The sequence below is a fragment of the Dermacentor variabilis genome, unplaced genomic scaffold, assembly GCF_050947875.1.
Source record: "Dermacentor variabilis isolate Ectoservices unplaced genomic scaffold, ASM5094787v1 scaffold_163, whole genome shotgun sequence".
Classification (NCBI taxonomy): Eukaryota; Metazoa; Arthropoda; class Arachnida; order Ixodida; family Ixodidae; genus Dermacentor; species Dermacentor variabilis.
This window is the reverse complement of record NW_027460328.1, coordinates 24,035-96,123: the sequence shown is the minus strand read 5'-3', so window position 1 is coordinate 96,123 and position 72,089 is coordinate 24,035. Positions and strand designations below refer to the sequence as shown.

Below are 72,089 nucleotides of genomic sequence, written 5' to 3'. Positions count from 1 at the left end.
GAAGCAGCGTTTCCTGCCTCGCCACAACAGACATTTCGGAACAACACTGCTGAGACAATATCGCGGATCCTGTCCGAGGTTCGTCACGAAATCACTAATATGGGTCTTCCGAGCGTCTGATCCTTGAGTCGCCCTGACACCCGCCCTGCTCCTATGCCTCGGCCCTATCGCAGTCCACCTCACAGTGTCCGTTATCCCTACGCTACCAGGAATCCCTCGGACTGGTGTACATCTGACGACAAGCCGATCTGTTTCTGCTGTGGCCGAATTGGTCCCGTTTCCCATCACTGACGGAGCCGTTCGCCGTCCCCCCCCCCTCGAAACAACTTCCTGAATTCGAGTTTGCCTCGAAGTTCCTCACCCCGTCGCTTCTAAGATGCTTCCGACGCCACCACCTCGACTCGCCGCTATGGTCGCTCGCCCTCGCTTCAATGTCGCCAGCCACGTACGCCCCAGCTTCACCGCTCGCCGTCGCCGGCCTACCTAGGACCATCCCAGCAGGAAAACTAGACAATGCAGCACCTCGAGGTGGTGCTGCAATGTCGGATTCGCTGCAATATGCTCATTTCACGCTGCTTACAAGACATAGCGTTCTTGACGTCCAAGTTTATGGCACACTCGTAAAAACACATATAGATACCGGAGCACACAGATCGATTATGACCAGCCGCCTACGCCGCCATTTAGAGAAAATTGTTACACCTACCTTTACTCGATTCGTACGAATCTCCGACGGTAGCACGGTGACCGTGGTCGAATTGTGTACTGCCCGTGTGAGCACATCCGGCCTCCATACTGTCGTTCTTTTCACTGTCCTTGACCAATGCCCCCATGACCTCATCCTATACCTAGACTTTCTCTCCGCCCATTCAGCTGTCATCGATTGTTCTTCAAGTACTGTGCGTCCTGACCTACCTCTACTAGACGTTCCTCCAACACCACACGAAACACGCCTAAGATCGACTGATTTTGTTCACGTTCCACAGCAGGTCTTGACATACATCTAAACGTCGCCTTCTGCGCGAGTTCCCCAAAGTGATTACATCTCCACTACCATAACTGTCATCGTTCTCACGCACAGCGTAACTCCACACTATACAATACTGAGGGTCACAGATAATCGAAAGCACCTCCCTGTGGTGAATTTCGGGCTCGCTAAGGAGATTCTGCCTAAACATATCACCAGGGCTACAATCACTGCTTTAGAAGTTAGTTCCGTTGATACTTTTGCCGTTTACGCTTCCTGTGAGCCATTCCGCTCTTTCAAATGTACTGAAAACTACATTAGGAAAATGATCACCCCGAATCTCACTCCTGCGGAGATTGAACAGCTCTGCAGTCTACTGCTTTCCTACAAGGATATATTCGACCTGAACAACCGATGCTTAGGCCAAACGTCACTTCTCAAACATTGTATGCATACAGGCGATAATCCACCCATCCATCGGCGACCCTACCAAGTTTCAGCTTCAGAGCGGCACGTCATCAAAACGGAAGTAGACAAGATGCTAGCGAAAACATCATTGAACCATCGTCGAGTCCCTGGGCGTTTCCTGTCATCCTTCTCAGAAAGAAGGACGGCTAATGGAGATCCTGCGTTGATTACCGCCATCTCAACCGCTTCACGAAGGACGTCTATACACTACCCCGTATCGATGACGCCCTCGATTGCCTATACGGGGCAAAGTGTTTTTCGTCCATCGATCTACGGTCCGGATATTGGCAAATCGCTGTCGATTATCTCGATCGTGAAAAGACCGCCTTTTTAACGCCTGATGGTCTTTACCACTTCAATGTTATGCCTGTTGGGCTATGCAATGCTCCCTCTACCTTTGAGCGAATGATGGACTCATTACTACAAGGATTCAAGCGGCCGACTTATCTCTGCTACCTAGGTGATGTGATTGTGTTCTCGCCCTCATTCAGCACACACCATTGAGCGCCTTTCAGCTGTACTTGCGTTTTTAGCAAGGCCGGTCTACAGCTCAACTCCAAGAAATGTAACTTCGGCCATCGTGAGATCACTGCTCTTGGACATGTCGTCAATGCGACTGGCATCCGACCCTATCCCGAGAAAATTCGCGCAGTGGAAGAGTTCCCTGTTACACGATCCGCAAAAGATGTCCGAAGTATCGCGAGCCTCTGCTCTTACTTCCAGCGCTTTGTTAAAAATTTTGCCACCATAGCACGCCCTCACAGATCTGCCGAAGAAAAGTGTGCCGTTCTCATGGGAATCCTCTCAGGCCACCGCCTTTTCACGCCTTACTACCATGCTCACCACCCCACCGATTCTAGGGCACTTCGCTACTTCAGCCCCTACACAGGTGCGCACCGATGACACTGGCTGCGGAATCTGTGCCGTCTTGGCACAAGTTCAACACGGCCATAAACGTGTCATCGCATACGCTAGCCATATTTTGTCACCTGCGGAGCGGAACTACTCTATTACCGAGCGGGAATGTTTGGCCGTTGAGTTCGCAGTGCCGAAATTCCGCCCCTATTTATACAGCAGGCCCTTTTCCCTTGTAACGGACCACCACGCTATCTGTTGGCTTTCGTCCTTAAGAGGTCCCACAGGGAGGCTTGGACCATGGGCTTTGCGGCTACAAGAGTATTCCTATCCTGTGGTGTATAGGTCCGGTCGCCTACACAAGGACGCCGACTGCTTGTCCCGATACCCTGTACACACGACGGCCAATGCCGACACGGACGCTTCCGCAAGTGTTCTATCCATTTCCCAGTTTTTGGGCATGGCAAACGAGCCACGCCATGACGCTACTTTGAGGACCCTTGCTGACCGAATGGAATCTGCTCCTACTGATCCATCGTTACGGTGGTTCGTTCTCAACGACAGGATATTGTACCGACACAGTTTTAATGCTGACGTTCCTGCCCTTCTTCTTGTCGTTCCTGAACACCTCCGCTGAACCATGCTTCAGGAACTCCATGACGCCCCAACTGCCGGAAACGTTGGCTCTGTTTGCACTTACGACCGCGTGCGCCGGCGCTTCTACTGGCCCGGCACCGCACGCTCCATACGGCGCTATGTAGTTGCTTGTAAGCCCTGCCAACATCGCAAAAAGCCAGCAATGCTTCCCGTCGCGTACGTACAGGCGATCGACATTCCACCTGAGCCGTTCTTTCGCCTCTGTTTGGATCTGCTTGGCCCTTTCCCCGAGTGCCAGCTCCGGCAACAGGTGTCTCGCTGTCGCTACTGATTACGCGACGCGCTATGCCATCACTCGGGCACTTCCCAGAAGCTGCACAACCGACGTCGCAGATTTCCTACTTCGTGATATCATTTTAGTATATGGCGCCTCGCGACAGCTCCTTAGTGGCCGCGGCCGCACTTTCCTCTCCCAAGTCATCGCCAAAATCTTACGCTCATGTTCTACCAAGCACGAACTGGCTACCTCCTATCATGCCCAGACCAACAGCCTTACTGAGTGACTCAATCGGACCATTACTGAGATGCTATCAAAATACGTTTCACCCGACCACAAGAACTGGTATGTGGCGCTCCCTTATGTCTCGTTCGCCTATAATTCTTCACGCCTCGATACTGCTGGGTATCCCCCCTCTTGCTGGCTCTTAGTTCGTGATGTCGTATTACCCTCGGACACTTCACTCGCCTTGATACAGGATTCGAGGACCGGGTATGCCCGCGATGCCATCGCCCATGCTGACCATGCCCGCCTGCTTACTCGTACTCGTCTGTTGGCATTGCAGGATTCTCAACGGTACGCTTCCAATCACCGCCATTGTGCCATATATTTTTCACCAGGCTCTCGTGTGCTACTTTGGTCCCCTTGCCGACGACTGGGGCTCTCCGAGACATTTCTTTCTTGAGATAATCACCGAGACCTCTGCCATGCCACCCTGTTCTATATCACCTGACGTTGTACAGCTCTCGGTTTAAGCCTTACTATGCCCTTACCGACGGTCGCATCTGAAGCACCGGGACGGTGATTTTTCTGCCAGGCGTCGTGTTATGGTGGAAAAAGAGAACAAGGTCGTCGACGGTGAAGAGGACGAAGTGGCAAGAGCCTCTTGGGATTATCGGCAGCTGTGTATATATGCTTTGTAGATACACCGTGTAAATAGCTTTATACCCCTGAATATATATATGCTCCGGAGAGAATGGAATAGAGCTCAGTGGGTACCTGGTTTTTGTGTTTACAGAGTGAATTCAAGGCTTTTACGACGCTTAGGGAGTCTGTACACATATTTGTTTTTTGCAGTTTTGATTATCTTATATGGTTCTCAGGCCGACAATAAGTGCATCGACCTCATACGTAAATATATTTGTTTCAGGGTGCAGTACACCGGATTCTGAGAAGGACGGACCTACGACTGCGTAAGACACCCCGGCATGCGACTTTGAAGCGTATGTGTAAAACTCTGTGCACGAGTACTTGTACTGGAGTTCTAATAAATGCATTTGATTATGTGTCTCTGGCGCGTGTTTACTGACATCTACAAAGGATGTCTCACACTCTATCAGCTGCCACTGCCATGGCGTAACAGCTTCGCAGGAGCCACACGACAAGTTTCAAGCATTGGAACACCCATTTCCTCACTAAAGTTCCTCGCACCAAAGAGAATGGCCTTCTCGCTGCAGGTCGGTTATTGAAGAGTATGGCAGCGGTTATATCGTTTATGTATAAATAAGAAGGATGTTCGCTGTTTGAATTTATTTTAAGAAAATATGTAAAACTGCCATATGATCTCTGAAGATTGCGTGACCATACATTTGCTTTTGCATAAAGGCTTTGTACGGAGCTTGTACTGAAGGCTCCGGTCGCGAGGTGGATTTATAAACGATATATAGGATGTAACATATTTAAAGTACTTCGTGCAGCAGGCTGATATACTATCGCACCGTAGTCAAGACGTGAGCCGACAAGACACCTATACAAGTTCAAAAGACATTTCCTGTCACTTCCTCATGTTGTATTTCACAGAATTTTCAAAAAGTTCGTTGTTTTCAAACACTTATCCTTCTAGTATTTATTATGCGGGATGAATGGGAGTTTCGAGTCCAATATGATGCCGAGAAACTTGTGCTCGGCACTTATAGGTAATCTGCTACCAGCGAGCTCAACAGCAGGACATGGTACTATACCTCTCTTCTTCGTGAAAAGAACGCATGTACTTTTCTTTGGGCTCAACCTGAAACCATTTTCTTCAGCCCATTTCGCCACCTTATTGAAGGCATGCTGAACATACCGTTTGTAGATAGCAGAGTTGCACGATTTAAATTCAATCTGCACATCATCCAGACATAGAGCTTATAACATTGCTCGTGGGATAGCCATGCGCAAAGAATTCATTTTCACACTAAAGAGTGCTCAGCTTAGTTTCCTGGCTGAAAGACCTCGACAAGGCATGTCCGTGCCTTACACGAAATGTGCGGTTAGAAAGAAAACTTTTGATGATACTCAACATACTGCCACGGATACCCATAGTGGAAAGGTTTCGGATGATACTGAAGCGCCATATGGTGTCATATGCTTTCTCGAAATCTAGAAATATGGAGAGAAGAAACTGTTTGTGTATGAAAGCATCCCTTATATTGGCCTCAATGCACACAAGGTGGTCTGCGGTCAACCTGCCTTCTCTGAAACCACGATGGTAAGGGTGTAGTAGTCTGTTGCTCTTAAGGATATAGACAAGGCGCCGGTTTGTCATCTTTTCAAAGAGCTTGGACAGACAGCTTGTCAAAGCGATAGGTCTGAAACTATTAGGTAAGGATGGGCCCTTAGCTTTTTGGAGTATAGGGATAATTATAGCTTCTTTCCAAGAAGTTATAATTATCCCACATGACATTAAATAGTGAGAGGAGTGTTTTCTATGTTTGAGGTTGGAGGTACTTCATCATCTTGTATATGATAGGGTCACAACCTGGTCTTCCTGATCTTCCAGGCATACCCAGCGGCCCACATGACATTGAATAGTGAGAGGAGTGTTTTCTATGTTTGAGGTTGGAGGTATTTCATCATCGTGTATATGATATGGTCACAACCTGGTCTTCCTGATCTTCCAGGTCATATCCTTGGGTAATTACTAGGGGCAAGAGGTTAGTCTCCCGGCATTTAAGTTTATTCACCCTATTCCCCACCTTTGCCTCGTCTTTGTGCGCCTTTGTCTTGTCTTGCACGCCGACGTGTTCTCCTGTATTGTGATTTGACCTGTTTGAAATTAATAAGGTGCTCTGCTTGAGGAGAATTGCGAAATATTTTCCAAGCTTTGTTTTGATTTTTCCGTGCTTTTTTACATTCGTCATTCCACCATACACCATTTCACCATGCGATACGATGTCCATTAAATTGTTTAATACATGTTGTTGCAGCGTCAATAATTCAACTATTTAGGTATGCCACAGCATCGTCTACATTAAAATCAGAAATGTCGTCCTCACCTGGATATGTCAGTTCTCGAATCAGTTCCCACTTTGCTGATTCGAGATTCCATCGAGCGAAATGCGACGAGCATGCATCTGGTTTGGTTAGCATCAATGTAATTGTTAGTTAGTTAGTTTGGGTTTAGTGGCACAAAGGCAACTAAGGCCATGCTGCGCCAGTCACAAGACAAAATAAAGAGAACCGTTAGGGCAGGTAAACCTGCATTACATTATAGTTGGTGTAAATAACCAGTTTTTTCTAAAAACTCGAAGAGGTTAGAAAATGGCACTAGGGGGTCATCTGCTAGTAATAGGGTAGGGTGTAATGGGATGTGCAATTTATACAGGCTGTGTAAAAACCTCCGTCTCAGTGTATCGATGTGTGGACATTTTATTAAGATGTGCATGACTGTAAGAGCTTCATTACATTTTTCGCAAGTTGGCGGGTTTTCTTTTCGGAGAAGGAAATTGTGCGTCAGATGTGTGTGTCCAATTCGAAGTCGACACAAGATCACCTCGTAGAATCGTTGCCGGTGACTGCATGATTTCCACTCTCCAATGACAGGTTTAATTAGATGGAGCTTGCTGCTTAAACAAGTGTCCCAATCGCGTTGCCATTTTGACATCAAGGCCTTCCGAATCGCATTGACGCTGTCTTTATATGGAAGTGCTGTATTTTGAATGTTTTTGTACGCTGCCATCGATGCGCATCTATCCGCCGCTTCGTTACCCAATATTCCAACATGGCTTGGTACCCAGCATAACTTAATTGATTTGCCATATTTGTTTGACGTTAATGCATTCAAAATATCGCCTAACAAGGGTTCACTTTGGGATTTCATGTGTAGAGCCTTCAGTACGCTTAAGGAATCTGTGTATATGACAGTGTTTTCAAGTTTGTCAGCAATGATCTTTTGAACTACCGTCCATATCGCATACACTTCGGCTGTGTAGACAGAGGCACGCTGAGGTAATCGAATACATGTTTCCCAATTTTCTGTTAGAGCCACTACACGCACGTGTTTTTCCGTTTTAGAGCCGAGGGGTTGTAAAAGTCCAAACACCCGGTGTTGGCTCAACCCCCCAGATTCCCTTTTCCCAGGGCACGTCTAAGCCACGCACGGTTAGAGGCGGAAGGGTCCAACCCTCGTGCGCTCGGGTACGTGGTGTCGCAACACACCAAACGCCTGCTGACGCAGACGCCCTTGCGCGGGTGAGGCAATCGTAGCGATGTCAGCGAGGGTCTAGAATCCGGCAACATTGATATCATCTGGTAGCATGTGTTGGTTTATTGCCGAGTCGCCTTCACCCAAAGCAATTACGGGCTCGTGACGCCTGCGATAGAAAGGATGTTCCGAATCCGCCACGAAAGTTCGGGAGTGGTAGCGCTGGCTAACAGCCCTAAGGTTAGTTCAAATAGTAAAACATCAATACTGAAGCGACATGAAAGGCACCGCGGTAGCGCAATTCGTTTGGGCATCACACGCGTAATGCGAAGACGTGGGATCGTTCCCCAGCTGCGGCAAGTTGTTTTTTTATGCACGTTCATTTTCATTTTTTGTCATTCCTTTAAATCAATTAATAAGTACAAGTAATTTCCTCTGTGTTGTGCTTGGTGTCTGTTTTCTGGCTTCATTTCATAAACCAGCAAGCAAATTTCATGAATCAAAACACCGGTAGCGCATGCCTTTTATGTTATATATTCCCACACTGAAATATTAAACGCATGAAACAATACCAGATGACGTTCCCACGCAAGAGCCAGCGTTTCCACCAGAAATCTCGCCGGCGTGCATAGCGTTCGCCACAAGCATTTTTCGGTAACTGTTACAGTTATATAACATTCGGTTGCCAATAAAGCGTGCGAGGTGGTCAGGACTCTTTGAATGCTATCGCGTTCCACTCATTAAGGCGACGCTTAAGCTTCCTCTTAATTTTTTATTCGAAAATTACACGGTGAGACAGAATTTCAATGCATAGGAATAAAATAAATTGAAATGTTGTCCCGAATATGTAAAATGTGAACTCGCGTACTTGCTTCCCATTCTCTGGTCACTGCTTTTCTTCGACTAATAAATGCTAAACGTTATCGCTCGCAGCAAGCAGCTCCTAGGCTTGCGAGAACATTCAGGATTCTTACAGCCGCTTCAATTTGTATCTTTTGTCTTTGCTGTCAACAAACATTTCATAATCGAATTGAATGCATCACGCAGCTAGCGTTGTACTTTCTATACTTGTGCCAGCATAGGCGGTGCATCAAGTATAAGAAACTGTCGCGGTCTGAAGTGCAGATCAGATTTAGATAATCACGTCAGCGCCTGTCTCTATTATTGCGTTTTTATTAGTATTTTAATTATTTTTACTAATATTGGTGGCCAAAATGACCATCTGATTCTAAAACATGCCGTAGTTGTGACTCGGGGCTAATTTTGACCCTTTGGGATTTTTTAACATGCACCTAAATCTAAGTACACATTTTCTTTTGCATTTCGTCTCCGTCGAAATGCGGCAGCGGTGGCCGGGATTTGATCCCGCCACCTCATGCTTTAGTTTCTTCATGCGCCATTTTTCGTTACTGTGTTCTTCGCCATCACCTGGCAGCTGTGAAGGCGCTCCATCGTTCATTTTTAGGACACCAACCGCAAAGCCACGAAGCCCCACCCGCAAAGACAACGTCTGTGTATCGCTTTCTAGATACCAGAATATCCTTCAAGTCATACAGTAGGAAATTACCCGAGCAGAGCATAAACATTAGGACCAATTTGACCACGATGACAGCCCTAGTGCCAAGAACAATCCTTCTTAAACATACTTTTCACCTATCTCGAAAAGCCGAGGAGAAGCTCAGGAGTCGGTCAGGTGTGAGGGGTGAACGGCAGGAGTCGAGTCCATCGAGGGGACCGAAAAATGAGCGATAAGCGTATCATCGTAAAGGAACGTAAGGCACGCTGACACAGACGCAAAAGTAGAGTAGTAGACAACCCAAACGCTGCCAATTGTATACCGAGTCGTTTCTCATTTTCACTGAGAGCGAGAGATGGTTGCCAAATATGAAACTGCATTAGGTAAGAAAACTCATCTCACGATCACTATCTCACGATCAGCCATCTCGCGATCACTATCAACCAAAGTGTTTTTGCGATGGAATCGATGTACGTCATAACGTATTGTCATCATAGAAACAACCTATGAATGTCACGTGCACGGCAGCAGGACTTTTGTTCGCGCCTAAGAACACTCGGCGCCATCTAGCGACGCCGCCGCGAAGCGTAGCCGTGGCCTCTGAAAAGCATGACGCACCAGTGCTTGCGAACGCCTAGTTACTCTCTCGAAGCCAGGTTACTCGATCGCGCTTCTTTCTGAACACGGTGCGCTGTCTACTGGCACTGCTGAGAAATCTTTCGTAGCCTCCGAGACGAGAAGCGTGACGTACTGGTCTGTACGAGCTCTTGCCGCGCACATGGGGGCACATAATTTGCGACCCAAGTTGGCGAATGTTCATTGAAGTGTGGGAAATTCCCAGTGCAAATATGGCGCTCCTCACCAAAGAGTGGGTGTCTTTCACATGGCTTTATTTCTTCCACCATCGGATATATTTAAAGAGTGTTTCAAATTTTAGGGTGCGTGAAGTACCCGAACAATGCTAGCGTGGTAAAATAAAACACTAATATCGTTCCTTTACGTGTACTAGAAACGGCGTACATGGTTGCCTTAGCACAGCAGAAACATTCTTTAGTGAGTTGCACCACGAGTGAGGTACGTGCCCCTCTTTCATGCCTACTTGGGTGCCTGCTTATGTACCGCTTTTCAGTGAAAGAAAGCACCGGCTATCGCAACTCGGAAACCCCGCACAGGTTCCATGCTGCCGCCGCTAGTTGGCCTGGCCTAGTGTGTCCAGACGAAATAGTGAACTGGTCTTCTGAGAAAACACTATAGGACCGAATGTGTTACAGGTATAGGTAACTGTAAAATGTAGATATTGCAACCGACAGAGTAGCGGATGCAATGGTTCCCATTAGGAGGACAAATCGAGCTACGCAGGGAGTTGTGTAAGGAAGATAACCGATTGCCCATCAGACTCCCCGAATGGTTGCCGAAGAACAGATTTCAGGTGCAGGAAATGTGCGTAAGTATGCCATCTATAACGCTAACAACAACGCTATTTTATTTTGTGGGTGTGCCAACATCGAAAACACAAGTAGGAGGGGTTGTCATTCCTTTGTGTATTTTCTTTAGTTTATCACAAGAAACACCTAGTCGGAGGCCTCTCTATCTATCTGTGTGCGGGTACATGCGTATGTGCGTGTCCACGTGTTTTCGCGCTTTTTACCGTTTGCATGGATTATACCAACATGACGACACTGTCACGCTAATGTGTTACCAACAAAACTTTTACGACGTGCAGCACCACTCCTTTGTCAGCATGTGGGTAGGAGTCGTATTCCCTAGTTCATACAGTTGTCCCACAGCACTGAATAACTCAACCATGTGCACCAAGAGCAGATGCGAAAATACCACCAATCGTTTCCAATGCAATTTCTCCCAGTTAGACAAACAACGCCAGACTCTCCAGTGTGCCTCTAGCAGACTGGATAACTGGTCTTTCAAACAACTAAACCTCATGACAACCTCGCCTGACTGCTCATTATTCGAGAAGGCGGTGCGAGATCTCGTGTAGTGTATGAAGACGACACACTTGATTACGCGAATGCAGATACATGGAACCTTGCGTAGCGCTGGTAATAAGCTGGCATTCACACGTGTCTAGCACGTGTGAATGAGTGTAAGGTAGGTAACTGGACAAATTTGAGTCTACATGTCTGCTTTTCCTTTCTGTCTGCACCGTATACTAAGCTGATTTTGTATTTTTCCTATGATTTTAATAGTTTAAACGAAATAACAGTGACTTATTCTCATCACTTGCTTTGCTTTCCTGTCTCGATTCTGCTAGTTGCTGTACTAAAGTCATACCCTTCGGTTACCCTCTTGCTTCTTTACCACGGGGCCTTGTACGCGTTAGGGTGCAGATGTTGCAAGAGCAAGATTTTCTAAAAAAGAAAAGAGGTCATCTATATTGGGCTTTGTTTTCCCAGTTCCTTCCCACGTACCAAAGAAAAGCTATGTTCATTGACATTTAGCTACAGCGCAAAAGCAGGACTTAAAGTTAAAGGTTCGATGGTTGCTACCGAGAAAAATGACAACCTTTACTAAAGAACAATCTAGGTCTGTATAATCGTGACTACGTCAACACAGCGACTATGTTAGTGACGGTACTAACGACCGCGATGAACCCCGCAAAGGCTGCTTGGCGAAAAAAATGACGATAGTAGAGTCAAGAATATGAGAATGTCACGAAGCAAATGGCGGCAGCCTTCTATCTTCGGCACTTTGTGCTATACGAACTGTATGAAAGCCAATGCTCGAACCTGAGGGGACTGCTGAGCCCGGCTTGCAGTTCGCGTTGACGTGTGACGCTCTAGATTAAAGAGGGGGGAGAGTTTTGCTGTTCCAATAGTGTGCATGCCTCCGTGCAAACTGTCGTCTGCTTTGTTCGCGGAACGAAACGCGAAAAAAGCCAGAGTAAAAAACTGCGCGGAAATCTTCAATGTCAATGTCGGCGAAGAGCCCGTACCAACGACAGAAAAACGAACGAACGAACGAACGAACGAACGAACGAACGAACGAACGAACGAACGAACGAACGAACGAACGAACGAACTACCGAGCGAGCGAACGAACGAACGAACGAACGAACGAACGAACGAACGAACGAACCACCGATTGAACAAAAAATTAACTAATTGTTAAAAGGACCGCCGAGATAGTGATAGAACGATCGGACGCCTTCCTTGGTTAGCTTGACTATCGACCAGCAACCAACCATGAAAACTGGCAAAGTGTACATAGCCAGCTTCAAAGCAAGGGCAGTCATGCCCCATGATGCAGCACGCTGCACTAAGTGCGTAAAACGCCTGGGCTCCTCGGTAGGCAAGTATATTGTAGCTCCCATCAGAAAGCAGCCGAGGCAACGCAATTGTGTGTGCGCCCTGCTGGAATCGCAAAAACGCTTTCCATATTTTCTTCGCAGCACCTCGTGTTAGCACCGCTTCGACAGACAGAGGGCGCCGGTCGCGGGTCCCGGGATGCAGCTCATAGGGAGCCTAACTCTAGGTAATTTGTTCAAAAAATGAGTCGGTGACATAGGTATAGTTGATGCAATACAAGTGGTCGTGCCAACCAGTTCGGCCAAACATCGCTCTAAGCGACTTCTGCAATATAAATGTTACGTGCCTGCACACTTTGGGAAATCAATGACCTCTAGAGAAGCAACTATTGTGACGCAGGTTAACTCGTTGACTAAGTGAAACATCGTTGACTAAGTGGCAATAGCGAAATTTACAAAGGATCGTATAACTTACGTTACGAATTACCGCTGTTTCGGCTGATCTTTATCCAATGTTGAGTAATAACGCTCTAAAAGACGGTTTTAGAAGCAACCTTTGAAAAGACCTTCCTCTAACGTCCAACGGAACACTACAACATAAAAAAAAACGTTTGCATGGCTTCTCCGCACCGCGAAATTTAAGCGCACTGGGCGCATATGTAAAGGAAGCAGACAACGACGAGAACAAATTTGACACATGCAGGACAGAAGATACCACATGATTCTCTCAATGCAAGATAAACACGGGGTACAGGATCCTGTTATCATACGGTGCTTCTTACGTTAGTCGCGCGGTTCTGCTAATAGGCAAGTGGGTGGAATGGGGGCATTATCATTTACAGAATGTGCGAACATCAGTGCCAATGCTGGATATAATGAAGTACAAGGTTCTCAACTAGGAGCTGCACTAGACGCAAGTGCCAACCCATCTTTGATATGATCGAGTAATTTCACATGTGAAGTAGAAAAGAAAAAAGTGAGTCATCGTAGTTCCCGTCTTTAAAGTTGTTTTTATGGCACATAGGCCTACCAGCGTTTAGACCGGCCGGCCTATGCACAAAAGATAAGAACTTATGAAATTTTAGAGCCACAACCCCCAACTGATTATGAGGCATGCCGTAGTGGGGGACTCACGAAATTTGGACCACTTGGCGTTCTTTACCATGCACGTTAATTTAAGTACACAGGTGTTCTCGCATTGGAAAAATTCAAATACCATAATTAGTGACAAATGTTGGCATTGGTATGGCCTTGCAAAATGTGAAAGTAGCGTTACCTTTATATATCTATATTTTTCGAGGATCGATAGCGAACTCAGTTCAGGAAATTTAGCGGCTCTAATCTCATAAACTGCGGCACTATCATATCGTCCTGTGAAGACTATAGCCTCATTTCACTGCAACAGCAATTATACAGACACTCTAGGTGCATTCCAGCCACCATCCTCAAGTTGGCGTCGATCTGGTCCAAATGCCATAACAAGTCCAAATGCCATAACATCGGCGCCGCACGCTTTATGCTTTGGGTGCGAGCGAGAGCGTGCGAGGGTTAGCTGAGGACGATGTCTGAATCTCGCGCTCTCCAGGAACGCGGTGGACAGGAAGCATGCAGTTCTCTATCGCACGCAGAGCACCGGGTAAATGAGAGTTGTACTCCGGCGCCGGGTACGTATGGTGCGGCTGACCGCGGTGGCGCAGGCGACATATTGCAAGCGATCTGCGATGCATTTTGGTGATTGATTAACCTCACCCTATATGTTCTTGTGGCCATGTGTACTTTACCGTAGTTTTGCTATAAACTTCAGCGCATAAATTCAGCGAAATTGAATAACAGCGAATCCTAAAACGACAAAGAGCTACTGTAAATTTCCACCAGTAACTTGTGCAACTTTTGCACATAATACTGTAAGTTGTAGCACATACAACTAAGGATTTTTATCATGCCTCCTGTTGGACTGCTGTGCTGCTAAGTTATTAAACTCGTTATATGTGCTCCTCGCACTTAGGCGTCACGTTATAAAAGAAAGCTGTTGGATTTTAAATTGAAAATATTGTTACAAACACGAGTGTCTTGATGTGTGCTTGATAACTAGCTTCTAATTAGTTTATGCACACTACCTACCACGCAAATTGAGATAAGCTAAAGTGTATAATGAACTATAGAATGAAAGGTATTGGAGAGGTCAATGGACAGGTCACCATCAATATATCCAGAATTTCAAGTATGCTTAACATAGTCAGTAAAATAGAGTAGTGCGAATCCTTTCGGAAAACATGAGCGAAAACCAAATCGTGGTGTGGCTAAGATACTAAGCTAAGTTAATTCATTTCTTAGCCGCTTCTCGATACATTTCTCTCTTATGTTGCTATACGATGAAATAATCACAATGGATCGATAGTTAGAAGTGGAACCTTTACCCCTCTTTTAAAACTGCTTTGATCGTGACCCTTCTAAGCTGTGAGGGAAAATGCCAGTTTTAAACATGAGCTTAAAAATATGACCGAGTGGAATCGAGATAAGGTGGGAGGTGCATTTCAAGTGAGCAGGTTAAATGTTGTCAAGACCACCACTTGCCATTTTTGAGAGAGTATAAATTATGTTAATTCATATGGCCCTTTTGGGAAGAGGTAGAACGAATTGACACTCCTTCTGGACATTAGCTCGTAGTTATAAGACACGCAAGGGGTTTTTAGCAGAAAAAAACTTGCTCAAGGCATACGCAATATCCTCAAATATCCTATACACGTTGTCTCACGATATAAATTCAGGGATAACGGGGCCACGGCTGATCTGTTTAAAAAAAGAATAATTATTTTCCACGGTATTTTGCTGCTATTGCCAGGACTAAGTATCTGTTTAGCTTATCCATTTTTTTTTCTCATTTAGCAGCTTAATAAATATACTGCAGTATTTTTATAGCGAGATTGAAGGGCGCCATTGAAAGGACACTTTTTCACCTTTTCTTAAAATATATCTTTTTCGCGAGCTTTTCCATAAGCCAACTATAAGCAAAGGGTATGTGGAGCTGAAAGGTTTTCGCGACATTTAAAACTAGTAGTAGAATCATCTAAGTACTTTTTCACGATAGATGAAAATCCGTTAAAAGCAGCTTCTCTGTAGAATAGCAGAGTCTGGGCGGAAGGCAGTACGTGATTAATGATTTGACAACCTACCGCAACGAAAACATGAGACTTAAAGGAACAACATGAAAGGAACAACATGAAGTGGTCAGTGTTGGGCCTTTCAAGTGGCGTGTTTTGCTTGCAGTAAGTTCCCAAAATCAATCTCGGTAAAATTGACAAAGTTCATACGTTTGCCAAATTTTCTCAATCGAGAACAGCTTTCTGAAAGGAGCTAAATTGTTTTGGAATGACACTTTCAATTCTGCAAAAAACAGGGCGACAATCAGTCATGTTGGCTTCCAAGTCGCCACAGTCACTATTTCGAATAAAGATAGACAAAATGTGATCGAATAAGGAAAATGAGGCACCAGGTCCACTGCCAGTAGGAATGGAGACTAGGGACTCGTAGTGAAAACCAAGAAAGCACTCTTTGCAATGGAAGTAAGCTCAGCTATTGACATCGATAAGATCGATGCTTATGCCACCAAGAATGACGAATATCCTATTTTCAGAGGACAATTGCAATATAGTCAGAGAACGACAGGAGTCAAGTCGACAAACCTGAGGAAAAGACGACAGCAGTGAGCGATATATGCCGCCTATGATTGTCTTAATACCACCAGCTTGCACACATTGGTTCGCAATTTTGATTCATACAGACTCAGTACTTTCAACAGAATTGTTAAGGCCATATCTTTATTGATGTGGAATCGTCGAACATAGTGTCACGCGCTAAGGCAAGAGTAATTAACAGTACGAGCAGCCAGACACGAAAAATGCCAGACCCTAAGTGACGGTTCTACAGCTGGCGTGGGATCTTTTGACTTCCCGTCTTCGCCGTTTTGCTGGACACGCAATGCTGACTGTTCGCTGGCCCAAAACACCAGGTGGCATCATTCCTCCTCCCAATGAAGCATCGACTCGATGCTCAAACAGAAGAGGTACACGGAAAGTACGCAAATTAGGTGAGACACAAAAAGGGGGGGGGAACGCGCTACCACACATACAGGCATGCGCACGAGGCAAAAAAATGGGTGCTGTCATCGGGAACAAAAGAAGAAAAAAACACTTCGCAGTTCTTTGGAGGACCACGCGATGACAGCAAGAAACAAAAGTTTGTTTCACCAGCACACTTAACATCACCGCGTAAAATAGAGCTTGAAGCGGACGACATGTACAGTCTCTGCGCGTGGTAAACGGCACTTGGGCGATGGTAGGTCTCGGTCTGGAATCACTTCATAGTTCACGTCGCTTACACGCCTTAGTACTGTGTATGATCTGAAGTACTTGCTCAGGAGTTTCTGGCTGAGGCCTCGCCATCTAATGGGGGTCCAAACCCAAACTTGGTCTCCAGGCTCATAGGTAACCTGTCGATGGTGAAGATTGTACCTTATTGCATCTGTACACTGCTGCTGTATTATGTGGACACGGGCCAGTTGACGTGCTTCCTCGGCCCGCTGAATGCACTCTTCGACGTCAGGAGCTGACTGGTCGAGCTGATCGATGTCTTCATACGAAATCATGGCGTCTAGCATTGTTTGAACATCTCGACCATAAACGAGACGAAACGGCGTGAATCCTGTAGTTTCTTGCGTGGCAGTGTTGTACGCAAACGTTACGTACGGCAGGATTTCGTTCCACGTTTTGTGCTGCACATCCACGTACATAGAGAGCATGTGTACCAGTGTTTTCTTTAGTCTTTCTGTCAAGCCGTTAGTTCTAGGGTGGTATGCAGTGGTATTTCGATGACTCGTGCAACTCAACTTGAAGATGTCGTCTAGAAGCTTCGCTGTAAATGCCGTCCCTCGGTCAGTGATGATGAATGATGGTGTGCCATGCCGAAGCACAATGTGATGCATAAAAAAAACTGGGCAACTTCAGATGCTGTCCCGCGTGGTAGTGCCTTCGTCTCAGCGTAACGCGTCAAGTGATCAGTTGCGACAATTATCCACTTATTGCCGGAGGAAGACAAGTGAAATGGTCCAAGAAGATCCATTTCAACTTGAACAAACGGCGTACGTGGAGGGTCGATGGGTTGTAGAAGGCCTGCAGGCTTGAAGGGTGGTGACTTTCGGCGCTGGCATTCACGGCATCCTTTCACGTTGCGTTTGACGCAAGCAGTCTGTCTAGGCCAGTAGTGCAGTTGCCATACCCTGTCCAGACTCCTTGAGTAGCCCAAGTGACCAGGTGTCGGCTCGTCGGGGTAGGCTAATACGATGTCGTCGCGAAGGGCTTGAGGCACTACTAGAAGATCTGGTTTATCGCTGGCACCTGTGTTTCTTTTGTATAAGATGCCCTTTTGTAGACAAAATGACGGCAACCGTCGCGAATGTGGGCGAGGAATGGAGGCGATCCCACCTTCTAAATGATCGATGATGGGCCTTAACTCAGCGCCTGATCGTTGTTTAGCGAGCAGGTCCGGTCTGCTGATGGCTCCTAGGAAGACCCTGTCATCTTCCTCGTCAGGATTCAGAGATTCAACAGATGCTGTTGATAGCGTGTCAGCATCTTCATGCTTCCTACCTTACTTGTATACGATGGTGATGGTAAATTCCTGGAGTCGCAGACTCCAACGTGCCAATCGTCCAGAAGGGTCTCGGGGGTTGGTCAACAAGCACAAAGCGTGATGATCGGTCACAACTTTAAATGGCCGCCCGTAGAGATGCGGCCTAGACTTTGCAGTAGCCAAAATAACCGCGAGGCACTCCTTCTCTGTGGTCGAATAATTGGACTCCGCGCGTGACAGAGTGCGGCTCGCGTAGGCGATAACCCGTTCAGTCCCATCTTGGCATTGCACCAGGGTAGCTCCGAGACCGATGTTGCTGGCGTCAGTGCGTACTTCTGTGTCAGCATCCTCATCAAGATGACCGAGCACGGGAAGAGAAGACAATCGACGTTGTAGCTCCGCAAAGACCGTCTGTTGTTCACCAGTCCAGAGGAATGGCACGTCGTCATTTTAAGGCGAAATAGCGGCTCTGCAATCTTCGAAAAATTTTCAATGACGCGTCGATAATACGCACACAAGCCAAAAACCGTCAGACACTTTTCTTGTCGGTTGGAGTGGGAAAAGCAGCTACGGCAGCAGTCTTCTCGAGGTCGGGCCGAACAGCTGCCGCACTCGTGATGTGACCACGGAACTTCAGTTCGTTATAACCGAAATGGCATTTCTCTGACTTTAGTGTAAGGTCAGCCGATCGAATGGCTTCGAGTACATTCCGAAGGCGTCGAAGGTGCTCGTCAAAAGTTTCCGAAAAGGTAACGACATCATCCAGATAGACGAGGCAGCTTTTCCATTTGAAGTCAGCGAGAACTGTATCCATCACTCGCTGCAATGTGGCTGGCACGGAACAGAGGCCTAATGGGGGTACTCTAAATTCGTAAAGGCCGTCCGGAGTCTCAAACGCAGTTTTATCGCGGTCCCGCTCATCTACTACAATTTGCCAGCAGCCACTTTTAAGATTGATAAAGGAGAAATACTTCGCGCGCCTCAACCTATCCAGAGAATCGTCGACACGAGCCACGGGTACATGTCTTTCTTGGTGACGTTTAGCTTCTGGTAGTCAACACAAAACCGAAGCGTGCCATCTTTCTTTTTAACAAGAACAACTGGCCGTGACCAGGGACTGCATCAAGGCTGTATAACGCCGTCTTGAAGCATTTCCTTCACCTGCGTTTGAATCGCGTGTCGTTCGGTCGGGGAAACACGATAAGGCTGTTGCCGTAAGGGGGGGGGGGGCACGTCGTCATAGGTGATGATACGTGTTTCGTAATCGACGTTTGACGTATCTTCGACGACCGTGCAAAGCAAGAATGGAACTCGAGCAACAGCTCTCGTAGGGGTTGCTTGTTCTCTTCAGGAAGCGCTGGACTAATGTCGACGTTGCGTATAGGGGCTTCAGCAGTGTTGATTGGTTCGGAAACAAAACACTCAGTGACATCGGCGATCGGGTCGGCGTGGGCGATGACAGTACCGGGGAAGAGGTGGTGGTGTTCGTAGCTGAAGTTCGTGACGACAACCTCACAGACGCCATCATGGAGATCAATAAGGCTTCTTGTTACGCAAACACCTTGAGAAAGCAGGAGAGAGCGATTGCTTTCTGCGATCGTTTCACAGTGTAAGTCTGTCACATGCCACCTGAACCACGACACTTGCACGTGGTGGTAACGTGACAGCGTCGTCGATGACAGGAAGAAATGCTCGAGGGTGGATGGTGTTTGTCGTCGCTGCGGCGCTCTTTGTCGAGAAGGGGATGAGGCGTTGTCGAATGTCGATGATAGTTCCGTGCTCCCTGACAAATTCCATGCCGATGATTAGGTCTGAAGAACACTGAAAGAGAATGCTCAAGCTGGAAGCAAATATAGAGCCGTGAATCTGTATTCTTTTCGTGCACATGCTGAGTGCTGTGACGATGTGCCCGCCAGCTGTACGAACTGGCGTTTGATTCCAAGGCGTTGTCACTTTCTTCAGAAGGGTGGCCAGTTTTTCGCTGATTATAGAATAATCCGCTCCAGCAGTCAATTCACGACGGTCGAGAAGTACAGGAATGTCCAAGGAAATGTTTCTTCTGTAATCAGCAGGTACTGTCGTCTTCGATGCATTGTCGGTCCGCGTACGCGTCAGTAGGGGTCTTTGAGCACGTCCAGACTGAGCGGCCTCGCCCCCGAAGGCCGCTGTGGTTAGTTTTCTGGCATGAGCTGGGCGACCGACCCCGCACCATGCTTGAATACGTACGGCGAGTCGGAGAAAACCGCCGCGGCGAAGGGGAGCGTGACTGGTGTCGAGTTGACGGGGATCCACACTGCTGAGCAACGTATTCTTCAATTTAGGAGGATGCTGGCCAAATCTAGGTCGCGGCGAGTTTGCTGAAAATCCACATAGTCGGAGCTCTCGATAGGAGTACTGTCGGTAGACGTGCCCAGCATCGCCACAGTGAAAGCAAAGGGGACGGCGATCAGGTGCCCGCCACACGTCTGATTTCCTTGTGGCCTGTCGGGGGTCCTGGTAGTACGAGGCCACTTGGACGAGCTGTAGCATGGCCGGGCACGTGGTGCAAAGCGGGGAGGGAGGTGGGGCTGGTTGCCTCAAAGCTTGCGAATAAGACGTATGGGAGCTGTCAGTTCTTAGCGGTCGAGCTTCAGTGTTGAAGGGTGCTTCTCTTAGCGCTTGCTTGACTTCGTCACTGAGAATGCTGGACAAGGAGTTGAGCGTCGGCTGTGAGGGTACCGACCGTTTCTGGAGGTCTTCGCGGATTACCGAACAAATGAGCTCTCGAAGAAACCCACTTGTTGAATGTGGCAACACGTTCATAGTGCGCCAGCCAATCTTCAACATCCTCATGTATGGCGCCGTGGAAGGGATTTGGCATTCGCGGATTGAGTAGCGTACAATGAATCGGCGTTGTGCCTTCGATACCAGTTGGTGTGGCAATTTTCTCCGGGAGGAGTCCGAACTCAGGTGCCTGTCCACGGATCCTTCTGCTGGCGCGGTGTACAGGCGTAACCACCGGCATGGGGCTGGAGCTCCTGCTGCTCGAAGGGGTTTGGTGCATAGATTAGATTACCCCACCCCCTACCAGCTGGTCACGCGCTAAGGCAAGAGTAATTAACAGTACGAGCAGCCAAACACGAGAAATGACACACCCTAAGCGACGGTTCTCCAGCTGGCACGGGATCCTTTGACTTCGTAGCCTTCTTCGCCGTTTTGCTGGGCACGCAATGCTGAGTGTTCGCTGGCTCAAAACGCCAGATGGCAATATGAACATGGCTGCACCGCCAAAACTGCCACATGAGCGGTAATAATGCTCGGGAACGTATGATGGGAGACATAACACGTACCCATCGTCAGTCGATAACCCAGTTTCAGTGAAACAAATGAAAGAAAACTTAGGGATATGATGCCAGAAAAAATTGCTTGCCGCCGTAATTTTTTCAAAGTCTACGTGCTCTGAAGTGAACGACAGGCAACTAACGATCACAGCAAAATTCTTCGATTTCATTTTTGCTAACCAACGTTGAGACGGTGGAAAATAAATGTACTCTAGGCAAATATTCTACACCAAAGGGTACAACCGGTCTGCTAGAAAAACTAAAGAGGTCTTCATAAAATATACAAAAAACTCGACTCTCACTCGACTTCCTGGCTTTAATTTGACAATTGTCAGTAAATAGATACTGTCATTGCTTTTCTTGTTTGAACGACTCGTGGGTAATGCAATCATTGCCAAAAATAGCGCTTGAATGAAGGCCAGAGAAGCCAAGGTCATGAGAACTAAGCCAAGCATTCGGTTCTCTGTCTACAAACTCTTGTTTATTTGCACGAGAACAAACCCTAGCGATAATATTTTCGTTTATTTCAGCTCTTCCAGGCACTCGATCAAGAATGTCGATGTAGGCATCTGAGATCCGGCAGTTAGCATTAAAGGCAATAGTTTTGATAATGGCGATGCAATCCTCTCGCCTTGAGGTCACGGAACGCCCTTTATTTGTACATTGCTCGCCCTGCAATATTGTGCCATTGCAGAACCTTTTTTGTCAGATTTCATTCTTCAGTTTCAGATCATTGATGGTAGTTAGAAGACCAGATTTTTTTGCTTTAACTGTCTCATTCAATGAATTTTCCAAGGTGACGCTAGAAATAGAGCTCTCCATTTCTGTTTTCAAAACAATGACATTCGGCTCTGTAGCCCGAAGCGTCAGTTATAATTTTCAAATAGCCTTGCAGCTGCCTCATCAAATATGCTCTCAAATAAAGCCTCTACTTTTTCTATTCTCATGGCCAGCTCTGTGCAACCAGGCATCGTGAACAATCAACAGTGAAAGCTCTTGCGACAGCTGTTGCAAAATAAAAAAGAAATGCTTTCTTTCAGAGAGGTAAAGAACAAAGAAATTACCTATAGGTGCAAAAGAAGCGTCGATAAGTCAGTGTTTTGTTAGCTGCAAACACTGCTGTTAAACCGAGCACGAGCATGCGTAATTTCACCTGCTGAAGTTGTCGAGGGATGGGGATGCGCACGCAGTGCATGCATGAAGATAATCTAGGTGTATTCAACGCAGGCCAGCAGGACGAGATATAAGAGGCGTTGGTTTGACAGCGCGCACTTTAAGCGCAGAACAATAGGCAATACCGTTGCAAAATAATTGCATACAAGTCAGCATTCCGTTAGCTGTAGCAGCTACTGCCAAAGGAAAACCGATGTTTCTCGAATCGCCAGCGGGGCAAGTCCACAACAACACTGCACACAGTGAACGCCGCCATTGCGTCGTATGGGTTCCCGTCAAACACGCTAAACATCGGACTTCAGCGCTTGCACAGCTGGGTGTTTGTGATCGCCGACGCCAGCTCTGCCACACTGGGAGCGGATCTCCTCCGTCATTTCAGCTTAGATATGAGTGTTCATGATCGGCGCCTAAACAATAATTTCACATTCTTTAATATAGTTGGCCTGCACTCGAACCTCAGCTCACCTGGTCTCCGTGCGTTTTGGCCGTTCTCAACGTACGGCAACATATTTGCTTAGTACCGGACACTCACGAAGCCCCGAAATGATGTATTGCACAAGGTGACGCATCATAGCACCACCACTGGCCCACCTATCTGCATAAGAAATCAAGTTAAACTGAGATGTTAGGTCTGCCTGTACTTACTAAATTATTTATCTTATTTTCTGGTACTTTGCGGCCCCTTGCGGGAATTGCACACAGGAGTGGCAAGGCATTCATGAAAGTGCAATAAATATTAAGCAACAAAAATGCGTAATGGTGCAACATTCTGCATTTGTTTAGAAATGCAAATCATTACATTGGTGTGCATTAGTGCATTAGTCAGCACGAAGAAGCAAAATTTAAAGACAAGCAAACGAAAAACTTAATTCACGCAACATCGCTTTGGTGACAGAGGGCAAATGCTACGACTCTGGCGTTTAAAGCTCTGCTTCCACATAACAGGAGTAAAAATAAAACAAATTAGTTACCTGCTCTTGACGTTGTAAACTCATTGCCGCCGAATAATACAAGTCATGGATAAATAGTGAAATTTAGGCGCGTTGACCTGGTCACACTCGTGTGCGTTCACTCGCATATACAGGATACGGCGTCCTGTGATAATTTTCCCCCGCTCGTACTTTATGCAGACCTCGCGGCGATGCCGCAGTCAAAACCAATGAAGAAATGCGCCTGGAAATTGGATATATTTGTTATCGCAAATATAATTATTTAGGTATAGAAGCGATTGAAATCTGCCTGGCCTTCGTTGGTTTAACTACTAGATCTGTTTAGACGTGAGCTGTGACTGAAGCTAATACTAGGCAGCTGTTTCACGCCCATGTTTTCTTAACCGGCTTCAGACAAATTTGGCATATCACGGACTTGGATATCTCGTAATCCATTTGAGAAAATTGAGGTTGCTTAGGTAAATTGTAGACGTGATATGAAGATGAAAATCGTATAAACGAGACATCTTTTTGTGGCAAAAAATACAACGAGTGAGTCAGCAATGAAGAATATACTATAAACAAGTCTGATTCACCGTAGACTAGAGACCTGAGAGAGTTAGAGCGCTATCGCCATGATTTATGCCAACAGAAAGTGCCATCTGACTTACCTGCCTCTCCGTCCACCACAGACCGCGTGGTGCACTAGTCTTTCAGTCTCTCGACTGATGCCCAATAAAACATATGCACCCGCTTAACTTTGCTTCTCAGGAAAGCTGGAGCAGCTCACCAAAGTGATCAGCTTTTTATGTCATTTTTTCACCAATTGCTCCGGGAAATCCCGTGGCAGGAAGGCAACTAAATGCAACGAGAAACGGATGCGAAACGAGCACCACAAGCTAGCTGACAACACCTATTGAAACGTGGGAGGCCAAGCTCGCGCTTGGTGACCTGAAAAACTAACAGAAACTCATGGTCAAGACCAAGAGGGCAGTCGATGCGAGAGACTACTTGGACTAAGGGTGGCACCGGGCCTCACTCGGGACACTGTTTCGAACAATAAAAGGTTCTTTCTCTCTCTCTGTCTCTCTCTCTCTACCTCATTTGGCTATCAGAACGTAAGGTTAAACGACCAATCGAAATTGTTTTCACGCGCTTCAGTTTCTTTGCCTATCTTGTTACGTATAGGTAGGTATCTCATAGGTGTACATGTTGAATAGATTTTTTTCTAGAAGTACGTGAATTTTTACAAAACGCCTCCACAGTAGAAGATAACGGTTGGTAGGAAAAGCCCAGGCAGTCTCTGCTGGAAGTGCGCGCGTCCATACTCGTTGCAAGAAACGTGATTTTGAGTCCGTAGTCGAGGTTAATGGGGATTGCTTTATGAGTACAGTGGTTTTGCCAGTGCTGCGACTAGACTGTGAAGACTAGACTCTTAGTGTGCTAGGTCTCTGCTAGACCGCCGATGATGGATCACCTACAGAAGCCAGTTGAGAAACAAGAATCTAACCCCAAGACCGACTAGAGGCCGATAAATGTGGTGAAAAATAAGGTAGCACTTTTAGAATTGAAACTGAGTGTAGCCATGCTGCAAAACGTTCCAAACTCTTTTAAATGTTAATTAGGGAAACATATATCTCAAAAACTAGGACGCAACTTCGAAGCGTTAACTTTGTATAGTATGCGATAACCTACTTGGAGAGGTCAGCTAGGATGGCCTCCGTGAAGCATATTCTGGAAAACAGAGTACCTAGAGTTCTAGGCACACCACATATAACAGTGAGAGAATCTGGACAAATAATGGAAGGCACAAACACACATAGTATTCTTCAACTAGTGAATACACGTCGGGGTATTTCCTGCATGGTAGCCAAATTCAACTCAGTAACGCATTTAAATAATAACATACACATCTAGTGCCGCTTAGGAAGAGAATTCTTGTATTTCTTTCTTTATTATTTTTGCATAATGGTGTTACAAGGGTGCTATGCGCGCAAGCGCGCAAAAGTGTTGCAATGATAAATTGGAACCTCATAGTCTGCTTTCTGACTTAGTGTACTTTCGTAGTGTTTACGACGCTATAGCGGCGAACAAGGTTTTGTAAATAAATTGCTACGTGTAGCTTCTAAATAGTTTGTAGATGCGCGCTTTCCTTGCTTTAATTTCGTTATATATAGTTTGTATAAAGATATGAGCTGTTCTTTCATTTCTGTATTGTTGAAAAATGTATTAGCCATGGTGGTGAGCGTTGGGCAGTTTTGTGGTCGAATGGTATACGCAGATTTTCAAGCACATGGTTGACTTTCTGCCGCGCCTTCCGAGATCACTTTCGTGCAAAGATCATTCTGTATATGTGAGTGAGTGAGTGAGTGAGTGAGTGAGTGAGTGAGTGAGTGAGTGAGTGAGTGAGTGAGTGAGTGAGTGAGGGAGTGAGTGAATAAATACAGAAAAAATGCATAAAAAAGTTTAAGTGGCCTAAGGTTATCGTAAGACAGAGCCGGCGAGCCGGATGACGTCGTGACTATGGTCTGTGAGTGCGTCACAGGTGACCTTGCGCACTAAATTATGAAACTGAGCTTCCAATAGTTTGTACCGCTTACAAACTTTCAATTTCGGCCGCCCTCTGAGGCGATCCTTTCAGCTCATACACCTCAGGTGTTTCGTTCCACGGACACCTACAAAAATGATGAAATCCTCCTATATTTCTATCAGGGTTGCGCACACGTATTATATGTGACACATTCCAATGAAAATGAAATAAAAAGTAATCAAAATGGTGCCTTAAGCCCGCACAAAGCTAGTAAGGATTAAGATGCAACAATAAGAGTAAGAATTATGAGGTAGAATGTTCTACCTTGTGCTTTCGAATGGTTACATCACTGCGTGCGACTATGTGTAAGAAAACAAAGAAATAATCGCGCCACATTCAATTTCACGAAACACATAAAGCAAATGCAAATGCTTTTTTGGTCTTCTATTTTCCGTTCAAGCCACATCTTGAGTTAGAGATTCCGAAATGGCAGACGCCACCACCTGAGTGATACCTGCGTCAGCATCTTATCTACGTCATTTTCCTCGGGAAAGGGTTAACAACCTGATAGGTTGTGATAAAAATTCTGCTTCTTCAAAAATGCTCTTTGCACGAGCTTAAATTTGCATTTTGTTTTTCCCACGAGATATCAGAGGCAGCAGACGTCACACTGCTGGGTGATCCGAGCGTCAGCACACCACTTTCGTCATTATCACCAAGAAAGGTTCAGCGTCCTTAAAACGTTTCATCAAAATACTTCCTTTGAAATGCTACTTTTTATAGCATAAATTTCAACTTCTCTTTCCTGTTCTATCTGTTGCCTTTATTGGTTGTTTGACTAAAGCATAGCACTTTTATTATCATATGGGCCCACAGGAGTGCTTCAGAGGAGTCGCCGCTTGGAGGGGCCCGGGTAATGGTTTTATACTGAAACATTCCGATATGAGACCGAAAATAATTCGATACACGGGAGCCTTTTTTTTTACTGTCCAACCAAAAAACTTCTCTTCAGGGCAAGTTTCCAACCACACTCTTGCAACAGGGGTACGTCGCGGCTTTGACAGTCTGTCAATTCCCGTATAAAAGTTTAAGAATTTCATATATTCTTTACCTTACACAAATATAAAAACAACGAATATAAAGTGAGATAAATTATGCGACGAACAACAAACAGAATAAAAAGCAAATTTGGCTTTCGAACAACAAGGTCAAAAATGGTTTTTTTTTGGCTGTCCCTTATTTGGCTTGATGACCAGTGTTCGCTCAAAAATCCGACTACACATATTTCGCCATTTCCTCAACGCGCAGCAAAATCTACCATTCTTTTGATTCCACTATCGTCAAGCCTTGCGCAGAACGTTCAAAAATTGAAGAAGGCCTAATATTAAGCAGAAACTGCTGAATACAACACGTGGCTGGTTAAGAAAGAAAGTGAATTTATATAAAACACTTAGCCACGTTTACTACAGGCCGCCATTGGAATCTGAACCTGGCAACGTTTAACGTTAGAACGCTATCTAGCGAGGCGAGTCTAGCAGTGCTATTGGAGGAATTAGAGGGTAGTAAATGGGATATAATAGGGCTCAGTGAGGTTAGGAGGACAAAAGAAACATATACAGTGCTAAAAAGCGGGCATGTACTGTGTTACCGGGGCTTAGCAGAGAGACGAGAACTAGGAGTGGATTCCTGATTAATAAGGAAATAGCTGGTAACATACAGGAATTCTATAGCATTAACGAGAGGGTGGCAGGTCTTGTTGTGAAGCTTAATAAGAGGTACAAATTGAAGGTGGTACAAGTCTATGCCCCTACATGCAGTCATGATGACCAGGAAGTCGAAAGCTTTTATGAAGACGTGGAATCGGCGATGGGTAAAGTCAAAATAAAATACACTATACTGATGGGCGACTTCAATGCCAGGGTAGGCAGGAAGCAGGCTGGAGACAAGTCAGTAGGGGAATATGGCATAGGCTCTAGGAATAGCAGAGGAGAATTATTAGTAGAGTTTGCAGAACAGAATAATATGCGGATAATGAACACCTTTTTCCGCAAGCGGGTTAGTCGAAAGTGGACGTGGAGGAGCCCGAATGGTGAGACTAGAAATGAAATCGACTTCATACTCTGCGCGAACCCTGGCATCACACAAGATGTAGACGTGCTCGGCAAGGTACGCTGCAGTGACCATAGAATGGTAAGAACTCGAATTAGCCTAGACTTAAGGAGGGAACGGAAGAAACTGGTACACAAGAAGCCAATCAATGAGTTAGCGGTAAGCGGGAAACTAGAGGAATTCCGGATCAAGCTACAGAACAGGTACTCGGCTTTAACTCAGGAAGAGGACCTTAGTGTTGCAGCAATGAACGACAATCTCATGGGCATCATTAAGGAGTGTGCAATAGAAGTTGGTGGTAACGCCGTTATAGAGGAAACCAGTAAGCTATCGCAGGAGACGAAAGATCTGATCAAGAAACGCCAATGTATGAAAGCCTCTAACCCTACAGCTAGAATAGAACTGGCAGAACTTTCTAAGTTAATCAACAAGCGTAAGACAGCGGACATCAGAAACTATAATATGGATAGAATTGAAGAGGCTCTCAGGAACGGAGGAAGCCTAAAAACAGTGAAGAAGAAACTAGGAATAGGCAAGAATCAGACGTGTGCGTTAAGAGACAAAGCCGGCAATATCGTTACTAATATGGATGAGATAGTTCAAGTGGATGAGGAGTTCTATAGAGATTTATACAGTACCAGTGGTACCCACGACGATAGTGGAAGAGAGAATAGCCTAGAGGAATTTGAAATCCCACAGGTAACGCCAGAAGAAGTAAAGAAAGCCTTAGGAGCTATGCAAGGGGGGAAGGCAGCTGGGGAGGATCGGGTAACAGCAGATTTGTTGAAGGATGGTGGTCAGATTGTTCTAGAGAAACTGGCCACCCTGTATACGCAATGCCTCATAACCTCGAGCGTACCGGAATCTTGGAAGAACGCTAACATTATCCTAATCCATAAGAAAGGGGACGCCAAAGACTTGAAAAATTATAGACCGATCAGCTTACTGTCCGTTGCCTACAAAGTATTTACTAAGGTAATCGCAAATAGAATCAGGAACACCTTAGACTTCTGTCAACCAAAGGACCAGGCAGGATTCCGTAAAGGCTACTCAACAATAGACCATATTCACACTGTCAATCAAGTGATAGAGAAATGTGCAGAATATAACCAACCCTTATATATAGCTTTCATATATTACGAGAAAGCGTTTGATTCAGTCGAAACCTCAGCAGTCATGGAGGCATTACGGAATCAGGGTGTAGATAAACCATATGTAAAAACACTGGAAGATATCTATAGCGGCTCCACAGCCACCGTAGTCCTCCACAAAGAAAGTAACAAAATCCCTATAAAGAAAGGCGTAAGACAGGGAGATACGATATCTCCAATGCTATTCACAGCATGTTTACAGGAGGTATTCAGAGGCCTGGAGTAGGAAGAATTGGGGATAAAAGTTGATAGCGAATACCTTAGCAACTTGCGATTCGCTGATGATATTGCCTTGCTTAGTAACTCAGGAGACCAATTGCAATGCATGCTCACTGACCTGGAGAGGCAAAGCAGAAGGGTGGGCCTGAAAATTAATTTGCAGAAAACTAAAGTATTGTTTAACAGTCTCGGAAGAGAACAGTAGTTTACGATAGGTAGCGAAGCACTGGAAGTGCTAAGGGAATACATCTACTTAGGGCAGGTAGTGACCACGGATCCGGATCATGAGACTGAAATAACCAGAAGAATAAGAATGGGCTGGGGTGCGTTTGGCAAGCATTCTCAGATCATGAACAGCAGGTTGACATTATCCCTCAAGAGGAAAGTCTATTACAGCTGTGTCTTATCAGTACTCACATATGGGGCAGAAACCTGGAGGCTTACAAAAAGGGTTCTGCTGAAATTGAGGACGACGCAACGAGCTATGGAAAGAAGAATGATGGGTGTAACGTTAAGGGATAAGAAAAGAGCAGATTGGGTGAGGCAACAAACGCGGGTAAACGACATCTTAGTTGAAATCAAGAAAAAGAAATGGGCAGGACATGTAATGAGGAGGGAAGATAACCGATGGTCATTAAGGGTTACGGACTGGATTCCAAGGGAAGGGAAGCGTAGCAGGGGGCGGCAGAAAGTTAGGTGGGCGGATGAAATTAAGACGTTTGCAGGGACAACATGGCCACAATTAGTACATGACCGGGGTAGTTGGAGAAGTATGGGAGAGGCCTTTGCCCTGCAGTGGGCGTAACTAGGCTGATGATGATGATGATGATGACTATTAATTTTGCCACTGATATTTTCGTTTCGGCAATTGATAGGTTGAGTTCAAAAAATATGTTCAATTATTTTTTTAACATAAAATGCAAGCCAACAACACCAACGATGTCCAATCTTTCCTGTTAGGCACCCCGTGGCATGCTCTTTAACGCGTCACACCCCGCAAGCATCAGGTTTAAACGTGGGCTATGTTTCTTCAATTCTCTAATAATACAAGTGCAGCGTACCAGACAGAAGAAAGTTGAATTTTTTGTAAATGAAAATCTGTGACAAGCACTAAATAGTGATGGCCTAATGGTAGGCACGTCGACCATGGCAATGGGTGCAGTACTGCAGTAGCACGATAACACATACTGGACGCCACTGGGTTTCTTCCCAAAGCGCTTCAAGCCCATGAAAGCGTGCTACAGCCCCTTCTGGTGGGATATGTTGGCCATCAGTTGCGCTTTCAAACACGTTCGTTTTTTTTTCTTGAAGGGAATTGCTTTCACGTTATGACCGACCACAAGCCTTTAACCTTCGTTTTCACGAACAACTGTTCTTCCTATTAAGACCGCAAGCTTCGGCGACTTTTCTTTATCTCTAAATTTTATACAGATATCCGCCTTATTTCAGCGACCAAAAATCGGGCAACTCCCGCACACTCGCGGTTCGGCACTGCGCGTACTAGCCCTGGAGATTTGCAAGCTCAAGCCCCTGCCCAACAAAACGACTCCGAGCTGCGCCCATTGTGGGAAAAAGGTTCATCGCGCAACTTGAGAAGTTGCCAATACCCTACACAACAACCTCGCACAACACATCGCAACAACACAACACATCGCAAGCTGCCCCTCGCCATTTCGAGCGCCATCTGTTTCGGAGGCCATTGTTCGAATCACTGCCCGGGCTAAGCCTTCCTGGTATCAGATCGACATCGAGTCTTAACACAGACCGCTTCATTTGGCCAGGCACCAACAAAGCGTTCGGAGCTGGGGAAGAAGCTGCCAAGCCTGTCAACCATGAAAGTGACCAGGCACACGAGTTCAGCAGTGCAGCCGGTTCGACCATCAGCGAACCGTTTGGATCCGGCGCATTTAGAGTCGGTAGGGCCTCATCCACACTGCCAAGGTTTTTTGTACCTCCTCACGTGTGACGACCGGTACTCAAGGTACGACTCTACAAGTCATCACGGCTGAAAGAGTCGCGGCAGCGTTTTTCGCTACGTTCGTGTCGCTTTACGGTTGTCCTCTGCGAATAACTACGGACCGAGGTCGACAATTACAAAGCTCATTTTTGGCTGCCCTAGCAAGACTGTTCGACACGCGCCTTCACAACACCACGGCTTTCCTCCCACAGAACAACGGCACGGTCGAGAGTCGCCACCGACAACTGAAGGCGTCGTTGACCTCCTCGCTCGATAGAGAGCGCTGGGTGGAAAGGCTGCCCTTAGTACTACTGGCGCTGCGAGCAACAATCAGGGATGACCCACAGTAAGTGCTGCCGAGATGTTTAATGGATGATCCATCTGCCAACCAGGCTAGTTTTTCGGCACCCAGCAAAACACTCTGCCAGCGGCCGGAAAATCTTAGACAGGCTGCATTCCTGGCTAGACCAGCTTCGACCTTCACCCCCACGTATCGCCCATGGGCACCCTGTGTTTAGCTTCCCGACAATGGAGATACCCGGCCACGTCTTTTGTGAGGCGCGACTCTATAATGCGACAGTTGACTCCTTCTTAGGAAGGCCCCTTTCTTGTGGCTGTGCGTTAAGAGAAAATCTTGAACGTTGATGTACCCGGCAAAGAAGACACAGTGCCGTTCAACCGCATGAAACCAGCCTATCTTGTACATTACCGCGTTATTCCATCCGCCATTCACAACTATGTCGCCGGCATTCTAGGTGCGGAGCCTTTGTAGGGACTGTCCGTCACTATACGTTGTCCCCTTGTTCTGGGAAATTCACTTACCTCGCCTGGTCTCAATGTGTGGGTCAGTCCCCCACTGGTCTTTCTTGAGGTGGTGGCCCCACAGGCAAGCCAGCACAGCCACTCGGCAAGCCTGCTTTTACTGTAAAATAAAACAATTCCCCTCTCTGTTCTCAAACGATCAAAACGTGTACTACTTGCCTCCACTAAACCGACCTCCCAACAATATAAAAGAGGAGAACGTCGAAGTGGGTTCAAATCGCACTGTAAATGGAGGCTAAAGGGTGTAGCTTCAATATGTGTCTTTGCGTGTGAACAGGAAATACAGTTAAATTGAGATGGTAAGTTCGCTTTACTTCCTTTATAATTTTTTTATTTTCTTATTTTTTCACGGCCCTTGAGGGTATTACAGACAGGAGTGCAAGATATTCTTAGAAGTGCGAGAAACATAAAACACACTTAAAATGGAAAATGGTGCAACATTTTGCATTTCGTTAGCAATGCAAATCATTACGTTCTTCTGCATTGGTGCATTAGTCTGTACGAAGAAGAAAACCGAAATAACTAGCGAACAAAGAAACACTGTGTACACAACATAACTTTGGTGACAGGGGGTAGAACCTACAACCCTTGCGTTCAAAGCGTTGCTCCGAATAACAGGAGTAAAAATTTAAAAAAATTTGCTCGTCTTGATATATTGCAAACGCAATGTCGGGGAATAATAGAGGTCACTTCTAAATAGTGAAATTGAGGCGCGTTCACCTGCTCACACTCGCATGCGTTCACTAGCACAAACAGCATACGCCGTGCGGCGAAAATTTTCTCGCTCTCGTACTTTACGCAGACCGCACAGCGACATCGACACCGACGTCGAACCCAACTGCAGAAATGCACCAGGAGAGTCAAGAGCTTAGTTAACGCAAATATAGTTATTTAGATATAGAAGTTATTTATTTATTTATTTATTTCAGTACCCTCAAGAGAGGGGCTGGGTACAATGCAATAATAGAAACTGATACGAAGTAGCGAGCGCAGATTTCTTCACAAAGCTATATGTGCTATTACAAAAAAATAAAAAAGACAGAGTGCAAGTTTTTAAACAAAAATGGTACTATTACATCAGGATGTCAATAAATGCTGATTTATAAGATGGCTCGATGAAAATGAAATCGGCCTGGCTTGAACCGGTGTTACTGTAAAATATATCCAAACATGAGTGACGATTCACGCCGATAGTATGCAGCTATTTTCCGGCAACGTCTTACCAGACTTCACATGACTTTGGCATATCTGAGACCTGGGTATCTCGTAACGAACTTGAGAAAATTGTGGTTGGTTAGGTAACTAGTAGAAGTTCTAGGAAGATGAAAATCGTATAAATGAGAGGACGTTTTGTGGAAAACACGAAAGAATGAGTGAGCAGCAAAGGATATAATAAAAAGAGTGTAATTCGCCGTAAACCAGACGAGCTGAGAGTGTTGATCACTCTTGCCATCTGGTGTTCCACCAGGAAGTGTCACCTGACTGGACTGTCACTCCCTCCACCACAAACCGCGGGGTTCCCTAGTCTTTCACTCTCTCGAGTGATGCCGAAGGAAACATATCTGTCCAACTGCCATGGCTTTTGAGCGAAGCTGGAGTGGTGCACAAAAGCAATGACCCTTTTATTTCTTTTTTCCCTCAGTTGCTCCTTGAATGGCTGTGGCAGGAAGGCCGCAGAATCCAACCGCAAAGCGATTCGAAAGAGCACAAGGAGCAAACGAACATCACTTACTGAAACGTGGGAGGCCAAGCTCGCCCTCGAGGACCTGGAAAACAAACGAAAACTCGTGGTCAGGGCCAAGAGGGCAGTCGAAGTGATGGGGTACATGGACTAAGGAGCCTTCCCACCTCAAGGTGATACCGGACCTCGCTCTGGACACTGGTTCGAACAATAAAAGGTTCTTTCTCTCTCTCTCTCTGCCTCGTTTGTTATACGAATGCCAGGTTAAACGAGCAATCGAGCATTTTTTCTCGCGCTTCAGTTTCATTGCCTTTTTTGTTACATGAAGTTAGGCAATCCACAGGTGTACTTGTTGAATAGTTTTCTTTCTAGAAGTACGCGAGCCTTTACAAAACGCCTCCTTAGTAGAAGATAATGGTTCATAGGAAGAGCCCCGGCAGGCTTTGTTTCAAATGCGCGGGTCTGTACATGTTGGAAGAAACGCGGTTTTGAGACCGTAGGCACGACTAATGGGGACTGCTTTATGAATACAGTCGGTGTGCCGGTGTTGCTACTAGACTATGAAGACTAGACTCTTAGGTGTGCTAAGTCTCGACTAGACCGCCGATGATGGATAAGATAGTGAAGCCAGTTGAGAAGCAAGAAGCGAATCAGAAGAGCGAGTAGAGGCCGATGAAGTTAGTGAAAAATAGGCTAGCTTAGTTAGAATTGAAACTGAGTGTAGCCTTGCTGCAAAGCTTTCCACAGGCTTTTAAATGATACGTAGGAAAACGTCTATCGCAAACACTTAGACACAAATTTGAAGCGTTACTTTTGTATAGTATGCGATAGCATACTCGGAGAGGTCAGCAACGATGACCCCCGTGACGCTTATTTGGGGAAACAGCGTACCTATATTTCTAGACACACCACCTATTACAGTGAGAGAGCCCGGAAAAATTACGGGAGGCAAAAACATACACACCAGGATTCCTCACCTACTGAATACGCATCATGGTATTTCCACAGGGTAGAAAAATTGGACTCGGTAACCCTTTTTCAAATAAAAAAGATAGCACGGTTAGCTACTCCCGCCTAATACGTGAAATGTCGTATTTTTTATCTATTCTTTTTGCAGCACGGTGTTACATGATTGCGTTGCGCGCAAGCGCGTTGCAATTTTTAATTTCTATTTCACAGTGCTTTTTGATTTGCTGTACATTTGTTCTGTTTAAAATGCTATTGCTGCGAACAAGGCTTTGTAAATTTATTTACGTGTGTAACTTGTGAATACCGCGTAGATGTGCACTTTTCTTGGTTTAAATTTGTTATTTTATAGGTGCAAAGCAATGTGCTCTTCTTTCATTTCTATTCTACTGAAGTCTATCTGCCCATGTTAGCGAGCTTACTCACTTTTTTGCTTGACGGGTTTATGCACATCTTCTAGCACTTGGTTGACTTTCTGCCACGACTTTTTCGGCTTGTAGCGCAGCTCAGAAAGAGCAAGAAGGAAGGTGGAAGGGGTAATGAAATGGAACGGAGGGCAGAGGGAGCGCTAACTTCCAATTGATGCTTTATTTCGTGCCACAAAATGCTACTTATACACTCGGCGAACCATGTGACATCAAGATATTACACAAATAAGTAGCATTCACGAAATGAACGATCAGTTGGAAGTTAGCGCTCACTCGGTTCTTCCTTTCCTTTCATTACCCCTTCCGCCTTCCTTTTTGCTCTTTCTGAGCTGCGCAACAAGCCTAAAAAAAGTAATGACATACCAACTCGCCCAAACTGCCACGCATTGCTAGGTCACTTCCGTGCAAAAATAATTCTCCATATGGGAACAAGTGAGTTATGATGATGATGATGATGATATGTGGTGTTTAATGGCGCAAGGGCCAGGTTTGGCCAAAGAGCGCCATGACAAGTGGTGATGTTGACGATGTATTATGGAGATGTGACTTGGCTGTAAACTGGCCTAAAAATTGTCGCTGTAAAGTGGGTAAAATCTACGTGCTATAAAATTATGGCAGTGACTCATGACGAGTACTTTGAACATTAAAATCCATCGTAAATGAATGATGCAGAATAAGAGATATAAGAGATAGTAAAATTACCTGAAGCACTGCTGCCTCACCGGAGCCCTTGGAACACAAGGGCCTAGAGGCGCGTGCTATACGAAAGAGCTATCACAGCGGCATCCTCTGAAGAGAGGACCCGCTATGAACATGTGGTGCTAATAACATGTAATACAACATCTTTCAGGAAGCCCAGGACTGCGCTGGAGTCAAACAGCGGTTCTGGGCGTAGTAACATTACTGGATGAAGGGGGATGTGCTGGCGGTATGCTAAGGGAAAATGTTTCTTTCTCTCAGATTCGGCTTTCCGACACTCCAGAAGGACGTGGAGGACGGTCAGCCTCTCCCCGCATCTACCACAGGTTGGAGGCTCGTTTCCGGTGAGTAAAAAGTTATGTGTGCCAAATGTGTGTCCTATTCTTAGACGACAGAATAGGACATCTGTCCGGCGTGATTTTGTTACGGAGGGCCAAGAACCTAATTGTGGCTTTATCACGTGCAGTTTGTTGTTTACTTCTGCGTCCCACTTACGTTGCCAGTGGTTTCGCAGTTTCCTTCTTAAAAAAGGCTTCAGGTCTGTGACAGGGACCGAAGCGGTAGGATTAACTGTATGCAATGAAATTGATGTGGCCATCTGGTCTGCTAGAACGTTACCCTCAATGCCCCTATCCAGGCACCCAGCATACAATGACATGTTGGTTAGACATATACGCTCTACAGAGAATGGAATAGAGCTCAGTAATTACGGGGTTTCTTTGTTTACAGTGTGACTTCAAGGCTTTCACGACGCTTAGGGAGTCTGTAAATAAAATTGTCTTTTGAATATTTGATTTTCTAATATGTTTCACAGCCGACAATAGTGCATGGGCCTCAGCCGTAAATATACTTGTTTCAGGGTGCAGTACACCGGATTCCGAGAAGGATGGACCAATGGCTGCGTAGGACACCCCGGCATGCGACTTAGAAGCGTCTGTGTAAAACTCTGTGCACGAGTACTTGTACTGGAGCTCCAAGAAATGCATTTTGATATGTATATCTGGCGCATGTTTAGTGACCTCTACAAAGGATGTGTCACACTCTATCAGCTGCCACTCCCAGGGCGGTACTAGCTTAGCTGGAGGCATTAGGCGTTGTTCGAGAATTGGGACATCCATTTCCTTGCTAAGTTCTCTTGCACGCAGTGAGAAAGGAAGTCTCATAGAGGGTCTGTTATTAAAAAGTGTTTCACACGTGAAGTCGTTATTGGTTGTAAAACACGGATGTTCCTTATTAGAGCGAACCTTGAGAAAATACGTTAAGCTGATGTTGGTTCGCTGAAGATGGAGTGGCCACTCATTTGACTCTACATATAAACTTTCAACAGGGCTTGTCCTAAATGCGCCAGTGGCCAGACGGATACCCAGATGGTGTACGGGATCTAACATCTTAAGCGCGCTCGGTGCGGCAGAGTGGTATACTACGGCACCATAATCTAACCGTGATCGAACTAGGCTCCTGTAAATATTCAATAAACACTGTCTGTCGCTACCCCACGTTGTGTGGGATAGTACTTTAAGTATGTTCGTTGCTCTAAGGCATTTTTCTTTAAGATGTTTTAAGTGAGGAATGAAAGTGAGCCTGGAGTCAAGAATAACATCTAGGAATTTGTGTTCTTTGTTGACAGGAATTTGTTGTCCGCCCAGTTCTACACAAGGATCTGCGACCAGGCCTCTCTTTCTTGTGAAGAGAACACAAGAACTTTTGTGGGGGTTGACCTTAAATCTGTTTTGGTCTGCCCATTTGGACACTTTGTTTAAGCCCTGCTGTACCTGTCTTTCGCATACTGTGAGGTTGCAGGATTTGAAGCCTATTTGTATATCGTCTACGTATACGGAATAAAAGATGGCAGGTGGTAGTGAAGCACGTAGTTTGTTCATCTTAACAATAAAGAGAGTGCAGCTGAGCACGCCTCCCTGGGGTACACCAGTTTCCTGGGTAAAGGGACGTGACAGTGCATTGCCGACTTTTACACGGAAGGTACAATTGGACAAATAGCTTTCAATTATTTTCAACATATTTCCACAGATGCCCATTCCCGACAAATCTCGCAAGATCCCGTAGCGCCATGTTGTATCACATGCCTTCTCCATATCGAGGAATATGGAGAGGAAATACTGTTTGTGTACAAAGGCATCGCGAATATGTCCTTCAATGCGCACAAGATGATCTGTTGTTGACCGCCCTTGTCTGAAGCCACACTGATAGGGATCGAGTATATTGTTGAATTCAAGGAAGTGTATGAGTCTGTGATTAATCATTTTTTCAAAGAGCTTACACAAACAATTCGTAAGAGCTATTGGACGATAACTTGCTGTCAAGGAGGGGTCTTTTCCGTGCTTCAGGACAGGAACGACAATCGCCTCTTTCCATGTAGATGGGAGGTATCCCGCAGCTAAAATAGTGTTGTAAAGTGTGAGTAGTGTAACTTGTGTGTCAGCATGTAAGTTTCTGATCATATCATACATGACTCTGTCAGGTCCCGGTGCAGTGCTTTTGCATGTGTTCAAGGCAGCTCTCAACTCGGCAATACTGAAAGGCCGGTTATAGGGTTCATTCTGTCTGGGGTTCCTAATTATTGGCTTACATTCTTCTATCTGTTTATATTTGAGAAAGGACTGAGAATAATGGGTTGAGCTCGACACGCTCTCGAAATGCTCCCCAAGTGAGTCGGCCTGATCTTTCAGTGTTTCACCTTGTGTATTTACCAGAGGAAGTGAATATGTTTGTCGCCCTTTTATCCTATTAACTTTGTTCCATACTTTGGCCTCATCTGTATAGGAATTTATACTTGATAAGAACTTTTCCCAACTTTCTCTTTTAGCCTGTCGGCGGGTTCTCCTGCCCTGGGACTTTACTTTCTTAAAGTTAATAAGATTCTCCGCAGTGGGAGACGCGCGTAGCAACCCCCACGCTTTGTTCTGTTTTTACGAGCGATTCTACAATCGTCGTTCCACCACGGGACACGCCGTTTGCATGCCAGGCCATTTATTTCTGATATGCATTTTGATGCGGCATCTATTATAAAGGCTGTAAAATATTCAACAGCAGCATCAATTTCTAACGAGGACATGTCATCCCATGATATACTAGTTAGGTTGCGGAATTTCTCCCAGTCAGCTGTGTCAACCTTCCACCTAGGAGCCTGTGGTGGATATTCGATATCTTTAGGTGATCTTAGTAGTATGGGGAAGTGGTCACTTCCATAAGGATTGTTGTTAACTTCCCATTCAAATTCAGACAGTAGTGACGGGGAAACTAGGCTAAGATCTATTGAAGAATATGTTCTGTTTGCAAGAGAGTAATATGTGTGTTCCTTCTTATTCAACAGGCACGCACCAGAAGAGAGAAGGAACTGTTCAACAAGTCGTCCTCGCGCATCTATACGAGGGTCGCCCCACAGGTAGTTGTGTGCATTGAAATCGCCAAGAACACTATAAGGTTCTGGCAATTCATCTATGAAGGACTGAAATTCATACTTAGTTAATTTGTAATGTGGGGGTATATAGAGCGAGCACACAGTGATAAGTTTGTTTTGGAGAACAGCACGAACCGCCACTGCTTCAAGGGGCGTTTGTAGCTGCAAACGTTGACACGCTATGCCTTTCTGAATAACAATGGCAACACCGCCCGATGATGCGACAGCATCATCGCGATCTTTGCGATAAGTTATGTACTGTCGGAGAAAGTTTGTATGTTTTGATTTTAGGTGTGTTTCCTGTAAGCACAGCACTTTTGGATTGTGTTTGTGTATGAGTTCTTGTACGTCATCAAGGTTCCTAAGAAGACCTCTAACGTTCCATTGAAAAATTTGTCTATCCATATTGAAGGTTAATAAGTGCTGTGTGTATGGAAACAGGTGATGCCTTAGGTTACAGAGCTCTTTCGAGGCCCTGTAACAGGGGTTCTGCCCTTTCTGGAGCGTTCGAGTGAGCCTCGCCGCTCCTTAGGCGCTTGGTGCGCCTTGGGAATAGGTGTAGTGTCCATTGCCTCTTGTGAGGCGCCGAACACGTGCTCTTGCGAGCGAGAAGTTACTAGAGAGGGTCCCGCCTTGGAGGGCAAGACCCCTGCGCCCACCAGCCCGGAGGTCGATGGGGCTCCCCGAGAGATTTGGCTGCGCCGGCTGTTGCCAGCGCAAGAAGGGGCCGGGGAGGCCGGGGCAGCCTCGGCTGCGTCAACCTTCGGGGTCGATGATCCCTCATTCAGGGTTGACGGAGCAGCTCTTGCTGCAACCGCCGCGGGGGCAGATGGCGTACCTGCCGACTCACTGCCTGTGGGTCGGACAGCCGCCGGAGGCCGTTGTGACGCTGCGCCCTGACGCGCCACTTCGGCATATGTGTTCTTAGGCAGGTATGCGACCCACCTGCGTGCCTCTTTGAATGATATGTTTTCCTTTACTTTGATTGTGACTATGTCTTTCTCTTTTTTCCAGGACGGGCACGACCGCGAGTATGCGGCGTGCTCGCCTTCACAGTTTACACAATGGAGAGTGTTCACGCAAGCTTCAGAATTATGTTCGTGTGCACTGCACTTCGGACAGGTTTGACGGCCTCGGCAGCTCTGTGAACTGTGGCCGAAGCGTTGGCATTTGAAACATCTAAGCGGATTTGGCACATATGGCCTAACACGGAGCTTGATGTACCCGGCCTCTACAGACTCGGGCAGAATACTTGAGCCGAAAGTTAATATAAGGTGTTTGGTCTTGATTTCTTTGCTGTCACGCCTGATCTTAATTCTTTTAACATTGATAACGTTCTGGTCACTGAAGCCCTCCAAGAGTTCATCCTCAGTGAGCTGCAGCAAGTCATCGTCCGAGACAACACCGCGGCTTGTGTTCATGGTACGGTGCGGGGTTACTGTTACTTGGGTCTCCCCAAATGACACAAGTTTTGGCAGCTTCTCATACTGCTTCTGATTTTGGAGTTCCAAAAGGAGATCACCACTTGACATTCTCAACACCTTATATCCTGTACCGAAAACTTCGGTCAAAGACTTGGAAACAAGGAACGGTGAAATGGATCGCACTAGTTTGTCTGGCTTTTCTGAGTGAATCACGTGGAATCGAGGAAAGTTGTGGACTTGTCGTCCGAAAAATTGAAAGAGATCTTCGGTGCGCCCTCGTTTCTGAGGGCGATCAGGGAGTTTGGGGAAAGGAGTTTCCATGAAAAAATGTATACATTCGGCAACAGCGCCGACCGCCCACCACGGAGCCCAACGAGGGGACGCGGCAGAACTTGCATGCAAGTCTACACGACGCCAGTCGTACGCCGCCACTATAACCAAATATGGTGTACCCAAGGTTGGATAACCACACAGGGTTAACCCTTGCCGCCAAGGAGAAAGGAAGTAAATAGAAGAGAGAAGGAGACAGGAAAGGTGGAAAGTAAGGGAAAGACGAAGGTTGTAGAAAGAGAGAGACAGGAAAAGGCGACTGCCGATTTCCTCCAGGTGGGTCAGCCTGGAGGTGCCGTCTATGTGAAACCGAGGCCGAAGAGGTGTGTTGCCTCCGCCGGGGGGCCTTAAAGGTCCAAACACCCAGCTTCGGCTCAACCCCCAGGATCCCCTTTTCCCCAGACACGGCTAAGCCGCGCACGGCTACACGCGGGAGGGTCCAACCCTCGTGTGCTCGGGTACGTGGTGTCGCAACACACCAAACGCCTGGTGACGCAGACGCCCCTGCGGGGAACAAGTGAGTTAGTCAATGAATGAAAAAATACAGAAGAACAAGAATAAGATGTTTAAGTGCTCTAAGGTTATCGTGAGACACAGCCGGCACGGCGGATGGCGTCGTGACTTTGGCACGGGCAAGCGTCTCAGGTGACGTTGCCCACTAATTAATGAAAGTGACGTTACAATAGCATGTACCGCTTAAAAATTTTCAATTTCGGTCACCCTCTGAGACGATCCTTTGAGCTCATATTCCTCAAGTGTTTCGTTCCACGGACAGAACACGCTGCGTTGCGGGCTCATGTTAAAGAAACTCCAGAGGGCAACCAACTACACACTACAGCTCATTCGCCGGGTGGCTAATCGGCACCACGGTATGGGCGAGGGCGATCTACTTCGACTTGCGCAGGCATACATAACCAGCAGAACCATGTACTCGACACCATATGTCAAACTCGCAGCCACGGACTTAGCCAAATTAAACACCATGATCCGACGAAGCACAAAGGCAGCCTTGGGCCTTCCGGACCACGCGGCCACCGCAAGGCTAGAGGCCTTAGGCATGCATAACACGATCGAGGAGCTCTTAGCCGCTCACCACAAAGCCCAAGTCCGTCGTCTCGCGCAAACCCTGGCTGGCCTCACAGTCCTCCGGAAGCTCAGTATCAAGGCTATCCCCGAGGTTACAGAGTGCATTACGATTCCACGAAAGGTCAGGGGGCATATTTATGCCCCACCTCTACCCCGCAACATGGACCCCGAGTTCCATCAGGGCCGTCGGCAGGCCCGTAGTGAAGCCATTTGGCGACGCTACGGCGCGCAAGATGGAAAGGTCTACACAGACGCAGCCAGACACCCTCGCGGCGACCTCATGACCGCGGTGGTAGCGGATCACAACGGAGGACTGATAGAACATACAACAATCACGGCTGGCCGAGTGGTGGAAGCGGAGGAAACCGCGATTACCATGGCCATGCATGCGGAAGCGAATACCGTCATCAGCGACAGCAAGCAGGCCATCGGCAATTTCCTCCGTGGTAGAATTCGCAAACAGGCGTACCATGTCCTCACATGACGCCCCCTAAGCGGCTTGAAAACCCTCGTGTGGACACCCGCTCACGCGGCTGTGCCCGGCAACGCGTCGGCTCACAGTTTGGCTCGAGATCTCGCGCGCCGAGCCTCGTCCACGGATGCGGACGGCGTGAATGAGGAGGAGAGACACGAGGAACCCTGCGAGACTTATTATGAAATAGCCCATCGGTATCGCTTGAGGCGTCGCGCGCTCCCACCACCGGCCAAGCAACTCGACAAAACGCAAGCGGTCGCGTTTCGGCGACTTCAGACAAATACATACCCACACCCAATATACATTAACAAAATCACAGGGGGCTGGGAAAGCGACAAATGTAGGCTCTGTTCAGAAACCGGAACACTCGCACACATAATGCGGGAATGCACCTCGCTCCCGTTCTCTCATCCCCCCGTCAGCAGCGAGACTGACTGGACAGACTGGCTCAGTTCCGGGGACGTCGACCGACAACTTGAACTTGTGGACTGGGCGGAAAAGGCCAAGCAGGCCCAGGGCCTTACTTGAGCCCTAACCCTCAGCCACGTCCCTCTTTACCCTTCCCCCTTTCAATAAAGTTTATCACCACCACCACCTACAAAGCGGATGAAATCATCCTATATTTCTATCAGGGTGGCGCACACGTATTATATGTCACACAGTGCAATGAAAATGAAATAGGCATTGGTAACAATAGTGTACTAAGCCCGTTCAAACTAGTAACAAACAATTAGGATGGAATAAGAGTAAGAATTAGGAGGTAGAATGTTCTACCCTGTGCGAGAAGTTCTAATGGATACATCACTGCGTACGACTATCTGTAAGAAAACAACGAAATTATCACGCTAACTTCAGCTTCACGAAACACATAAAGCAAACGCAAATGTTTCTTGGTCTTTTAGCTTCTGTTCAAGCCACGTCTTCAATGAGAGATTCCGAAATGGCAGACGCCACATCCGCTTGCACGAGCTAAAATTTGCATATTGTTTTTCCCATGAGAGATCAGAGGCTGTAAACGTCACACTGCTGGGTGATCCGAGTGTCAGTACATCACCTTCGTCATTCTTATCAAAAAAGGTTCAGCGTCCTCAAAACGTATCATAAAAGTACTTACTCTTAAATGCTGCTTCTTACAGTACAAATTTCAATTTGTTTGTACCGTTCTATCTGTTATTTCTATTGGTTGTTTGATTAGAGCATGACACTGTTATGTTCATAATAGGCACACAACAGCGATTCAGAGGAGTCACAGATTGGAGGGTCCTGGAAATTGTTTTATACTTAAACATTTTGATATGAGACAGGAACTAATTTCATACCCGGGAGCCTTTGTTTTACTGTCGAACCAAAAAACTCCTCTTTAGGGCTGGTTTCAAACCACACTCTTGCAAAGGGGTGCATCACGGCTATGACAAACTGTAAATTAACCTACAACCATTTAAGAATTTCATAGAATATTTGGCTTACGTAAATATAAAAACAACGAAAATAAAGTAGGGTAAATTATGCAGCGAAGAACACACAGGAGAAAAAGAAATTGTGGCTTTCTAACAGCAAGGTCAAAAATGGGCTCTTTCGGCATTCTTTTAGGTGGCTTGTTGACCAGTGTTCGCTGAGAAATCTGACTACAGATATTTAGCCATTACCTCAACACGTAGCAAAATCTACCATATTTTAGATCCCGCTATCGTCAAGCGTTGCGCAGAACGTTCAAAAAATTGAAGAATGCCGAATATTAAACAGAAACTGGTGAATACAACACGTGGCTGGTTAAGAAAGAAAGGGAATATAGAAAAAACACTTAGCCACCTTTACTTTTATTTTGTCAGACATTTCTCGTTTCGAAATTAATTGGTAGAGTCGAAAACACATGTTGAATTATTTTTAGTACAAAATGCAAGCCCGCAACAACAACGATGTGCAATCTTTCCTGTTAGGCGCCCCGTGGCATCTCCTTTACCGCGTCGCACCCCGCAAGCGTCACGTTTAAACGTGGGCTATGTTCCTTGACTTCTTTAGGAAAACACTGACACCTGTTTTGTTTCTTGCCCTTAAACAGGTCCGATATTTGCACAAAACGGTCGACCCTGAGTCCATGTGCTTCACAGGGGGAGGCTTTCTCCGCCTCAACAAGAATCTCCTGGTCTCTGTGAGTTCCGCATAAATCGAAAACATACCGCATCTGAAGGTTTTCATTTCTGCACCTTGTTATTTATGTTTTTTCTGCTAAAAACTTGCGTTCGTAGCTTTAGGTATCGCAAGGCAGCGAGAAACATTGAATGAGTGATTTTCCAAGTGGCAGTTTATTGCGAAACAAGATGAGAGATTCCTGTTCGAACTGTGTGATTTAGCGTGTCCCTGACTGTGGCAGTTACATTTTATGAATTAAGGATATTCCGAAGGACTGCAAGGCTTTACCCGTGCACTTCTTGATTTAGGTGAAACTTGCATGGCACTACGGTCAGTAGTGGAATCGCACCAAGAAACGTCGGAAAGCGTAAGCACTTCCGCGGAACACTCTGCTTGTAGCAACCCTAGTACAAATGGGTGATCATGGTGGGCTTGCCTATATGTACGCATAGATATGCTTGAACCTTGCTATATATACACAGTAGAGTCCTTTCAAGAGGAACTCGAAGGGGCCAAGAAAATTTGTTCGTCTTATCAGGAGAAAAGTTGGCGACATGACCAGGCGCATCCAAATCATCATCATCAGCCTAGTTACGCCAACTGCAGGGCAAAGGCCTCTCCCATACTCCTCCAACTACCCCGGTCATGTACTAATTGTGGCCATGTTGTCCGTGCAAACTTTTTAATCTCATCCGCCCACCTAACATTCTGCCGCCCTCTGCTACGCTTCCCTTCCCTTGGAATCCAGTCCGTAACCCTTAATGACCATCGCTTATCTTCCCTTCTCATTACATGCCCTGCCCATGCCCCCATTTCTTTTTCTTGCTTTCAACTAAGATGTCATTACCTCGCGTTTGCTCCCTCACCCCATTCTGCTCTTTTCTTATCCCTTAACGTTGCGCCTATCATTCTTCTTTCCATAGCTCGTTGCGTCGTCCTCAATTTAAGCAGAATCCTTTTCATAACCCTCCACGTTTTTGTCCCGTACGTGAGTACTGATAAGACACAGCTGTAATAGACTTTCCTCTTGAGGGATAATGTCAACCTGCTGTTCATGATCTGAGAATGCTTGCCAAACGCACCCCAGCCCATTCCTATTGTCCTGATTATTCAGTCTCATGATCCCGATCTGCAGTCACTGCCTGTCCTAAGTACATCTATCCTCTTACCATTTCGAGTGCCTCGCTACCTGTCGTAAGCTGCTGCTCTCTTCAGGGACTGTTAAGCATTACTTTAGTTTTCTGCAGATTATTTTAGACCCACCCTCCTGCTTTGCCTCTCCGGGTCAGTGAACATGCATTGCAGTTGGTCCCCTTAGTTACTAAGCAAGGCAATATCATCAGCGAGTCGGAAATTACTAAGGTATTCTCCATTAACTTTGGTCCCCGATTCTTCCCAATCTAAGTCGCTGAATACATCATGTAAACACTCTCCGAATAGCATTGGAGAGATCGTATCTCCCTGCCTGATGCCTTTCTTTATTGTGATTTTGTTGCTTTCCTTATGGAACACTACGGTGGCTGTGAAGCCGCTATAGGAATCTTTCAGTATTTTTACATACGGCTAGTCTACACCCTAATTCCGTAATGCCTCCATGACTTCTCAGGTTTCGACTGAATCAAACGCTTTCCCATAATCAAGGAAAGCTATATATAAGGGTTGGTTATATTCCGCACATTTCTATATCACCTGATTGATAGTATCAATATGTCATTTGTTGAGCAGCCTTTACGGAATCCTGCCTGGTCCTTTGGTTGACTCAAATCTAAGGTGTTCCTCATTCTATTTGCGGATGCCTTAGTAAGTACTTTGTAGGATACGGACAGTAGGCTGATCGGTCTATAATTTTTCAAGTCTTTGGCGTCCCCTTTCTTATGGATTAGGATTATGTTAACCTTCTTCCAAGATTATGGTTAGCACGAAGCCATAAGGCATTGCGTATAGAGGGTGGCCAGTTTTTCTAGAACAATCTGCACATCATCCCTCAACAAATCTGTCGTTACCTGATCCTACCCTTGGTTACCCTTTGCATAGCTCCCAAGGCTTTCTTAACTTTTTCTGGCGTTACTTGTGGGATTTCAAATTCCTCTAGACTATTCTCTCTTCCATTATCATCATGGGTGGCACTAGTACTGTACAAATCTCTATAGAACTCCTCAGCCACTTGAACTATCTCATTCATATTAGTGATGATATTGCCGGCTTTGTCTGTTATCGCATACACCTGATTCTTGCCTATTCCTAGTTACTTCTTCACGGCTTTTAGGCTTCATCCGTTCCTGAGAGCATGTTAAATTCTATACATATTATACTTCCTTATCTCAGCTGCCTTACTCTTGTTGATCAACTTGGAAAGTTCCGCCAATTCTATTCTAGCTGCAGGGTTATAGGCTTTCATACACTGGCGTTTCTTGATCAGATCTTTCGTCTCCTGCGATAGCTTACTGGCATCCTGTCTAACGGAGTTACCACCGACTTCTATTGCACACTCCTTAATGATGCTCATAAGATTGTCATTCATATGTTCGACACTAAGGTCCTCTTCCTTTGATAAAGCCGAATACGTGTCCTGTAGCTTGATCCGGAATTCCTCTATTTTTTCTCTCAACGCTAAATCATTGATCGGCTTCTGATGTACCGGATTCTTCCGTTCCCTCTTCAAGTCTAGGTTAATTCGAGTTCTTACCATCCTATGGTCACTGCAGCGCAGTTTTCCGAGCACGTCCACATCTTATGTGATACCAGGGATAGCGCAGAGTATAAAGTCTATTTCATTTCTAGTCTCGCCATTCGGACTCCTCCACATCCACTTTCGCCTATCCCGCTTGCGGAACAAAGTATTAATTATCCGCATATTATTATGTTCTGTAAATTCTACTAATAACTCTCCCCTGCTATTCCTAGAGCCTGTGCCATATTCCCCCACTGACTTGTCTCCAGCCTGCTTCTTGCCTACCCTGTCATGGTTAGCTCATCAGCACATAAATCTGCTGAACATGCTGTGACTCCTCAGGTTTATTAAATGGTGCTTGTTCGTCATTTCTCTATACTAGGGTGGGTGCTGCAATGCAAAAAAAATTCAACATTGCTTTTTGTAGTTCCACCTAGCGTAGGCACCAAAGCCGGCCGTACCTTTCACATTATATATAGAAAAAAATAAATGGAGCAACGATGCATTTCTGTTCATCGCACGTCAGGTTAGTCAAAAACTTACAACAACACCTTTACCAGTGTACTTTTCACTGCCAATAGAATAAGGATGTATTTGATTGTAACTCTAAATCAAAACTTTGAATGCGGCAATCTGGACACAAGTACTTGCCTCTTTTTTCTCAAAAATGAGAAAATACCTTTCAATGCTAGACTACGCGGTAAAAACTAGAATATATGTCTTAAAAGAAGGAAAGTAATTTCAGTGTCCCCTGATGTGAAAAGTGCAGCTGTAGTCATGCTAAAGTTAAGAATTATAAAATACTTCTTTTGATGTTCACCATGTAAAATACAATTTTACGCGATTATGGTTGTGACATTGTAGCATTCAACCTACCGGCCCTCTAGCTAAATTATTTATTCAAAACAGAATAGTGTCATGAACAATATTATTCTTTGCCTAAAATTTGGCGGAGTAAAAATCAGTTCCTTCTTATTTTAACTATTCGCATCATCAGGCCATTTAAAGAGAATCATCAAGACTGGATTAAAGATCTCGTCTAATGTTCATCTCTAGACAAAAAAGCTCAACTCGTACTTTTGGACGGCATTCGGTAGCGTTAAGGCATAATCAGGAAGAAACACATACGCACGTCACTTTCGGGGCCTCTTGACCCTTGCACTCGGCCTACTTCCAGTCGCTATGGGCCAATTTTATGGTGAATACGTTTTCAACTACTTCAATATATCGGATAAAATGGTAAGTAACAATGTATTTCATTTCATAAATGTCAGATAAGCACTGCCTCTTTGGCCGAGACGAGAACGCGCATCTTACTGAGTTTCCACCAGGAGATACAAAACGACTGGTTCCCGTGCCTAATGGTACATTGTTTTGAAAACGTGTCTTCACAGGGCGAGAAAGTCCGAACTGAAAGTTCGCACCCGCCACGCACTGGTGCAGAACAGCACCGGCAAACATTATTTGTTGGTCTCGCTAAGTATGTGTACCTCATCTTTAAGTGGAGTGAGCTACAGGAAACTGTATCAATAGCTTAATCTCGAAGGCGATTAATTATAATCAGTCGGCTATGCATCTTGACTAACCGCTCCTCTACGTCATCTAGATTTACATGAAACATCGCCTAAAATGCTGATTTTTGGCAGGAGTTATTCCAAATTTTTCGTAAATACAGTACCGGTAGAGATTTAACGGTACCTAGATTTCGACATTGCATAATCAGTATTCAAAGCATTCTCACAAATGTTTTTAAGGTTACCGAAGTCTGTTTCATTGTCACTGCGGTCAAAATCAATTCCTTTACTGTATACGTTGATATTACCTTATCACATCGATTCAAGCAAAAATGCCTAGTTCATAGTAGCATTAGGGCTAGAAACTCATTCAAAATATTAGAATCCAAATTCCTCGTACTTTGAACACATATAATAACGACCGTTGGTAATGAAATATGGGCTTTCATAAACAGGAACACAGTTGTGAAGCGCCTATTCCAAGTGCCCTTCCTACGCGAAGCATTCTTTGACTCATTCGAAGCTCTTGGAGAATGTTAGTGCATAGCATTGTTTCTGGCCTTGCGAATGCAAAACATTGCGGGTCCGATGATAGGATCGCTGAGGAAGATTGTTCTCCCAGCACATCAGCCTGATGCTCTGTTTGGCGAATAGGGACGCCAAAAATACTGGATGCTTCTTGGTATCTGAAGCTTTAAAGAAAGGGCGTCTTAGTTTTCTACACGGAGTAACGGATGACCTGTAGGCGTACTGGCCGCTCTTTCTTGATTTGCCATGAATAACAGCGCAGACTAAAAACAATAACGCAAATGCAAGGAGGAAGGATTCGTATCCATCCAGCCATCTGGAAGCTGCGCTGTGAACAACGTTTGCGCGCTCGGGCACAAGATCATGTTATAATGTTTATCAGCTATAGCAAATACATCGTCCACCTCTACAAGCGTGACAACGCTTCATTAGCAGAGGCTTATAAAGTTTAGACGCTGATGAAGGGCATAACATTGACGCCTTTCAAAAACTCCTTGAAAAGTCCCTCCGCAGTGTGGGGCACGAACCACCTCGTAGTATTTCGTCATCACTCGCTGCTATTCGGCGCCAATGAAATTGTTCATTCATGAGCAGGTGGCTCGCCAGCTGTGGCTCGTGCCAGTTACTCAACACCAGCAGCCACCACAGCAGCCATAGCAGAAGAAGGCAAGCTCTTTAAATACTCTGCTTTGTCATGTAATTATATAACCGATCACCGAGACCCTACCAGCGCCCCCTCAGCAACAGCTTGTTACTGTTCTTCTGAGTTTCCTCAAGGCAGTGAAGGTGCAGTGACCTCAAAGCTATTCTTTGTTTCACGTAGTGTCGTATGCGACAACTTCTCACCCTATGAATTCTTGGCGTACTGACAACACACAGCAAATCTATTCATTGTCTGGTTAGGTTGCAAGAAAATAGGCTTGCTTTTTTTCGCGGCATTATTCGCGACACTAAACAACTACATGAGTCAGCCGAGGAGGCCATCTATAGTTAGTGTTACCACACGCTTTGAATTGCTGCTTTCCAAGAGTCGTCACATGATTCAGTGAGACTGTAGTTACAGTCTCTAAAGCTTGCCTGCAGCATATAACGAGCCGTCATTGCATGCCTAGTTGTTTTTGATTTCCGTAAATGAAAATTTCAGTAGCGATGCATTCGCATTAGCGATGACATATGTTGCTTTGTTTATTTCCTCCGGTATTGTTATTTTTTGCATGTTGTTCATCATAACACGGAGAACAGCAATTTCAACCGTGCTCTGCAATGTGACAGCTCAGGGGATCTCACAATTGTGCTGAGCTGCGTAGTGATTGGACGGTGTGACAGCTCAGGGGATCTCACAATTGTGCTGAGCTGCGTAGTGATTGGACAAACGCATCTATTGAAGATATCAAGAATTTCTCGGGGAAAGCTTCTGGCGTGGATGATTTCACTAGCGCGTTCTTCATCTGCGAGTTTTGTAGAACATTTTTTAACACTCTACTCATCATGTATTTTCTCAAACAAGCGATGTATGGTACTACGAAAGAAACTATTTTTTTTTCTCGTTTGCTATACTTAGTTATGTTATAGACAACAAACCCGGAGTTAAACGATCACTTCAATTGCACGAAACGCGCAGGGTAGCGAATTTTCTAGCCATAGTTCCCAAGACACACTACCATAGAAAAATTAAAGCACCTGTCTGGTGAAAAAAAAAACGAAATCGCGTCTTTACCGTTGCTTCCCATCCAGTTTAACGAATGTCAATCTGTGCCGTTCCTATTAAAGGTTAATGTAACCATTTTCCTTTGACCTTTGTAGATTGGCGTCAGCCACAGTTCATTCTAGCCAAAACCTTTACACGTGAATTAAATATGATGGTTTAAACATGACCACGAGTAGCCCGGAGAGAAAAAAGGTCAGGATTTAACACCAGGAAGAGTACCGGAGTTTTGACATTTATCAATGAATTCCATCATTTACGTTCTTTATGTTTTTTCGATCTGTTGGCACAATTTTTCTTACTTTTTTTGCAAGATAAGGATATTTATATGAACTGCTAATAAGTCGCATACACATCTCATCTCAAGCACTCGTTTTGGCGAAGATGCAGCGCTCCTATCTGTTTGCACTCTTGACAGTAGTGCTTAGTGTTCTTCTAGTTGGGATGGTTTTCTCCGATGAAATATTCATTGGAAACACCACTGTAACTATAAGTAAGTCCCCAATATTCTTAATATTTCCCAGTTTTTTTTCTACACCAAGAACATATCTGATATCGTGATTGCCTGATGTCCACTGGCTCTTTCATTATAGGCTAACTCGTAGATTAGCAGCGCACAGTTTGCAACGGAGGACCTAAAAGAAATATTTCGCAGGCTAGTTGGTACGTTGTCATCCAAAACTCAGTACCTTTAGCTTCAAGTCGCAAGGCGGGGAAACGTAACAATATCATTCATATTCAATTCTGTTGGAGGATTCATTATTCTTCTGATTGGCACTCCGGCCACGCTGCTAACGAGATTGATTGGCTGAGAATTATGCATGATAACAGTGGAGTGGTACAGCGTAATGAATTTCTAACATTATACTAGCCTAGGCAACGACGGCGCACAAGCGACTTAAACTGGCGCTGGAAAGTGCCAGTCACGTACTTGTCTTTTCTGACGATTCTGTGCATGTAACTGTATGAAAATGCCGGCACCTTCAGAGTGACGAAAGTTGATCAGCAACAAATGCGAGTGGCCAGCCTGCTCACTCATAACAGCATGACGTTAAAAAAAATACCATAACACAAAATATTCTGGTGCATCATCATGCTCCTGATTTGCGAGGAACGTAGCATCAGCGAACGCCAAAGTGATGTATAATCGATTTAAAGTAATATTGTGTCAAGTGCCATTGTAAGCATAGCGAGAAAAGCACTTGATATTCATTCATTTTTGACCGTCGTGTCAATTCGTCAAAAAAGTATTACTCTTTCTATCTTCGCATAGGCGACGGCAAAAAATTATTATTAAGACCTGTTGATTGTAAAAGAAAACGTTGCCTGCTACCCACTGTACCTATAACTTGTACCTTCCTGTTAAAAAAACTATCTGAAAATTTAATGAATGAACCTGCGGATCTAATTCGTTTCTGTTTCCCTTCAAGATTGTAATCGAACAGCTGGGCCCTGCTTATACCCACAAGGTGAGCTATTCCCACCAATAATTTTTGGCAATTTTAGGTGCACTGCACAGTATTGAGCAAAAATCAAACATAAAGTATTACTACTTGAATTCTAATGTATATGGGTTTAAATCTTAATGACTAAAGATTGTGGGACGCTGCTAAAAACGAGTTCGCTAGATCAAATCGCGTCGGTCCCTCCTGCACTTCGATCCAGGCGAAATGGACAAAATTCAACAATTACGATGCTCTCTATTGCGAAATTTTAGCGCAGCTCTACACATGTTTACAACTCACGATATATAGGCGAGCTCGTACAATTTGTATCTTGCGGCACGTTGCAAACAAAGCGATGTTTGGCGGGACAACATCGCCATTCGGGAGACCGCGAGGAGCAGTGCATGCCTGACGCGGGAGGCGGTTCATAGCTGCCGCCGCAGACAGATCTCCGCTCACCCAGCGCTTTGGCGAACAGGCGACGCGTAGCGTGCCTCGACGCGCACGTTCCTACGAACCGAGCGGAGGCGAGCGAGCGCCTCAAGGTACACTGACGACGTGCGCTAATCTGACTCCATCTCGAAGCCATCGTCGCCAAGATCCCTCTTACACGGCACTATGCTTTTCTTCTCCCACTTTCGCCATACCCTGCTTCTCGCGCTATCTTCGCTTTTGCCATCGGTTATCGCCCGCTGCCCTCCGCGTTCCCTCTCATCATTTCGTTTCGCTCGTTCGCTCGGTTACGAAGTACACTGTGAACGGAAATAACTCCCAGGTGGGTGTGTAATGCTTGTCCTCTAGCAACCCCCCGGTTGGAGTTTATTATGATCAGTAGTATCGGAGTAGAATCTATAGTCCGTGCGAGCGGAATTTTTGCATAGAACCATTGCAGCTTTTCTTTTTTGTCTTTCCTTTATTTTTTTGCACTGGACCAAGTTCTTTCTACGTGTAGCGGGAGTATAAAAAGAAGCATCGCGTTAGTTTGCGTCAAGATTTTTATATGCAGAAGCTACTGCTCAAATTTTGCAATATACGTACAAGACTGCGTCAAGTTCCACGAAACAAATCAATGACAGCACATAGATCGTGACATACATAAACATTTGAGAAAGGTCTAATGCAGAACTTCGAAAGACATGCAAAATATATGCGACACAGAAGAAGCAACGCTGCCAGTACATATAGCCACGATACGGTGACTCTCGAAACCGCCTAGCGAGCAGCTCTGCTGTTTTCAGAATTACCACTCATATGCTCGCTCATGCGAGAGCTGCCCTTCTGAAATTAACAGAATACCTTAATTAACACAAAAGTGTTCATTGACAATTGTGAGAAAATAAGTGAATAGCGTAATTTTCAAAGTTAGCATGCCATTCTGTGAGTTCTGAAGCGACTTCACGCACTGCAGGAGCTCGCGGCCAAAAAGTATTGCGTTAGCTACAGTAAGCAAGAAAGGTGTAAGTGCGCGTGCTTCATGTCAAAATTAATTTTGTGCGAAATAGTGGTAGCGTAGGGAGAATTTATTACGTGCGAGCGTGACCCACAGCAGGCGACGTAACACCGAAAAGTGCGCAGTCATACATTTTCTAGACCGCACTACTTGCTCAGCGCCGAAGCAATCTTTCTCGGTTATGAAAAGAAGCTACATCGCGGATCTCTCGAGCGAATCATCACACTCTGAGCCAGCAGCCAAGCTCCTAAATGAATGTTTGGGTAGAGCATAATGGTAATGCAATATCGGAGGCAATGACGTGACCAAAACCGAAATGCGCGATAACAATTCGATTCACATCACTCAGTAAGAAGCTTTATTTACAGTACGCATACTCATGTCCTACCATTTTTCTTAGGCGAGGATATCCGCACAAAGATGCACAGAAAGAGTTGCTTCCACTCCGGTCTTTCTCACGGGCAGCACAGCATCGCCACGAATTTGGAATAAGTAATTCCTGGGCGACTAGCACGCACGTCGTCGCTCGAACAGTGGCTGCGGTTGCGATTGCTACGTGGTCCTCTCAAACCGTGCACCAGACGTTGGCAGGATTTACCCGAAAAGATATAAAGGTCGCATTCAACGTACTGAAGAACACAAGCCACAGTCAGGCCGAAAGAAAACAGTCAAAAACCGACGCGGCCTATTCAAATACATGTAAAACTCAAAAACGTTTTTATGAGATAACCCATGGACCGATTTTAATGAAATTTGTTGCAATTGAAAGAAAAAGTTTAAATCTAGTGACCGTTGGAAGCGGAATCTCGATTTAGGGCTTGAATTTTCTTCAAATGATTTTCAAATATTCACCGTTTGAAAAAAATAGAAGCACAAAGTTTACAAATTTATAGCTCTGCATCAAGAACTGATATCGCGATTCTGTAAACGGCATCCATTAGATCAATCAAAGCGAAAAAATTCAATATGTCATTTTACATCTTACATGAGTTTGTTACGTTGTGTACAAAGGTTTTGCACAAGTTGGTATTTCCCTATTATTAAATTTTTTATATTCATGTGTAACATATCAATTTTGTGCGCTCTAGGTTTACTGTTTGATGCAACTAACAGAATTGTAGTATCGTTTTTGGTTTTTGAGTTACAGAGTTCTAAACTTGATAGTTTTGTTTTTTTGAAAATTTTAGATTTTTGCCAATTTTTAATAAAAGATAGACCACCAATCTCAAAAATTCGAAACAAACAGTCACTACATTTTAAGTTTTTCTTTTAAATACAACAAACCTCCTCAAATTTGGTGCAGTGGTTGCTGAGAAAAACGAATTCTCCTTTTACATGTATTTAGATAGGAGCACCCGAGCTAAAGCTTCCTCTTAATATACATTCCGATAACTTCAGAAAGGGCGAGGTGGCGCTTCCTAGCGAAGACAGGTGTGCCAAGCATGTACCTGGGTGTCTTCCTAAAAGTACTGCGTGGAACACATACTATAGCTGTCTAAAATATATTCACGCTATCATGCTTGTCATGGGCAGCGGAAAAGAAGACTCCACTTTTAATGACCTCGCACCAGTTTCGGGCACTAACAGGCAAGTGCGCAGCATAGATCGCGGGCTGGTGATCACATTGAAAAGCACTGCATGAATTTACACTTCGTTAATTGCAGAAATATCATTCAAAAGCTTCCACGCTTTTTTTTCTGTATTGAACAAAGTGACCAGGCCGCAAGCGACATGACTTGAAACATGTGGTTTTGCGATACGCGGACGGCATCTGTGACTTAAGGAATTAGCTGGAGCAGAGAGAAAATCTCGCACAGTCCAGGAAAGCAGCTATATAAATGAGTCAAGCAACATAAATAGAAAAGAAATAGAGCACGCTGGCGTCGATGGATCGCGTGCCGAAAGCTAGAAAGAGGCGAGCTTTTCACTCCGTATAGCAGAACGCACGGGAGAAACGCCGCGAGCTCAGGTTGAAGCCGCGAGAGGAAACGTGTGCTTTGGGCTGGGTCACATGCCTCGTCGCGTCCTGAGCTCGCAACACTCCAGCGGATTCTACGTCGGCAGCTACTGAATCGTATTCAAACATTTTACGGTCCAGCGTATGGACGGCGTTTTACACGTCATTGCACACCATAAAATTTCTGACGGATCATTGATATCTCTTTCTTCAGGCATAACTAATCAAGTCAAGAAAATAACATGAATACCTATGTATCCAAAGCATGTTAGATATCCACAGTGGCTTCAAATAATCTGAACCATAGGAATTTTTTTACCACCTCCTGCTTTCTTTCACTTAAAGGCCAGAACATTGTACAGAGAGAGAGAGGGACTATACAGTGTGCACGCAAACCCTGCGTTCAAAGAGTGACCTTGCACTAACATACGAAGCCCATTAAAGGCTGAAATATTTTTCTTACAATGGTCTCTGAATGGCACGTAGGTGTCCCTCCAGACAGTGAACTATCTCCAAAGAAATAGAAGTTGGGATAGTGAGAAATACGCAACAATCGCAAGAAGTACAAGAAGAAAATGGTCATCTACACAATAGTAGAACATTTTTTGCATAAAGAATAGACTGAAGCGCTATGAATAGTGTCAAAGACTGCTCATACAGATTATCACCCTCAAGAGAGCATACTTCAAGAATCACAGTAACAACTTCCGCTATCTCCAAGGCAAACAGCTTCATAACATTCACGTGTTGCACATTGCCCGGAAAGCTTGCATGCCGGCCGACCAGGAAAAACGACAGCCTCGAGCAAGGCATGTCCATCCAGCATGTCCCTGGGTTGTTACAAGGCAAACAGAAAAAAGAACTTCTCAAAAGGAAAAAAGAAAATTCGTCTACAGATCAACCGTGCGACGGATGGTTTTCCAGTAGCTACAGTAAACTATTTGAAGTAAGGAAGCAACTCTGTTTGCTGAACGACGCGAAATTTTTTTCGCATCTCAAACCGCAAGTAAACGGATTAAAGTAAGTGAGTGTAAGTATCGAGTAGCAATGCCTTCTTCGCCATTCTGGCACTCTTATCATGTCACTCTTATTATCCAACATTCACGGGTGGTTTATCCCAAGGATATCAATGACAGAGTCGCTCTGATTACTGGTAAAGTGCAAAAGGTCCGAAAAGAAAGGGCATCAGAAATGTAACTGCTACAATACTGCGACACGATTCTTCGGAAATCTTCTAGCTGTAGAAACGTTATCAAAAGAAGATGAAAAGTTCTGCAAGTTGGTGTAACCGCATATTGTAGTGTCGTCGCAAAACAAGACAAAAAGACGTAGAAGTCTACGGGAAAAGCACTGACGATTGAATAATTTTAGGTCAAACACATTCCTGGTATAGACAATATCAAATCGATTGTTTACACAAGCACAACCAAGACCAATTGTCACCACCTGAACACTACACAGAACCAGCTGTCAATGTGTGTAAGTTCGTGCGAGCGCGATTATGTAAAAGACTTTTATTTTATCTAGTGTGTACATATAATAATTCATTGTGTACGAACTTTCTTAGATGCAAATCAACGCGTTTGTCGTGGCCTTCATGGTATTCTTGTTTTGGTTTTTGAGCTGTTTGGAAATGTTAAATTTTTCTGCACAAGAAAAAATGGGTAAATGACTTGACAGCCAGACGAATTCAGCAAAAAGAATGATTGCTGTTGGAGAGAACGTAATTTTAGTAGGCTACAAGTATTTTTAGTTCCGCTCCCTCATGGTCGCCACCACTGACGACATGTCCCCGAAGGAATGGACCATCATTGATGCGCTAGCGTTAGGTTTGCAAGAGTACAAAGCCAATCGCGTGGTAAATGATGTTGAGAGGGTATAGTGGAAAGTGGAAGCAATATATACATTTATATATATATATATATATATATATATATATATATATATATATATATTGTTTCTACTTTCACTGTTTTCCATCTGGACAATATGGTCCAGATAGCAGAAGCAGTCTTCCACTTCAGGCCACGAAGAACGGTGTCAGTCATGTGCTCGAACGTTGCGGGCGCACTGCAGACGCCGAATGGCATTACATTAAACTCGTGTAGCCCATATGGTGTGGAAAACGCTGTTTTCTCTTCGTCGACGTCGTGCAAAGGTATATGCCAGTAGCCTGAACGCAGATCTAGACTGGAGAAGTACTCGGCACCCTGCAGGGAATCCCAGGCATCATCTATTCGCGGCATAGGGTATACATCCTTGCGTGTGATCTTCTTAAGTGCTCGGTAGTCGACACAAAATCGAGCAGAGCCGTCTCTTTTGCGAACCAAAACAACAGGGGAAGGCAATGGGCTAGCAGAGGGGCGTATTATGTTCCGTTGGAGCATGTCGGTGACGTTCTCGTCAATGACTTTCCTCTCGGCTAGCGATACGCGATATGGTCTACTGCGCACGATGGATGTACCATCTCTCTCTATCCGATGCGTCGTAATCGAAGTCTTTCCCAACGAAACCGAATGAGCGCCAAACGAATCTTCATGTTTTTCGAGCAAAGCAAGCAACTCTTGTGACTGCGAAGGTGTCAGGTCGGAATAGATAGCAGTTGCAAGAGCTGCAGGAGATGCGGCCCGTCCGGTACACGGAATTTCATAGGAAGCTGCTTTAAAAGCGACGACAGAGATAGACTCCGATTCAGTGGCGCAGGCCAATTTAGTGCCTTTAGGGGTGAGAATCTTTTCGGATGTCGGGTTTGTAGCGTAGAGAAGTGCAGAGCCATGTTAAAACCAAACCAGCCCTGATGCAAAGGCTATCCCTCTTGCCAGACAGCGTGCAGATACGAGCACATCGCCGCCGCCGTCAGTGACATCAGACGTGATAGTAAGATTGTTTTGATGGCGAGGAGGCAGCGTGGTATCTTCTGCAGCAAACAAGGGAAGGGGTGCGTCATCTGCACGAAAGTTATAGGTCGTGTCGGTGATGTGGAGAACGCGTTGCCCGCAGCAGATGGAGGTGGAGGCCGTAAAAAGAAAATCCCAACCCAATATAAGCTGCTGGGCACAATAACTGAGCACTGCGAATTTTACGTAATGCAGAAGTCCATCGATGGAAATACGAGCTGTGCACATGGGCGTTGGTCGAATGGGGGCCCCTTGAGTAGCGAGTAGTGTAGGTCCATCATAGGCGGTCGTAACATTTAGGAGTCGGGAACACAATTCACGTTGAATAACTGAAACACTAGCGCCAGTGTCTACCAAAGCTTCTGCTTGTACACCTTCTACTACAACCAACACATTGCACGGACGCGATAGAGGAATTTCTGTCCTGTCGTTCGATGCAGCTTTTCCTCCACAAGCTGCATAATTAAGTTTTCCGGATGACGCTCGGCGAATTGAGAAGCAGGTCTAAGTGGGGACGTAGAGCGACGAAGGGGTGACGGCGAGCAGCGTCTTGCAGGGTGGTACGTCGGAGCCATCTCGGATGCTAAAGTAGGCGACGTAGAGCGGCCGCGCGGTGGAGCATAAGGACGGCGTTGGTGATGGAGGCTCCCTAGACGTTGGAAAATAGCTCCGGGCGAAAAATCATCCCTTTCGTATACGTCATATCTGCGACGTTCGTCTTGCTGGCGCTTTCGGCAAAAATGTGCTATGTGGCCACGTTAGCCGCAGCAGAAGCAGATGGGACGAGGAGGACGCCACGGTGGATTGCTGGTTTGGGTAGGTGCGCTGGTAGTTATTGAAGCCATGTAGGCCGGCGTTGGTTTTTGAGGCATCACTAGAACGATGACTGGAGTAAATGCGGCTACTTGCGCTTACGTTGTTGAGGTCCTCGGTGTCAGAGGGTCCGTGTACGCTGCACCAGCCGTGGACGCCAATTCCTCCTTGACAACGTCTCACAGATTGGTATCCGAGGCATGAGAAGGCATAGGCCATGCGGCGTATCCCAAGATACTGCAGCTCTTCTCGAATTATTGCGCGGATCATTGCTCGTAACGTGGGGTCATCGGTGGTAGTGTTTGCAGTGGTGTCTGGTTGCAGCCGGACTGATTCGAGTTTATCAAGGCGCTGGCAAGTAGCGGCGATATCAGCGATGGTAGCGGGGCTCTTGATGGCTAAAGCATGGAAAGCGATAGCACCGATGCCTAGAGTATGTGGCAAACCCTGTCTGATTCGGTCATGGCCATATTCACGCGTCGACAAAGAGCAAGCACATCCTCGATGTACGACATATAAAATTCCCCGAGTTGTTGCATGCGAGTGCCAAGCTTCTTTTTGCGAGGGCGGAACGAACAGCCGGTGTGCCAAACAGTTGGCAGAGCTGCTATTTGAAAGCGCCCCAGTTCGTGAAATCAACCTCATGCTTGAAAAACCAAGTCTTCGCTACTCCTGTCAGATAAAAGGCGACGCGACGTTGCTTGGACGCATCGTCCCAAAGGTTAGCCGAACTCACTCGGTCGTAGTCGTCCAGCCAATCCCTGGCGCCTTCACCGCGCAGTCCAGCAAACAGATGGGGATCACGCTGGTGCCCACTGACAATCCTACACAGAGAGGCTGGGGTAGCCGAGGCCGAGATGGTGGATGTAGAAGTGCCTGTAGATGTAGAGCGACATGCTGGCGGAGAGCTGGCACAATCGGCGACCCGATGGAAGCTCCAGGAGGCTGAGCGGGGAGTCAGAGGACGGAGGACCGAACAGCACACTCCAGCACTTGTGACAAAGCAGTTACCACGAAGTTTATTCCGCGTAGAAGACGCGGCGAACCAACCGCGCCTATAGCACGGATCACACTTAAGAGCAAACCTCACAAGCGAAGATGAAGAACCCGATGTGAACCCTGCATGATGATGATCATGTACAGATGACAAATAGCTTATAAATGCCCACTATATATATATATATATATATATATATATATATATATATATATATATATATGCGTTTCCTACGATTTCGTAGGGGTCCGGCCTTCAGCGACGAAGGTGAGACCCCGGCGGAACCGTAGGAAATAAAGCATTATTTTTTTGCGTACATGCCTACTCAACAATTGCCCGTGCAACTACCAGACGACCGGATCCATCCATAGCTAAATTTGCAGATTGTCTGCGTATGAACGCATGTATTGACCTCGGGGTACTTCCAATTGCGCTCTTGATGAAGACCGCACCACAACAGAAACACCGAAATCAACTATCTCACATGTTTGTGCTTGCTCTTTCGCATGCACTTCTTTCACCTTATTAAACACCGAATGCCATGAACTATAGTCCTAGTTACTTCTTCAATAATTATATATATATATATATATATATATATATATATATATCGACATGCCGGTCATGCAACCAGGGGGCTCCTAGACCAAAACCTTGAAATGTGATCCACGCGTTTTAAATCATCTCTATAGGATCTCAAATAACTGCGACGTAATGCTAACCGACAAGGGTGGCGATATGGGCTTATAGGTCGGTCGTCATAGAATGGTATCTCTATAGCGCAACAAAACACAGACACAAGAAGAAACGAAGACGAGGACCAGTGCTCGTCTTCGTTTGTTCTTGTGAAGTGTTGTGGCGACATGTCCTGATGCTTTCTTGTAGCTATATATTTCGTGCAACTTGCCAATAAACCAGTTCGAAGTCAGCGCTCTGTTCCTTTATCTGGCCGGCTCGGCTTGTTTCTTCCTTCGTATGTTGCACTGAATCAGTTTTAGAATGCAATACCAACTCGCCCAATACCTTAACCCTAGTGAACTGTAATAAATGCTTTGACTTTAACACTATTTTATTCAATCACATTTATGTGTCGTTCTTGCAGCGTGTTACTGTTCAATGCCGAAAGTCGACCTACAACACGGACCGCAAATTTATTCTTTCAACAATCATACAAAACAATGCCATTTCATCAAAGCTAACTATAACGACAGCTGTAACGCTTTTCATCGCCACGACGCTTGTGACTTCTTCTGTGGCAATGCGACAGATTACGAATATTACTAGACAGCGGACGAAGGGGTGATGAGAGAAACACCTACAGCTGCACATAACACTGAATAAAATTTGACTTCCCGAATGTAGCTGTTGTGTGAAGTTATTTAATAATCACAATACATTCCTTTTTGGTGATGGGTGTTGTCGGCCAATAAGTTTTCTCCCCGCAGACCATTTTCTTCTTCAACATTTTTTCCCGTCTTCTCAGCTTCCCTTCCGTTCATGCGTATGGTGTAGTCTATTTCAACTTGCGCGGTTTACTTTAATTGCATTTCCTGGTGTACTGTGTGAATACATTTCAAATTGAGACACACTGTATGCCACTATTTATTTTACATATTTATTTATACATACTGCAGCGCAATTTGCGCTATAGCAGGAGTGGGTTAAGGAAAGGTACAGAAAATGCATCGGAGTATACAGCGGTAAACACAAGTGTACACTTTTAAAGAGCACTGATGAAAGGAAAATTCACAAATAAACACAAGTGAACACTTTTACAAAAGAGCACTGACGAAAGAAAAATACACAAGAAGTTATACAAATGCTGCCAGGCATTGGTGAGCACGATTATGCATCTGAGATGGCGGTTGCAAAAATTTGGGACACTATGCTTACAAGCACCAAACAGTCTTCAAAACGCCTTCTTTACACAGCGTTTTATTAGCAAGAAATAATCCGTAAATATAGGCTTTGGTAGTTCAAAATATTTCCAGATTAGGACGAATGTTCACGACGTTGCTGGGCCTCCATATCCAGCACATCACATAGGCAAGTGCACAAAAATTCCCCTTGCGGTCAAGGGGGGCAAGAGGGTACACCGGATATCGAAACAGACCATCGACGCCTTGGTGTAAGTAGTCAAACTCCTACATTACCTCAGAGGAAGGCTCTTGCCAGAGGACAGCCAAGTCACCAAGGTGGCTGGTAATGGCAGAGAATAAGCAACCTTACTAGAACGAGGGGGATTTTGGCGCAGTGCAAGCCAGGGCAAGGTACTCGCGCTTTGTGATCGCATAGTTATCTTGAGAAATGGAAAGAAAGCAGCTGGCATATTTAATGTCACAAGTCTGCCCTCACCGGTGTTAGGCAAGGAAAGTGTCCATGCTTGTCCACTAAATTTCTAAGGAAATTTGCTAGTAGAGGTGGTGAGGTCAACAAGTCGATCAGCGCGGGCAGTGTAGTGGGTTTTTGGTGGCCCCATGAGAAGGCAACGTCGTTATAGAACGTTCTAAATGTGATGGCGATTGCAGGATTTGGCCTAAAGCGTTGAAAATAAAGACAAGTCAGTTTTGAGCATGTTTAGCGCAACACAACACAGGGGCATTTCTGACGGTGCGAACCTTCTCAAGCTCGCGTTGGACACCAGAAGCAATAACAAGATAACCAAACACACTGATTTTTACAGCCATCAACAAAGAGTACAGTAAGTGTTGAAACGTTTTGCGTAGTCCAAGAAGAATAACATTATATTGAAATATGCTACCCATTAAAATACACGCTGTTTTTCCAGCAACCTAGTTTTTCAATATCATTTCACTTGAACCCAGGGGCTTTGTGAGGACAGTCATGATGTGTCGTCAATACCCGTCTTTGGGAGTTAAGTAGTTCAAGGAACCATAATTGAGGCAACACCGTTAGCTGCCATTCTTCTTGGCCAAGAAGAAAAATCGCGTGCATAGGCTTTAGAACACTCCTATAGTGCCATTAGCGCCTTTTTTATCTCCGTCACGTTAGACGACCTATCTTTCGGAGTCTGACATGCAATATGGACATTTTCTGGCGCGCATAGAATTAATGGCGCGCAGATAGTAAGAAACGAGTCACTTTTGGCTGAATAAAGGTGTCTATACGCCGCTTGAAGATTGTGGACGTCTGCAGCTTGGAGCCATCATCTTCGTAATTTTCCTGGCAGCAGTACTTGCGGCGTTAGCTTCGATGAAAGGTGAACAAGTTTCAGTCTCGTCAAGGCCTTAGTTTTTTTCGCAGTGTGGGGTCTCACAGTGGCAGCAGTCTTGATAAGAGCTCAGCGATGGATGCTCTAGTCAGGGATCATATTCAAAAGTCTACAGCACTTCGTCTTACCACACCCAACAAGAAACATTTATTCTGTTTTTCACGTTCAAATCAATGTCTCCCCATTATCTCAGTTGGGCTTCATTCATGTGCTTCGCAGCTTCTGCATGGCAAATAACTAGAACAGTCGCTTTGCGATATGTACCAACTCGATGTCTATAGAAGACGCAATTACACATGAATCTTTTAGAAAAATATTTCCACACGAGCCTCTGTACATATCGCCATCCTTGCAAACGCGGTTGGCTGTCGACCAAGAATATCGGGCAATTTAGGACTTTGCAATGATAATAGCAAAAATAGGTTTCCTATGAGGTCACGCCTTTATAAGTGTGGTTTAGGTGTCATAGCAAAGCGTGACCACAGCAAACTTCTGACGGCTCTCACTGCTACTGTTCCATTAGACATCAGAATCGAAGTGGTTAATAGCATGCTCAAAGCTTACAAATACCTGATGCCGTAATAGTTGACAGCGACACTTCACTACAAACTCTATTTTTCCTGGCCCTAAAGGACTATCAAATCACATGGCTACCAAAGCAAGTGCTCCTTCTGGTTGTGTATAGTAAACGGCACCGCACTAAAGCACGTGAGCTGTCAAGATATTCCAGACATCGTCGCAAAATGCAATAATGTGTGCCAAATTCAACCTGACCCTTTTCAGACGCTTTATGTAATGGGGTGGCTGGTTATCGCCGGAAAATACATAGATAAATTGATATGCAAAGTGTTTTAGGGGTGCAACTTCATCATGCCCGCCTTTCTCTTCACGGTAAATATCTGTTTGGCCTACAGGCTGCATATCCGGTGGATTTAGAAGCTGCTTGCGTGGCAGTACTGAGTAGTGTCACCTGCTCCCTTTTATGCAGAATTGAATGAATGAATTATCGGTAGAACGATATATTACGCATGCGTAATTTATGTAGGGTTTATGCCCCTCATTTGTACAAACCATGAGGAGAACGTGTCATTCATTTATTCGTTTGTTTGCATAACGTATCACACAGGGTTTTGAAACTTAACTGTAGCAGATACTGAAACGTGAGCGTTATTCCGCTTCATAAACAGCCAGTATTAAAATCAAGCGTAGACAATATCACTTGGCCTGGCCTGATTACACTTTAAGTTTTATTGAGTATATTATTAATATAGCTTTCCAAAGCTCGGTAGCCCATACATCGTCATGTATATTAATCGTCAGGTATAATAATGATTCAAAGTGCATACAAGTCCGGATACTCGGGATATCTGGTAGTGCGGTCATCGTAGCTCTATGAGAAGTACTCTTTCTTTAAATCGATTTCTGAGTCAATACTTTCTCGAAACACGCACTTTATACGCCTCATCCCCACAACGGTCTCTCGCTATATTTCGCGTATAGTTTAACTTCACTGGCTAGATTTTTTTTCCAGTGGCACTTTTGTGGGCCTGCCTATATGCATGGGGTGATTTCTGAGATGCCAATTGCAGTGCCGCGAAAACGCATCCGCTAATTTGAGTCTAATGGTACATACTCTGCGTCTTTCTCTCTATACGTAGGCCCAGTGTGGGCTTGTTCAGATGGCTGAATTTTTTTTCTGGCGCAATTTTGTATATTCACTATATTAATTCAATTATGAGGTTTAATGTGCCAAAACCACTTTCTGATTATGAGGCACGCCGTAGTGGAGGACTCCGGAAGTTTCGACCACCTGGTGTTCTTTAAAGCGCACCTAAATTATGTTCACTATAAGGCCAAGCCTCTCTACAGCAGCTAAATAGCCGTTCGACGTTGAATGGATGGGAAAGGGCTCCTCAATCATGTTAATAACGCAACTGAAAATGCAGACACGATGCACGTTCGCTCCCTGACATACAAGAAAAGCTGTCAGATTCTGCAAAAAGCAGTGGAACAAGTGGCTTTATGGAGCGACATCCAAGCATTAAGCGCAGCTGCGCGCACCACCTATTGGGAAGTTTCGGCGCACTGCTCGATATTTCATTTCTTATTTTAAACACTAATGTATTTGGTGCTTAGGAAAATGTACTATTACCAAAAGTTTTATGCAAAGGGACATCGCCAAATGGAGCACTTTCCACGCGTGCTTGCTTGATAACGCAGTCCTGAGAGTGCCGAACTTTGAAAGGCAAAACTTATAATCTATAGAACGCATGAGAGATCCAAATGAAGAAGAGGGACTCCCCGTGTTACAGCGAAAATCACCAGCTTCCTCTTGTTTATTGAAGCATACCATTTTAGTTTCAACGGTATATCGTTCTGGCGATTTCGCAAATAAAAGTCAGCTGAAGTCAGCGCTTGCGTTGGGTTTTTCCTTCAGTTCTCTTCCTTTGCGGTGTGCACACATGTCGATATTGAATCACCAACTCGCCCAGGCTTCTACCTTCTCAGGATGATTGCCCTTTGTTGTAAAATGGATATCTTCTTTCGCGCACGCTGTAGCTTTAGACGTGCATCCAAAGTGCAAGTGCCCCAAACAATGTTGGTATCAGGTAGTGTACAATCTTTCCCATCTCCTGTTGCTTTCTGCCTGTTTGTTTTGCGCAGGAGGTCAATACAATACCATACCGTAACTGTCTCTTTTGACGAAAATACTTAATTTTTTTGCAACAGGTAAAACCATCTGCCTTCGGCGTTCCTTGAAGTAGTCCCCTTCCGAGGTCATCAATGAGCTCAATGCTACCTCATTTTTTTTTCTTTTTGTCGAACTTGCGATACTTAACTGCAGTGCGCGAAGGCGAGTAGTACAAGCTATTGCTCTGCTGTCGCTTTCTTTTTTTTCTATTAAAAGGTACATCACGTGAATCCACTCTAGTTCGGTCAAGAAATGAACTGTCAGGATGTGCTTATTTATCGGACAATCCCAGCGCTACTACTTTGTTTCCTGCCGAAGAACCGTCCACATGTCGGTAAAACAACAGTGATTACCCAACCACAAGCAACCTAAACTTGCTTTGTGCCTTTGAAAGTGGATAGTATCAATCTAGCTGCTTTCAGTCCTTAAATCTCAGCACTTTTTGTTGTCTTAGCACGTGCTGCACTAGAAAATACTCGCCAGAATATTTTTTCTGGTTGGAATAAGCCTTCTCAATACGAAGTTTTTAAAATTTTTGTCAGGATTTCTCTTTGCCCGCGATGCGAACTGTGGGGCGACTTTGTGCAGAGCTTCGCAAACGAAAGCGCTCAAACACAATATACAATAGGTCATTGAAACAAATTATATGTCTAAACTCTGGTTAAGTGCTAAAAGGTTTTGGCATGGCCTAATACCATTTACGTACCGTATCATTTTTTGTTTCGTGGCACACCAAATCAATGTTCAATGCAGTAAGTGTTGCATTGTTTTGCTTTCTTTTCTTTATCAATTTCTCTACTAAGTTTGAAGATGCCGCTACTTAGACATAACACAGCATAGGGACGAGGCACGATTGCCCGCGACATGGTCTTATCCTTACAAGAAAATCGCTATTGAGAGATCATGAAGTCAGCAACACAAAGATGATACCAATCACAAACTCCAAAGGAATGAGGCAAAACTCAAGAGGACATAATAAGTTCGACAAGCGCGGCAGGAAAACATCATGCGTTTGCTGCAGATAGTTTTTAGATGCCACACTTATTCGCGCAATAAATAAACTTACCCCAGAAGTTATCATAATGACTGTCGACGGTAATGAGATTAGCATTCGAGCCATGTAGGAACACACCGTATTACTGATGTCGTGCTTATTTAACAAGTGTCGTGCTCATGGGAAACCTTCGTTTCGTCGGCTATATGTGACATACTACGATATTGTTCCACTTTGCTATGGCACTCTCTTGCCAAGGTCGCCGATTAGCAGGGAGACACAATGATGGCTTCACGACACAGACGCATTGACAACGATGGAATTACTAAGGAGTGACACCATTCGAACAACAAAGGCGACATAACGACGATGGAATGAAGACAATAAAATCACACTTTTTTATGGTAACGTTGTATAACATTCACAGCCATGCGACGACCACGACACGAGCACGGTATAATATTGAGGAGTATTTGACGATGGTTCCATGAACACCGTAGGACCACGACCAAATGACGAAACTGGAATGAGGATGATGGGACCACCACGAGGATTGTCCACGAATGTTCGACTGTCTGGTGACGACGCAATGACGACGATGAGAGAAAAACGGCAGGCAAATCACGTTTGAAGGAAGGCAGAGCGACTACGATAAAATTTAAAGCAAGCAATGACGTTGACGGATTGACGAAGGTCGAGTGGTAACTATGGCATGAGGACAATCGCATGACGCTACTAAAGTGATGGAGACGGTAAAACCACGGCGTGATAAAGACAGCATTACAGACAAGGGTATGGCGACAACTGAATAACGGTGATGGCTGCACACTGAGAAATAAAAGACTATCTTTTACTCTTTTTGAAGTGTCTGGATTCGCCACGTACACGACGCGCTTTGGGGGAGACACCCAAAGTCTCTTTCGGCAAAAAGTCCCGAGACTATCTCGGCTACATCGCAAGGTGGTTACTTAACTCCTCACACAATACTTGTGCACACTCTGTTATAGTAGTCTTCTGGACCGTCTCAAGAGGGTTTCGAGACTACTGCTGAGGGAGTCCATTAACTATTCTAGATGAGTCAGACGACCCAAGACAAAGGGTCACGCGACCACTGCTGAAGAATTCAGGTTTACATTCCTGATGAGTATGATAAATTTAGTAGTATATATCCAGTTATCCTTAGTGCATTGTGCAGGGCTCTTGCAAATATAGGAAAGTAACTAAACCATGTAAGTACTCCTAGTTCGGCTCTTTGCTGGCATTCTCGAGCCACTTTTCAGTATAAGCCAAATGCATTTGCGGACAGCGCAAATTGACGTCTCAAAATGAGTATTTTGAAAAGACAAAATAAAATAATAAAAAATCGATAGCTAAACTGAAGAAAGCACATGACATTTTAGCAACCAAAATTGCATATTTCATCAGTCTTTTTTATTCTATTCAGTAAGCGTCAAATGTATCTGTATACATTATCATCACCACTATGAACACAAGACAGTTTTCTTTACTATTAAACTGGAGCCAGTGGTCAACCAAACAAAGCATTCTCAAAGGAACATCCAGTATGCACCTCGTAGCCCCATATGCATGGCATTGCAATGCCATTGAGAACTATAATGACACGCCAAAATCTTATGCCAGTCATACAAAAGCTCACTTCACTACAGCAATAGTGTCTTATTTTCCACAAGGAGTTTTTTCCACAAGGAACCGTGAAACCTATTTCACGGTTCTAACAGACACATTTCATTTATAACTGAAGATTTAAACTCCACAGCACTAAGGCACACACAACATATAACAAAGCTCTAGATTGATGCAATAAGGAGAACCAGATAATGAAGTGCAATAAGAATAATATTACAACTTAGGTCACATAACCTATGCAATACAAAATGCTTCCTGAAAGCATCTGGTTAGTAATTGATACTTCCAATTACCAGCAAAAACGTCTGCGTTACCTTATGGTACTCTCGTTAGCGCTTCTCCCGCCCAACTCGTGCGTGTATCTTCGTTCAAGTAGAGAATCGATCTAAAAAAACACCACATTAAAAATTTGTGCATAAATTTTATTCTTTCAGGAAACCTGCAACAGTCCATGAAAACTTCATAAATAACAATATTACGAAATAAGTTAAGCAATATTTGTACCACAAGTTTATGTGGACATACCTATATTCTTTTAAGACTAAGTATAATAGCTAAATTGACAATTTTACGGATTACAGTAAGCGCTAATATTTATTTACTTACTTATACTGTTAACCCTCACTTGAGGGTCGTTACATGGAGGGTCAGTAATTGAATTGTACATAGAACATTGAATATCATTTGTAGGGAAACATTTGTAACACAAAGAACATTTGCAGAAAAAAAAAACAGCTACATGCAAGGAACAAATAAGCTATACAGTTTGAGCGAAACACCTATCAAGACCAACCTCAAAATCACTCATAGCATTTTTCATACATGCATTGTGCATTTTATATGAAACTCGCCATAAAGCGAACACACTGGTAAAATATGGAACACAGCTAGCTGTATTTTGTTACGACAAGGATAGTGCATAAATCGTGAGGACAAGGATGGAAACCGAGCAGGTGATAACTAAACTGTACCCAGCTACATGCACGCAGCTGTAACAACATACAATATGCATAGTGGATAAAGCGCCAAAAAACACAAAGAGTAAGTAAAGACATGAGGAAGGCTTCTTTTACTCATTACAAATCGTCCTGTAAAAGCAGATTATGTATCGGCTCTGATCTACCCTAGTTAAAAACATGAATAAGTTACATTAGGTGCCACATTTGCTTGTCACTTATAAAAAAATTCTTGTGATTTTCCTTGTTCTGATTTCGAACTTAGCGAGCGTGCCTGACCTATGCAAGCCTTCCCTATAACTCGGCACATATAGAGAAAGAAGTGTTTCTATAAGTACTGGAGGACCCAGAAGGTCTACTGACACATAAATAATTTTTAATTATTTTGTCTTTGTGATTATCTGCCGCAGTAGTTGGCACAGTGAAACACACCCATACAACGCACAATGGCCAGCCAAGAATGAGTATCTGTTCTTGATTTCTACCCTTCTCTGGTGTTCCCTTAGGTAACATTGGTTACAAGGCTTGTCTACCAAACATATGCGTTGCCATTCAACAGGCGCAGATGATAAGCTACATTATTGCTGCGTAAAATACAACATTTTCTGTCCTTAAGTTTCTACAACAGCTCCTCTCTTGAGTAACTTTTCGCTTTGGTGTGTACTCTAGCACTGGTGCTAAGCAGTTCATTTTGAGGTGAAAGCAACTCGCACCATAAAGTGATGTCACATATTTTTTCCCAAATTGAAAGCGAACCTCGTGATACAGGGGAAAATGACAAACTTATATTTTTCCTTAGTATCTTTCTCCTCTCATCGACCTTTACCTTAGCCACTTTTTGCAGGTACAGGTAGGCCATGGCGCTAATGCTCTGCTTCGAAAACACCAGAGCAAGGTAGAAAGCAAGAACACATATTCCTAATTTGGATGCCCACTGTGAATTGCGTGGATACGTTTCAATGTACGACAAAACTACCTGTTAGAGAAACATAACATGAAAAAGAATGAAACTTGAAGCCTGCCGTATTAGTTACAATGAATGTTACGCGTAAACTAATTCACGTGACTCTCAGTGATGAAGGAAATGTTTTTTTTAGAATATGTGTCGAGGGAAATAGGTCACTCATGCTCACAAAGAAAAAGAAACATGGTATATCACAAGAACTTTGCACTTCCAGCATAAAAACACGGCACCTTGCTTAAATAGTTTCTGTATTAAATGAGGACAAATTACATCAGGCGAATAATTTGCTTTACGAGATGGCACGCAACCAGTAAAAGCCTTGGTTGGCTATTATTGTTTCTGATTAGGTTCCAGCACTGAGCACATACACACTGTATGATACAGCTGCGAGGATGCGGCTTGGCACAGTTGTGACTAAGCGAGAATCCTGTTTTCACGCTCCTGCACTATCATCATTATAAGTAACAAGTAGCCTAGTCATCGAGTCTATCAGTTGTACTTTAAACAAAGCATACTGACAGATTTCACTGTACATTGCTAACGTAAGGATGGGTGTATATTATTTCAGATTTCAAGAAACTGCTGTATCAGTGCACCAGTACATTTACACCAGAACGACGAGTACTTTTTATAACAAATAGAAAGTACTTGCTCTTTGTGCGATGAATGTGCCTACTACCCAGGATCGTTGGCTGTAAAAATAATTGGCAAAGGATTACAAAGGTGCCACAGATTGGAAGTTCATCATAAATGCCAATGTCTTCTTAAACAAGATGACAGTAACTCAAGTTTTAAGAATTTCAGC

The 72,089-nt window shown here is 45.0% G+C and overlaps 1 long non-coding RNA gene across 1 annotated transcript; it reads left to right on the top strand.

Annotated features, from left to right (window-relative positions):
- Positions 1-51,600: 51,600 nt before the first annotated feature.
- On the top strand, positions 51,601-62,150 carry LOC142568123 (uncharacterized). Its single transcript, XR_012825363.1, has 3 exons — positions 51,601-51,733; positions 52,671-52,709; positions 61,902-62,150. It is a non-coding gene; the product is annotated as an uncharacterized LOC142568123 (long non-coding RNA).
- Positions 62,151-72,089: the final 9,939 nt, after the last annotated feature.